The 71581-nt window shown below is 45.1% G+C and overlaps 1 protein-coding gene and 1 long non-coding RNA gene across 4 annotated transcripts; one reads left to right on the top strand and one right to left on the bottom strand.

Annotated features, from left to right (window-relative positions):
- Window positions 1-38579: 38579 nt before the first annotated feature.
- IRX5 (iroquois homeobox 5) lies at window positions 38580-41903 on the bottom strand. The gene is made up of 3 exons (XM_061134461.1): window positions 41655-41903; window positions 40175-40580; window positions 38580-40025 (listed from the first exon to the last, which is right to left on the bottom strand). The coding sequence occupies exons 1-3, from the start codon at window positions 41901-41903 to the stop codon at window positions 39226-39228; spliced, it is 1455 nt and encodes a 484-aa protein (XP_060990444.1). The 3' UTR covers window positions 38580-39225.
- Window positions 41904-44251: 2348 nt separating this feature from the next.
- LOC133053982 (uncharacterized) lies at window positions 44252-51192 on the top strand. Of its 3 annotated transcripts, none has more exons than XR_009692359.1 (4): window positions 44252-44316; window positions 47913-48031; window positions 49398-49463; window positions 50047-51192. It is a non-coding gene; the product is annotated as an uncharacterized LOC133053982 (long non-coding RNA). The 3 variants fall into 3 exon arrangements; XR_009692360.1 differs by lacking the exon at window positions 44252-44316 and adding an exon at window positions 44405-44448; XR_009692358.1 differs by lacking the exon at window positions 44252-44316 and adding an exon at window positions 45704-46664.
- Window positions 51193-71581: the final 20389 nt, after the last annotated feature.

Below are 71581 nucleotides of genomic sequence, written 5' to 3'. Positions count from 1 at the left end.
GGCTCCTCTGTCCATGAGATTCTCCAGGCAAGCATCCCAATGTGGGTTGTCATGCTCTCCTCCAGGATCTTTCTGACCCAGGGATTGAATCTGCATGTCTTATGTCTCCTGCATCGGCAGGCATTTCTTTACAAATAGCACCACCTGGGAAGCCTACCCGTTTCTAGATGCAGCCCCCTAATGTCATCCTGTGAAAGAGACAGTGAACTTCCAATACCCCCTGGTGTTTTCCTGAGTCACCTGTCTTACAGGCCTCCAGTTGGGATGCTTGCTTCTCAAGTGAAGGTGGGGCGGAGCCCTCTAGGCAGAAAGTAGAGTCTCTCTTCTGCAAACTGCATGCCCACCCACCGACACTGGGACACACATCACTGCTGTGAGCAGGTTTACAGTCAGAGACTGCTTCTTCGAATGGAAGCTCAACAGCTCCAAACACATCTGTCATCTTCTCGAACCTTCCTGGCTGTTGGAAAGAATTTGAGAACTATGATTTTTTTTTTTTTTTTAAATTTAAACCTTCAGAATGCTTCACAAGCTTGGAAAACTTTGAAGTGGAAATGTACTTGGCACTCAGCATGGTCTTTCACATAGGTGGCTATGAAAACTTGTACTCCAGCCATTAAGACATGCCATGTTTTCTATTAGCCTTCCTCGCTGGCCGTAATCAGTCTTTGTAGAGACTCTGTCATCTCCCCTGTGTGAGTTGCTGAGAGAGGCCTGAGATTTGGAGTGACTTAGACTGGGATTTGCATTCTACACCTAAAATTTTTTTACCTGTCTGACTTTGGGCAAGGTTGTCTAACTTTCTGTGCCAGAGTTATTTGTTGTATAAAAAGGAGATCATAAAAATTGTAACCCCTACCTTACTAAGTGTATCAGTCAGGACAGACTGGTCATGCTGTGTAACAAACAACTTTAAATTTTCAGTGCTTTGAAACAAGAAAGATGCATTTGTTCACACATACTCATGTTTATCCCATTGGCACAGAGCTTAGTCCATGTCATCTTCACTCAGCTAGGCTGGAGTGGTACCACTATCTGGAATATCCCTGGTCATTATAACAGGGTGAAGTGAAAGTGGAGAATTGTGAATTAATCTGAAATGCTTCTACTCAGAAGTGCCACATCTCTTGATCTGGGAAAAGTCACAGAGCTACACTCAACTTTAAGGAGAAGAAAATGTAATCCCTCTGTGCCTGGAAGGGGAGAGAAACTGGGAATTTTGTCCAGCAGGACTGATATATACCATACAAAGTTGGAGGGAACATGTGAGAGAAACCTTTAGATTGTGGAGGACTTGGGAATGTGAAGAGTTTTTTACGTTGATTACTATTCTCAGAATATACTGGCCACTGGGGTGACCACCTTCTAACTGAGAAGTGATACACTTTCCAAAGCCATGTCTGCTTTTGTGGTTACATTCACACTGGTATCAACAACTGTAATCACTGAGGGCTTAGGAGAAAAGGGACAGGGAGAAACTTAACATGAAAAGATGCAGAGACAATTCTGGCATCTATGCCAGTAGGGCTCCCACCCCAAGCTCTGTAGGACCAGTTCTGCCATTTGATTTGATGTTATGGGGTCTCCATTCTTGTACACTGGTCGTCAAGGAGTCTATTAGCCACTCTACAGTCTTTCATTCATATGTTTCTGCTTATATTACTGTCATAGTTTTCTGTGGGTTTGCAACATACCTATAAATATCAGAGGGATATTAAAACAAAAAGAATCTGTGCTGAACCTCAGCATCCACAAGAAGCAATCCCCCACTGTGAAAGGATTGGGTACATAACATATATAAGCACTAACCCAGTGAGACTCATTTTAAAATGAAAGATGGAGGGTGTGACAGGACATGGAACGTCCAGGGTCCCGCAGTGGGAGAGGAACAGAGTCCAGAGTGGGAGGCAGATTCTGCGCCTTTAGGCCCCCAGGGCCTTCCAGTGAAGGAGCCCCGCTGGAGCCGGGCTGGCCTTCTCTGGGCCTGTGTGTGGCAGGTAGGGCGGTGATGAGGCTTGAATGGGAGCTAATAACAGAAATTGAGTGAAAGGTCTGAAGGGCTTCTCCAACGGCTCAGTGGTAAAGAATCCGCCTGCAATTCAGGAAGCGCAGGAGAGGTGGGTTCAATCCCTGTGTTGGGAGGAGCCCCTGGAGGGGGAAATGGCAACCCACTCCAGTATTCTTGTCTGGAAAATCCCATGGGCAGAGGAGCCTCCAGGCTGCAGTCCATGGGGTCTCAAAGAGTCTAACACAACAGAACAAGTGGGCACACATGCATGCATGAAAACTGCACCCCAGGAACCCGCCCCCCAGCCGAGCATCCTGGCAAGGCACACTCCCAGAACTGGTCACCAGGATTCCTGGCATGGGCCCAAGAACAAGCAGGGGTTGGGGCAGCAGCCCTTGCCCCCGGAGCCACCAGACAATCGCCCCGCCGTCCACAGCCCTCCCTAAACAAGCTGTTGTGCCTGAGAGAACATGATAATAGCAGCCCCTGCCATCCTGCCCTCTCTCTGTGTCGGGGAAGGTCTGCAATTACTGTCTTAACCGACGCAGATATGGCTGGTGGAGGGCAGACATTTCCTGAAGCTGTATACAATTTTTGCAAACTTTTCCCTCATCTCCCTCTTCTAGAGCTGGGGGTTCAAGCTCCCTCCCTCCAGTCCTATCCCTTAAACTTCTCTTTCAAGGGCAGTGGCGAGGCATGATCCAGGGAATAGAAATGCAGGGCCTTCTTTGCCCACAACTCAGATCCATGGCTGCAGCTGAGGGTAAGGGTGTAAGGGTCGGGGAGGGACAGTGCAGAAAAGTCCCTGGTTAATGATCTCTACCCAGGCCTTCACTGTGCCTGGAATATCTCCATCAGAGACTCAGTCCTTTGGTAAAGCATGGCTCTCATAAAGTACCTGCTAGATAATGCTTATCACTAGAGGATACCAAAAGGACTTCTTCAGAGAAAGTCAATGGTTCAGATGCCTAAAACAGAACATATTCAAAAGTAGATAAATGCTGGCAAGGGTGTGGAGAAGAGGGACTCCTCCTACACGGTTGGTAGGAATGTAAGTTGGTACAACTACTATGGAAAACAGTTTAGAGGTTCCTTAAAAGACTAAACATAGAGTTATGATATGATCCAGCAACCTCACTCCTGGGCAAGTATCTGGAGGAAACTAAAATAATTTAAAAGACACATGAACCCTAAAGCTCTTAGTATCACTATTTACAATAGTCAAAATATGGAAGCAACTTAAATGTCCATTGAAGAGGAATAGATAAAGAAGATGTGGTATATGTATACAATGGAATATTTCTCAACCATAAAGAAGAAAGACATAATGCCATTTTGCAGCAACATGGATGGACCTAGAAATTATCATACTAAGTGAAGTAAGTCAAAAGACAAATATCATATATCACTTACATGTGGAAACTAAAACAGTTAGACACATGAACTTATTTACAAAACAGAAATAAACTCACAGGCATAGAAAATTTATGGTTACCAAGAGGGATGGGGGGGTGGAAATTAGGAGTTTGGGATTAACATATACACAGTACTATATATAAAGTATTTAACCAACAAGGACCTACTATATAGCAGAGGAAACTATATTCAATATCTTGTTATAACCTATAATGGAAAATAATCTGAAAAAAGAATATATAAATATATATGTGTGTGTGTTTATAACTAAATCACTTGGCTGTGCATATAAACCTAAACCTCACATATTATTGTAAATCAACTACAATTCAATTAAAAAAAAAAAAAGTAGATCTGTCCAGCCCTGATCTGAGCGACAGTGTTGAGTGGTCTGGATAAGTCAGACCTGAGTCTCTAAACTGAGATTTGGCACGCACTGCTTACTGTCAGCCCTGAAGGCCCAGAAGTAGTTATCAAGGACTTGCCACAGGACAAGGAGAGAAACTGGGAAATGGAAAAGGAGCCAAGGAGATGTCTGGGTTTTAGAAATGTACTGCTAGTGCCTGAACTGGACTTAGTATTAGCCATCAAATCTTTTTGTGCCTTAGCTTTCTCATCTGTAAAATGGGGATGATAACTCCACGAAGCAGGACAAGTTTGGTTATCTTGCAGTAACAAGCAACCCCAAAGCTCAGTGGCTGCCAACAACACAGGTGGTTTCTCACTTATACTACAAGTCCGCTGTGAGTCATGAAGGAGTTTCTGCTCATTTTGCTCAGAGTGGCTACCAACCCAAGTGTTGCTGGGTGATAATGGGAGGGAAAAAGAATGATAGAGATCCTGAACCAGCAATCGTGCTCTGGCCTGTAAATAACACACGTCTCCCCGTTCACACTCAATGACCAGATAGAGTCTCCTGATCCTTCCAATTAAAGGAAGGGCAATCCGTGTGTTCTAGAGAAAGAAAGCCAGAAATACTCGGTGAATAACATTAATGCCAAGTCAGTAATCACAGAGGGCTTCCCAGGTGGCTCGGTGGTTAAAGAATCCACCTGCCACTCAGGAGACCCGGGTTCGATCCCTGAGTTGGGAAGATCCCCTGGAGAAGGAAATGACGACCCACTCAAGTACTCTTGCCTGGGTAATCCCATGGACAGAGGAGCCTGGTGGGCTACAGTCCAGGGAGTTGAAAAGAGTCAGACAGGACTTAGTGATTAAATGATGACAAATAATCATATAACGTATTTCTAGAGGTGTTGAGAGAATGAAAGGAATTCAATTTATAATAAGTTCTATGTAAATATAGGCTGTTCACATTACAATAATAATGATGGTGGTACTGTTTATTAATAAATAGTCAGGATATTAAAGAAGGACCCAAGTAAACTGTCAATGAAGGAAAAATCACAGTTCTAAATGCCTATTAAAGTGATATTGGAAAATTTGATGTCATGTCAAGAAGAGCCAAATCCTGGCTGTGCCACTAATATGCTGTGTGACCTTAGGAAATATTCTGTTCATCTCTAAGTTTCCAATTCCTTTTTGTACAATTCCTTTTGTAGAAGTCTTGGATTCATTATTCAGGAATGAACTTGAGGGGCAGGTAGGGTATAAATAAAAGGAGACTGGGGCTGGCTTTAGCTCACCCTCACTGGCTGGGGTGGCATGTACCCGTTGGTGCTGAGCTCAGGAAAATCCTTGACATTGGAGCTGTCTGTGTCAGGCTTATGAATCTCAATCCCTAAATTATGGGTGACAGTAGCTTCTTAAAGAGGAAATGAATTGTTGCAACACAATCCAGCCATGTTGTATCGATATGATTAGCTAGTTATCCATGGAGTGCAGTAATTTGCTTTGATTTTTAAGTATCCGTTAGCAGCCAAGTCCTAATGAGGCGGCTCTAAATTGATTAGATACTCCAAGATACAGCACGGTTCACAGATTGTTTCAGAAAACTGTCAAGATCCTGAGACTGGCATTTCATTGGATTTAATAATTGCTGGAGAAGGTGTGTATCCCAGCCAGATACAATCACATTTGTCAGCATGATCCTTTTAAGCACAATTCAATTAAAGTGTTATTCTCTAATTTTATTAGAACTGGAGCCCAGAGCTAATGCAAACTCCCGATATTGCATCAGGAGGGGAGTGTGCACAATTTAATTTCCCTAATTGGAGTTTAGTGATCTAACATGCTTTTCATATCTTAATTCTTGGGATAATCTCCGGGTTTTGCACCTGCTACGATTCCTTTCATGGAGATGAGGAATCAGAGGCAACCGTTATGCCTGGCGTGGAATCACTGGGTCACATCTGCCTCATTGAAGAGAATTTGCACATCTGGATCCTTTGTTTTTATCTGATCCTTTCCCACTGATCTTGGCCTTGACTTTGATAAACAGTGTCTCTAACCTGGACATGAACAGTGTTTCCTACCAGGCTGACAGTCTTAGTATGAGGGTGGTGGAAAGAATGTGGGCTTGTTTTGGATCTCAGCTCTATCAGACACGCATAAATGCACTTGATCAATACTTGGGTGGGTGCCTGCTATGTGCCGGATACCACATCATGGGCCGAGGGTACAAACATGAACAAATCAGGCATGGCCTCTGACATCATGGAACTTAGAGCCTGCTGGGGAGAGGGTTATAAATAGTAATCACATGAATATCAAAACAACCACTACTGTAAAATAAGATGTGGAGGAAAGGAGCCATATAAGAAAGAGACCTCGTCCCACTGAAGGCTTAGTTTTAGGGAAAACCTCTAAAAAGATCCTGAGGCCTGGAGATCCTGGATGAGAACCAAGGGAAATGCCATGAAGCCCTCATGAAAGACCCTCCCTCAGGCTACAGGGACCCTTCCCTCTGCCCCAAACAAGTCCCAGCCTTCAGGTCTTGGGCGGAGCCTCAAAGTAGGAAGAAGCTTGGAACATTTGTGACGCAGAGTTGGCTGCTCAGTTTAAATGAGTTAGAAAATGTCAAGGAGTTAGTTTAGAGCAGTAGCTGGGGGTCAGATCCCATAGGATCTTAAAGGGTCTCAGTTGACATCTGTTGTCCCGATGCCTCAATGTGAGCAATAAATTATAAGGTCACCACTTACAAGTCAAAATGGAGAGGGGTGTTTTACTGCTAACGTCATCTAGAATTGCTGATTTGTTGTTGTCTGTCATTTAGCCGCTAAGCCATGTCCAACTCTTTTGTGACTCCATGGACTGTAGCCCACCAGGCTCCTCTGTCCGTGGGATTTCCCAGGCAAGAATACTGGAGTGGGTTGCCATTTCCTTCTCCAGCAGAGTCTTCCTAACCCAGGGATCAAACCCACATCTCCTGCATTGTAAGCAGATTCTTTACTGCTGAGCCACCAGGGAGGCCCCAGAATTGCTGGTGCATGGAGCTAAAAAAAAAAAAAAAAGACTATAAGAAAAATAGCTAAAATGTATTAAGCTCTATGTGCTCAGCCATTATCACTGGATGTTTCCAATGGCCATGGGAGGGCACTGTGATTGTGTCCCTTCTACAGGTGGGAAAACTGGGCCTCAGAGAGGCAGGTACCTGTGCAAGGTCATCAGCTAGTAAGGAACAGGGCGGGAGTTAAACCTTGCCTCGCTGATCGGTAAGCACCAGAGTGAATCGCCTGTTTTCATAAACCTCTCCTCATCCCCAGTCCTGAGTGCACAGCCTGCTAGAACAGCAGGTACCAGAGCCTCATCCAGGCCACACTGAATGTCCAGAGCCCTGTGGATCCCACACATCCCCTCCTCCCTCAGCTCTAGGCTGGCCTAAGCCAGTCCACCTCCAGCCTGGACTCAATGGCAGGACGCCCAGGGTCTGCCTCACTCCTGACACTGTCACTTCTAGGACCAGGCCTGGCTACGTTAGGTTTTGTTGGACTCTGTGGGGAAAGAACACCCCAGCAGTGGTCATGGTGGCTTCCCTGGGGGCTCAGCTGGTAAAGAATCTGCCTGCAATGCAGGAGACCTAGGTTTGATCCCTGGGTTGGCAAGATCCCCTGGAGAAGGAAAAGGAGAAAGGCTACTCACTCCAGTATTCTGGCCTAGAGAATTCCATGGACTATACAGTCCATGGGATCGCAAAGAGTTGGACATGACTGAGCGACTTACACTTTCACCTACTATGGTGCCTGGTGCAGAGCAGAAGATTGATAAATATTTTTTGGATGGATGGATGCACACATGGATGTATGGATGAATGCATGGATGGATAGACAGGTAGATCCATGCATGCATACATGGATGGATAACTGGATATGTGGATGGATGGAGGCATGCATGGATGGATGGAGGGATGGATAGGTAAATGGATAGGGGGATGGAGAAAGTCCTCAAGTCAAACAAGACCATGTGCAAGTTGATGTTTTAAGGCAGCAAAACCAAAAAGCAGGTGTGAGAATAAAGGAACAAAGTACTTCCTGGGAAGCTGACAAAGCAGACCCAACAAGCCTTTGAGGACGGTAAAGCTCACAGAGCTAGGTAATCCATGCATTTTTGACTTAGGACTGGAGCTGCCCTTCATCCCCACCTTTCCAGAGGTTGGCAGGCCTTATTTCTCTGGCTCCTGCCCAAGTACCCTCCATGACACAGTGCCCCTTGAGTGGGGCTGTTTCTTGCCACCCAGAGAACCCAAATAGAGCAGACGACCCTGGACTCTGGCATTTTTTCCAATCTGACGTTATCTTCTTCTTGGTTATCTTATTAAAGTGTCATGATAACGTGGGAAGTAGGCAATCAGCTCCAATGGACAGATGAGAAAACTGAAGCCAAAAAAAGCATTAAGGGGCCCGTCAAGGTCACACTGGGAGGTGCTGGCTTTTCCAGCACCAGCTCCCAAGGCCCAGGTCTAGGAGTTTCAGCTCCTCATCACCTTCTCCAGTTTGTCACTGACATGGGTCCACCTGTGACATCTCAACTCCTCCCTCTGCCTCCAGAGGTAAGACTTGCTAGGCTGAGTCTGTCAGAACAATTTGGAATTAGATGAAAAACTAGGAACTTCTGCCCTGAGCCACCTGATGGGGAAGAGAGTGAGGAGAGGAGAAAAAAATCCTTCAGAGACAGAAGGGAGGCGAGCAATGTTTTTCTGGGAGTTATCAGTAAAAATTAACACTTGCCTAGGTGTTACTCTGTGCCAGACCATGTGCTAAGTTCTTTACATGAATTAATTCATTTCATTCTCCCCAAAACTCTAGGGATTGGGAGTAGGGGAGTATTACTGATAGATGAAGTATCTGGGGCACAGAGAGGTTAAGCAACCTATCCAAGGTCATACAGCTAGTAAGCGGTAGAGATGGGATTTGTACTCACAAGGCCTGGCTGGCATTAGCACCTTTGCTCTTAACATGCACCAACTCATTTCTGCTTCCAAACACTTCTATAATGGGGTGCCAGCAGCACTTGCATTGTGGGGATAGTAAAATTAAGACTCAGGGAAGAAATGTGATTTGCTCAAGGTTTAAGCTTCATGAGCAGCAAGGTGACTGGCTTGGGGACTTCCCTGGTGGTTCAGTGGTTAAGAATCTGACTGCCAATGCAGGGAACACAGGTTCGATCCCTGGTCTGGGAACTGAGATCCCATGTCCCTCGGGGAAATCAAGCCTGAATGCTGTAACTACTAAGCCCACGTGCCCTAGAACCTGGGCCACAAGAGAAGCCACTGCAATGAGAAGCCCACGCGCAGAGACAGAGAGTAGCCCCTGCTCACCACAACTAGAGAAACACGTGTGCAGCAAGGAAGCCCCAGCGCAGCCCAAAAGAAATGAATAAATGAACAAATAATATTTTTAAAAAAAAGATGACTGGCTTGTTCTATTTGGGTCCAGGCCAGACAGTGCCTCCCCAGGATGGCAACCTGGGATGATAGATACTGATGATAACAAACACTGAATGTGTACGTATGTGTCAGCCACTGTTCTAAGTGCTTTATAAGTATTAACACAGGTAATCCTTATATAAACGCTATGAAGGAGGTATAACTTATCCCCATTGTACAGATCAGGAAACTGAGGCCCAGAGAGTTTAGGTAGTTGCTCTAGGATCACACAGCTAGTAAGTACTGCAATCTGGCTCCAGAGTCCTCCAGCTTTTCTGCCTTATCTCCTAGACAAAGGCCGTCTTCAGGCTTGAGGGCCACTAACCTGCATGCGAAATTCGCATCTAGGTATGGGGGAAGGTACCTGGAGAAATACGGGCCTCCCTAACTCTGAACAGCACCAGATGATGTAGCCTGGATCAGGGGTCGGGAGATACCCTCAGCTGGGACCAAACGGAGTCCCAGGAATAAGATGTTCATGTCTGAGGTTTCCCCAGGGGCTGGGTTCACTAATGGAAACCCACAGGATGTGCCAATAAAAGATGAGATGGGGAAGGTGGGCACCTTGCTCTGCTCTGCACAGGGGTGATCTTACTGTCAGAAATGATTAGGGGTCAAGTTTGTCTGCGAGCCAGCCTGGGGGCCAAGGAAGGGAGGGGGCACAGTAGGAAGATGAGAATGGGCGGGGGAGGGGGCGCTATTAAACCAGAAAGAGAAGCAGACTTAGAGAGGCCAGCAGAGGGAATGGGGAGGGAGTGAGATGGAGAGAGAAGGGGAAGAGAGACATATTGAAGCAATTGGAAAAAAAGTAAAAGGAGAGAGAATCATTTTGAACAAGCTCTTTTTAATCTCCCCTTCCCCCACATCCCTCGTTCCCATCCCTGTTTCCCTGCCCGGTCAAAGTCGTGATTAAGTTACCCTATACATAACAAATAGAGTGAGAGTGGCCTCTTGGAAAATTATTTAGGGAAATAATTGAATTATTTTCTTTGTGAGTACTGGCCAAATAAAACGATTCTGCCCCCTTTTTATCCCAAGGAGGGTCTGAAGCAGTGGAGGAAGGGTTGGGGAACCAGGTTACCAGCCTGCTGGTGGAATTAACTCCTCAGTCTTTCTCTTTCTTTGCCTGACAGGTGGTAAAGATTCATTTCATCTTCATGTCTGATGGTCCTGGCTGAGGAAGTACTCATGACAGTGAAAAATGGAATGTGGTTCCAGGAAGGATACCAGAGAAATAAAAGGCAGGTCTCCAGCCTCCATCTGCAAGTGGGAGCCCAGATGCTGGTGCCTGGGATGGCAGGAAGCCCGGGTCTCCCTGGGACAGCAGGAAAACCCACAGCCCTTGGTTCCACGGATTTATGGCAGGAGCCTCTTCTCCCCTACTGGACCCCAGAGAAAGAGAGGTCAAGCCCTAGGGATGCCCTGCCCCAAAGAGGCTGGGTAGGGGAGCCAAAGCTTATTTATGACACTGCTTGAGTTTCATTTGAATCAGAGAGAAAGGTGAGCTTGACCCTCAAAAAGAGCAGTTTTTGATAATACACTTTCCTCAATGATATTAACTCCTCAATTCAGAGCTTCTAGTTAGAACTCCTAACTATGGAGGACCAGCCCCTGTGAAAGTCTATGCTGTTCATAACTGGTGATGGGATTTCTTTTTGTTTTCATGTTTTATAGCAACAGTGCTGACGGTAGCTTCATAATGCTTTGCTGTCTCCTCCTTGAGTGTAGCCTCTTCCTTCTTTCCCTCCTTCCCGCTCCTCTTCCTTCCTTCATCTTTCTTCCATCCCCCTCTCTTCCTTCCCTCCTTCCCTTCCTTCCCTCCTCTCTCATTTCCCCTCACCTTTACTTCAATAAACATCTACTGAGCAACCACTCTGTGCCAAACCCTGTTCTAAGCTCTGAGAATCCAGCAGTGAACAAGACAAGATTCCTGTCCTCATAACTCACATTCTATAAAGAAATGATAGACAGTAAACAGAAAAAGAAACAAACCCACAAACAATGCTGCGGAAGACTCTTGAGAGCCCCTTGGATGCAAGATCAAACCAGTCCATCCTAAAGGAAATCAACCCTAAATATTCATTGGAAGGACTGATGCTGAAGCTGAAGCTCCAATACTTTGGTCACCTGATGCAAAGAGCCAACTCACTGGAAAAGGCCCTGATGCTGGGAAAGTTTAAAGGCAGAAGGAGAAGGGGACAACAGAGGATGAGATGGTTGGATGGCGTCACTGAATCAATGGACATGAGTCTGAGCAAACTCCGGGAGAAGTTGAAGGACAGGGAAACCAGGCGTGCTGCAGTCCATGGGGTCACAGAGAGTCAGACACGACTTAGCGACTGAACAACGACTATACAAACAATAATACTATAAATCATATGAAGCACTTTGAGAAAAAAAAATGGACAAGGGTCCTGGGGTGGGGCAGGGTGGGATGGAATGGGCAGGGGGCACAGTGTGTTTGGACAGTTGGGAAGGCGTCTCTGAGTGGGGCCTGGACTAGTCGGAGGAGATGTGTGGTCAGATCTCGCGAGAACTGATGCTACTCTGGGCCAAATGGGAGCTGTCTGGTTGCTGTGTGGGAAATGGATGTAGAGACAGTAGTCCAGGTAAGAGATGGGCAGGTAGAAGCAATGGAGGTGAGGATCCTGGAGACAGAGCTGGCTGGGTTGCTTAGGCAATGGAGAAAGAGTGGGATCACCCTGGGATGGTGACAGGGGGGAGCACCGGGTGAGCAAGATGCCGCTCCCTACCTGGCCAGGCAGCCAAGCAAGCCTTCAGCCCCTCGCTGCGGTGGGCGCCTCCATGCCGGGAGGGCAAGCTGAGACAAACAAGCACCTTGACCTTCCTCCTGAGCTCTCTGGTGGCCAGCAGAGGAATAGAAGGCACTCCTGGTAGAACATTTACTCTTGCCACCCCTGCCGGGGGCCTCTCTGCAAAGTGTTATTACCCTCTTTTTGCACAGGGGAGGAAGAAGAAAAAAAAAAAAAAAAAAAGATACGCCTCGATTTCCATTGATCCATCCTGAATCAATGCTTTTAAAAAATCTCACGCACATTTGGCTTAAGAGCCAAAGCATGCATTTTATGTTTTGACATGGTGTCATCGATCGGAGGCCCGCGTGCGTGTGCCCCACCTGCCAGAGCCCCCCGCCCACCCCCCGGCGGCCGGCCTGGTCGCGGTGCGTCCTTAATGGCCTTGCCCCCGCCTGCACCTTCCATGCCTCCCCCGGCCCTCAGCACGGGGCCCTTTCTCAGGTTTTTTGAAAGGATCGATAAGGTGCTGAGGCCTCCTGCTGCTGCCTGTCACTCACCCTCCGCCATACCATAAATTATGTATCTGCCTCGCGCTCTCTCTGGCTCTCATTTCTCTTGCAGTCTTCGATGGCTCCGCGATGGTTGACTCTTTTCAGCCCTTTGAGGCAGGGGTGCAGTTAAACTTTAGTGAGGACACGGGTCGGGGCAGCAGGCTTAGGAAGAGAGTCTGGAAGTGGGGGAGAGGGAGGCGGCAGCTGCTGGCCAAGGGTGGAGGGTGGGCGTGTGGATGCTGGGGCTGGGGAGAGGGAGGGTGGAGCTACCTCCGGGGGTCCCGGGACCTTCTCAGTGGCGTGGCAGTGGATCATAACCAGCCTCCCAACCTAGGAAGAAGGGACATCTTTCTGGAGGAGAAGGGAGAGATCGCAGGTGGCGTAAAATGTCACCTCCTGCTGGGTCTCATCACCTGACTTTTAAACCAACAGGAAATTTTGCTAAGACTGGGACAAGCCCAAGACAGTGAAGATAGGGTACAGTATCTGTTAACCGGAGAGTGGGCTTGCGTCCCCCAGGATCCTCCATACCCCCCACTTAGAATGCTGAGCTATGTGTTGGAAGAGCAGTGGGCTGGAAGGTCCCTCACTTACCTCGTGACTAGAGATGAGCCTGTTCCCTTCTCTTAGAGGTATAGCCAGGAGATCAAAGGAGTTAATACATACAACAGCTACCACTTATTGAGTATTTACTACATAGGGTCTCAGCTCTTCTTCCCAACAGCCTTGGCACAATCACAGTCCTTATTTACAGATGAGCTAACTTTGGCCACCTGATGCGAAGAACCGACTCATTTGAAAAGACCCTGATGCTGGAAAGATTGAAGGCAGGAGGAGAAGGGGATGACAGAGGATGGCATGGTTGGATGGCATCACTGACTCAATGGACATGAGTTTGAGTAAACTCCGGGAGTTGGTGATGGACAGGGAGGCCTGGCGTGCTGCAGTCCACGGGGTCACAAAGCCTGAGCACAACCGAACTGAACTGAACTGAACTGAGGCCACAGAGCTTAGGTCAGTTAGTTACTCACGATCACACAGCTAGAAGGAAGGGAGATTTAAACCCAGGCATCGCCACATCAGAGGCTATGCTCCCACTCACTCTGCCCTGCCCCTCTCGTGGCTCCTGAGGTCCCTTCCTGCTTTCCTCCTCTTTGGTTCTCTTAGAATCTGTGCCCATGGTCTTTGCTCCCCTGCCTCAGGTTAGGACAGGCTTGGGAAAGGGGGTTCTAACGGGGAAAGGGGTGGGGAGAAGGAGTTGAGCCTGTAGCCCAGCCACTCTCGCCAGGTCTGTCCTCCCTGAAGGTTCTCCTGGTGGCTCAGAGGGTAAAGAATCTGTCTGCAATGCAGGAGACCTGGGTTTGATCCCTGGGTCAGGAAGATCCTCCGGAGAAGGGAATGGCTACCCACTCTAGTATTCTTGCCTGGAGAATCTCATGGACAGAGGAGCCTGGCAGGTTACAGTCCACGGGGTCACAAAGAGTTGGGCATGACCGAGCAACTAACACACACACTCCTCTGAACCTTTTTCTTCCCCCCTCAGTCCCCATGGCCACCATGTCTTCCTCTCTGCTGATATGACATCAGTGGCGAGTGGATTGATAGGTTTTCTCCACCTATGTAGTGGTTTGCAATGAAACCTAGAAAAAGATTTGAGTCAGAAGACCAAGTAATAACCTTTGCCTTCCAGTGTGACCTAGAACAGATCATTTCCTTCATTTTTACCTCAGTTTCCTCATCTATAAAATGGGTATAAGGTAACACATGTTTTATGTGCCTCCTAAAGGAGGTGGGAAGGAGGGAGAGAAATGTAGTTTTTCAAGATCCAAGTAGATCATGAATGGGGACATATTTTGAAGCTCCGAAACATCATACACATGAAACAGATTTGGTCCAAAGAGTGTTTTATTCTGTCTCCAGGGAATAAAACCCTAACAGATGTTCTGGGTGACACTGGAAGAGAAACTAAGAAGATAGTCTAGCTCTGCAGCTATCGTGACCTCTGTCTACTGGTTTTGGGGTCTCACTGAGGCTTCCTCTTTGGACAACAAGCAATGTTTTCAAGTTGAAAACAATCACAATATCTGTATCCCCATTCCACTGATGAGAGTGGATCTTGTTAAGACCTAGACCTGGCACTTGGACTGAGCCCCCAAATTTCCCAGGCCCAGAGTTGGAATATCTGTTTGTAACTTTCACAGAGCAGGGATATCCAACTGTGAGCTGGGAACCAAACAGAGAGACCCATTCATTTGGTATTCAGAATATACCCTGTGTTTATTCATCTATCTGTAAAGTACTTAGTCCAGTGCCTGGCACACAGTAGGTGCTTTATAAGTGCACGCCTTCATCATTTATTCACCCTTTCCCTCACTCACTAGGTCACTTAGTCAATCACTTTGCACAGCTCCAGGGGGTGACATTACATATGTAGGCACCTTGCTCATTCTCTTTCTGAAACCAGACACCAGGACAGGTACTTTGGGCTTCACAGGCTAATAAAAGAGAGTCCCTTCCACCACCAGCCCAAGGGTCACACAGTCTGTAGCAGAGGAGATGAAGATGCCTATGGATGCATGCATGCTTAGTCTCTCAATCATGTCCAACTCTCTGCAACACTCTGGACTGTAGTCCACCAGGCTCCTCTGTCCACGGGGATTCTCCAGGCAAGAATACTGGAGCGGGTTGCCATGACTTCCTCCAGAGGATCTTCCCAACCCAGGGATCGAACCCAGGTCTCCTGCATTGCAGGCAGATTCTTTACCAGCTGAGACATTGGGGAAGCCCTGAAGATGCCTATAAACATTAGTAATTCTTACAGAAGATAGAAAGCAAGAAATAGCACCTACAAGAAAAACAGAGAGTGGAAGAGAAGGGGGAGTAGGAGGAGAGGGCATGAGGGAGGATCTTAGTTGCCTTCAGGGCTCAGTCAGACAAGTTTACCTGGGAATCCACAGAAGTGGAGAAATCTTGAAATGCCTGCCCCGCCTGCAGGGGGCAGCAGTGACCCATCTACAAACAATTGTTTTTGTCCAGGAATGTGGGACCAGGATTGACAGGTCTTTAGACTCTTTTGAAAGAAGATGGAAAAGCACCATTTGGGGTACCATTTTCTGATTTTTAAAAACATAGTGCAGGTCAAACAAAAGGGCCACTAGTTTTCAACTCAGGTTTGAGCTTTGCAAGAAGGAATCAATTCTTTCCCAGGGAAGGGTTCATGGTGGCGTTTGAACCTGTCCTTGTAAAACTGACTTGCAAGATGGGAAGAAAAGATCGGCAGGATCCTTAGAGAGAATCTAGTTTGTCTATCTCACTTCATAGATTAGGAAATTAAGGCCTGGGAGACTGGCTCCTTTTAGTTGCCAGTTGAAAGGAGAGGGGGCAATGGAGAAGAGTTTGGAAGAGTAAGTTGGAGAAAAACTGCAAAGCCCAGCTTTGCAAAATTGAATGCCCAGATGGGGAATTTGGTTTTGTATAAGCATGTATGCCTAGGGGCTAACACTTCTGAACACTTACTATGTGCCAGGCCCCATGCACTATCTCATTTAACCTTCACAGTACAATTACTATCATTCCCATTTTACAGATGAGAACACTGAGACTTATTAGTTTAAGAAACTTGCCAAGTTCACGTAGCTGGTAAATGGCAGCACAGGTCCTCAGACCTAGGCCTTTCAGACCCCAAATTTTGTGTTCCTGACCACCAAGTCCTACTACGAGAGAAAAATGGAGCGATGGATTTTTTTCCAAAAGATGTTCCATTACCTAGACATATTTTTTAATTCTATAACTCCTTTACTCCCAGGGCCCTGTTTTGTTTTATTGACTTGAAGATTAGGTTTCCACATTTCTTGAGAAGTCTCTCCCCGCCCCTTTTTAAACACAGCTGTCTTTGAGGGTGGGGAGGAGGAGTATTTTAAACAGGAGTTGTTTAACTAATTGCCAATTATCTCTGACTAGGGTATGGTTTCCAACAGCTGTAAGGGATTTTGGTCTCCATCCATTGCCTACTGTTGCTGGTACTTGGAGTGTGTTGAGATATTCTTGGCCTCTTGCTTCAAAGGGACAAAACCAGTGCCTCACCCCTCCTCCATTCATGCAAACAGTCTCAGCCCTGCTTTTTACTGACTGGCTGGCTTAGGAGATTGCTGACTGTTTCTGAACTATGAGAAGATCTGTAAAGACTGTTTGTCAGTCTGTCTCTGAGTGCAAGTGGTCTGGTACCTGTGAGGGCAAAATACTTCCCCAAGACTTGGTTCCTAGGCTGTCATTTCACAGTCCTTTTTAACATCTCCCTTGTGTGTGGAGGATTCATGTTGAAATAGGAGACCAGACTTTGTCTCCTCCATCCTAAATCTAGCAGAAAGCTCAAAAGAAATTAATATGAGACGTCAGAAGACCCCAGTGCAGATGGGTGATGTTAATTGTCCCTTCTGGCTCTGTCTGCTGGATTCTTGGGAACCGGCCGAGGGGCAAACCTTTGTAAATGTTAATCTCCTTATGCTTAAGATATCATACTGCCTTTGATGTTCCCAAACATGTTCACTCCTATCTTGGTTGAGGGTGTGTGGCCCAGACAAGCCAAATGCTTGTTTTGTCTTTCGTCTTCCTCCAGGAGGGCTCAATTGATACATGCGCACCTTCAGCTGAAATATGAACAAGCCCCTCTTCAAAGCCAACGTGGTTTTGGGGGCAGGGGGAGGGAGGCAGGATGCAGTGACACTCAGAGCCCCTCTACCTCTATACCCAGAAACCCAACTTAATTGGCACCTTTTTCTCACTCAAGGCCCATTGAATTCAAGTGGGTTGAATTCATGTGGATGGCCCTGTTACAAACCCCACCAACACTTTAGAAAGGGGAATAAAAGAAATATTTTTAAGAATCTATGTGTGTAGTTAAGGTAATGCTGATTGCTATAACTTTTAAAGGCCAAAATTATATGATGGCTCAAATACAATGGAAGTTTATTTATCCCTAATGTCAAGTCCAAAATGGATACTGCTACTTGGAGGGGTCTTTCCTCCGAATTGTGATTCAGGAAGCCAGATTCAATGCCTTGTGGTCCTTTCATCTTCAACAATGGTTTCCAAGTTTGCTGTGTTCATCTGCAGTGAGCTGTGGAAGGAGGGAGAAAAGGTGGGGAAGGCACATACATTTCTTAACTGCTGGTGCCTGAAAATGAATCATATCACATCCTGTCATTGGTAAGAATGAGTCACATGACCTCACCTAGAAGGAATGCTGGGAAATGTAGTGCTGGCTGGTGGCTGCCTCCCACTAGCAACCTATATTACAGAAGTGAGTGTATGACCCTTTGGTGGACATTTAGTCCTCTGCTCCATACTTGAGCCATGAGAAGATGGCTGGGACACAAGAGGAAGAAAAGCAGTTAGAAGGTATGGTTTGAGTTTCAAAGGCTGGCTATGTCCTTTTGGGTAGGTCACGTTCCCTTTCTGAACCTTGGTTTCCTAAACTGGAAAATGGAGATGGTGTACAATAGGAAGAGATGATAAGGGTGACCAATTTATATTCTATGAAACATTCTACCTGTGCCTACCCACTAAGCTTGGATGTTGGAGTATTTTAGGGAAAATGTGATGCAGTTGATGATTTATATGGACTTCAAATTTCACTGAAAAAAGAAAAGGAAAGAACTAGCAATATGGGGTTGGCATTCCTGGATGGTGACAATCAGACAGTACTGAATGTAGAAAAGTCAGCACTAGGACGCCTGGTTGCCACCACTCTCATATGGCTTGCTTGCCCATCTGTATGGCCTTTCTGGCCATGTCAGCAGGGAAGTTTGAGACTCCTGAGCTGTGCAAGTATCATACCTATTCATAAAGATGATCACACTCAAGCTTCAGGAATGTTTTATTTCTTTTCTGCTTTCCAAAGAACTTAGTCATCGCCAAACCTTCACCACAGCTGCAGAATCTCATACATCATCTTCATTGACTGATAAGCTCTAGAAATTGCATATTAACAATGAAGGCCAACATATATAATTCTTTTATTTGTCAATTTTTTGTTAATGTTGGCAGAGTATTGTTACGAACTTCAGGATCTTGTTCATTTTCCTAAGATAATGGATGGGCATTCCTGGAGAAGGTTTTGTTTCAGAATACAGAGCCCTGTGGATCCAATAATTTGCTTAGGAAGTTACCTCCTGCTGAGGACAGTGCTGGGGAGGCCTGCTAACTGACAGTTGTAATTGATGGGCACTGCTGATGGTTCCAGGGACATGGCCTTGTGGGGCAGGCTGGTGATCTCCTGCCAAGGTCCACTTGAATATCACTGGGAAGGCAGGAGATGACCAATCATGGATGCCTTTTAATAGTCTGTTGACAGAAGATAAGTTAAAAAATAGAGTTATATAAGACTGCTGGGCAGAGCAGGGCAGCTGTGGGAAAGGAAGGGACAAGGAGGGGAAGAGGGAGAAAGAGGAGGAGGAGAATGTTTCTGAATATATTATTCAGGATAGGCTAAGTTATGCTGTTATAACAAATGACCCCAAATCTCAATGGCTTAAAACAACAAAGGTTTATTTCTTGCTCACGGTGCGTATCCATCGAGGGTCAGCAGGGGTCTCCGCTCCATGTTGTCCTCAGTCTGGGACCCAGGATGATAGAGGCTCCACCATCTGGAACATCATTATGGGAAGGAAAAAGAGAGCGTGGTGAATTTTGCAGGATGTTTAAAGACCCTCCTGGAAACAATGTATTCGCTTGGCAAAGGAAGGCATATGCCCTGTCTCTCTCAGAACCAGTGGAGAAGGACAATTCTCTTACATGCCCAGGAGGAGAAAAACTGAAAAGTTTGTGAAACAGCCTTTCTGTGAAACAAAAGTCTGTGAAACAGAGGATCCAAGACTCTAGATATGGAAAGGATCTGTACTTATTGGGACAATTTGGGTTGCAAATATAGAAGGTGAAATTCAGACTCCTTAAATGAAAGGAAATTTATTGACTCACAAAACTAAAATTCCATGGCAGGTCTGTCTGTCTTCAGGCAAAACTTAATTCAAGTCTCTAACATCTGGTCTTTTACCATCTCTTAGCTCTGTTCCTTTCCTTGTAGACTTTGTTTTCAGGTCTTTACAGACCCAAGTTAAAGTTCCATGAGAAAAAAAAGAGCCTGTACCTCTCTTCAAATTTAGTAAAAATCTGAGGCTTCAGTCTCAATCTTGACCACTTTGGGTCATGTGTACATTCCTAAACCAGTCACTGAAACCAGGGGGATGGAATGTTGGGCGGTCTTAAATCATATGTCTAGCACTAGAATCAAAATTGAATTAAGTTCATCAAAAGCATTTAGACCCAGAGGTGAAGACAGATGGTTCCCAAGGGAAATTCAGAATGCTGGACTAGAATAAGTATCCAAAAATATATACAAATAAAATTATGCATACCCACTACAGGATGTAGAGATGCTCCGACCCAGTGGCTTTCCAAGTGTTGTTTCATGGGTTTAAGACTACACTGGAGTTTCCACACTCTCCAAGCTCCCTTTCAATTAGAGTAATTGTGCTCTGTTTATTAAATATTAGCATTCCATGTAAGATTTCTTTGGAACTAAAAAAGTGGGATTCTCTACTTAAAAAAGCAAACAAACAAAACAAGAGGGCTAAACAACACTGGTCTTTGATCCCACCTCCTCATCTAAAAAAAATTGAGACTGAGATTCAGAAAGATCAGTAGATTTCTCTTCATGTCTCATTGGCTAGAATGGGTCACCTGACCTCCTCATTGCAAGGAAGTCTGGGAAAGTGAGCATCTGGCAAGGGGAATAGAATGATCACAACTGGCCCAGATATAAATGGTCCATCCCTTAGGGCTGGGCACGTTGCCACTCCACACAGAGGTGGGGTTCCTTTAGGAAAAGAGAAGGAAGGAAATGGTTCTCCAGGAGCTGTCAGCCGTGTTGGTGTGAATCTGATTTCATGGAAAGTTCCTTAAGGCTAGGACTGGGTCTTGTGTCTCTGTTTAATCCCCACTGGTTTGTGAAATTTGCCTGCAATGATCTCTTTTAATCTTCAAAACAATCCTATGACTTTTAAACTGTCTATCTAGAATGGACCCTTATAACTATGACAGTGCCCCATTTTAGAGAAAGAGAAACCAAACTTCAGAGATGAATTAAGTACCCAAGTTCACACAGTAGGTAGTTTTGCTTGCCCCTTGCTTTGCTCCTTTATCACTGAGGGAGAAGGGAGCTTTAGGCACAAATCTTTCACCATCTAGGGGTTAACTGTAGAAAGGTCGGGGGCAGACAGTGAGAACTGGGGCATGACAGAGGGAACAGCATGTGCAAAATCCCAGAGGCAAAATAGTACATAGAAATGACAAATGGTTTTGTAGGTTTAGAGCCTAATAATTAAAGGAATATCATACTTAGGAGTTTAAGCCTTTATGAGGGCAGCAGAGAACTGATAGATATTTTAGGCAGAAGAATTTTATCATCACATATCCAATCTATCTCCATGGGGAAAATCAGTTTCAGGGAATAGGACTAGATCTGAGAGGCCACTAAGGAGATGAGAGATGACAGTGGCCTGGATTCCAGCGTTGGTGATGGGAAGGAAGTGGAGACTCAAGAAAAAAATCAAGGACGTTGAATCCACCAAATCTGAATCCAGATTTGGTAACTGGAGATGACAATCTGGAGAAGACAGGAACAGCTGAGACTGAGTCTCAGGTTTCTAGATGGTGGTGCCGTTGGCTAAGGTGGGGCAGGCGGGAGGTGAGGGTGGAGGGCAGGAAGTGAGGCATCCTGGCTGCTGAGGCTGCATTGCTCATTATGATGTACTCTGGATGCCCTGTCCATATCCCCCTATAGGGCTCAAGACTGGGCCACGGGTATTAAGGGCCCTGATCCAAGTGAGGAAACCTCCTTCATTGGGTGTGGGTATAAGTCCTCACCCAACCAGTTCCTCACCCTGCAAAGAACACCAGGAATAGATGAGGGCCACTCACCAGGCAGTGAGCCCCTTCCTTATCCTGCCTGGAGCCCCCACCTTTGCCTGTCAAGGTAAGACACCTGGGCTCTCAGATTTCCTGGTAGAATCTGGCATGCACCTAGCTCCTTTCTCCATCTGTATCCTCAGAGAATTACCTGGCTGCTCTCATCCCTATTACCCTGAAGCTCAGACGCTGTACCTGGCACAGTACTGAGGGAAAAAGAACAAAAACCAATGATTTCAACATGATAAATTCATCCTAAAACTTGCATGGAAGCATAAATGCTCCCAAATAGCCAAGTCGAATAGTTTTGAACAAGAAAAGCAAGAAGGAAGGACTTCCCTGATGCCTCTTCCCCAGCAGCACCTCCCCTGGAGAGGGAGCAGTGTGGGGTTGGAGCCACTGAGAAAATGCTGGAAGCCTCTAGAAGAACTGAACACAATCTCTGAAGGGCGAGTGCATTTGGACAGGTGACTGGGAGGTTGCTCAGATGCCAAGGAACCAGGCTGGGGAAAAGTGGCTTGGAAAGTGACTGTGTAGCCAGTGTGACCAGAGCATAAGACACCTAGGAAAGGGTCTTGTCACATGGGTGCATGGGTCAGACGGATGAAGAGTTTCAAAGACAGAGAGAGGAATTGTGACTCCTATCAGTTGAAATGTAGCTTAGATTTTGTCACTCTCCCATTCTACAACTTTTTGTAGCTCCCTTGGCTACTGTCTCCTGGCTAATAAGGCAAGAGCATGTGAATGGAAAGATGGGAGAGTGCCTGGAGACAGAGAGACCTATTAGGAGGCTGATGTCACAGTCCCAGATGGAGAGGATAAGGGCCTGAAGGGGACAGGAGGAAGGAAGAGCATACTCTTCAGGGAGGGGTTTCATGAGATGCACACCAACCCCCTCCCCACCATCACCCTGGTTCTCATCACACAGGATCATCACTTCTCTGCAGCATCAGGTAGCATTTCAAGCTCAGCAGATATCAGGTAATTTATTCTACTCACAGTAGAATTGAGCCACAAAGTAGCCAGAAAAACAACTACTGCCTAAAACTGTAAAGAACACATAGCAACTCCCTCCTGGATCCATCTAGGCACAAAAGACGAAAGTCAGATATTCCTAGGTACATATCTCACTTTGACGCTGACTCAGGGAAGTAAACCTCAGTGCCCCAGTTTCTTCACCTATAAAATGGGCCTAATAATAATACATACTCCCTAGGTTTGATGAGGCTTTACTGAGTTCATGTATGTAAAACCTTCAGTAGAATAACTAGTATACACTAAGAGCTCAATGAGGTAGCTATTATTATCAATAGCAAAATAATTGTTTAGGTATTATGTTAACTGCTGTTCTATGCAATTGAGTAGCAGCTTTTAGCAGAGGAGTAGGTGTTGGAATTCTCAAACATCATTTATCTTATCATCAAGGTGGAGATATGATTAAGAAATGTCAGAAGATGAAACAAATTCCATTCCATTCAATTCAGGAAGCTGTGACTTGTCATTCCTAATTATAAAGTAATAGAGAGATAGATGGACAGATAGTAAATCATGAAAGCTAAATATATTTCCCTATTTGAAGTACTGACTATTTTTTAAAATAAAGAAAAGCCTATTCTATCTCCCTCCAAAACTCCCTGCTTTTGTGACAGAAGTCCATGGTGTCACCTCTAGGAGTTTTCATTATTCAGCAATTTTGGAAATGAGTGATTGATGTAATTAAAGTTATTGGTAAAGAGAGACTCAGTTACCATGGAACAGATGAGTCAGCAGAAAGTTTAAGTAATGAAATAATGTTCCGAGGAGTGATTCTTAAAATAAGCTTTTTTTTTTTTTTTTAAACTCTAGCCATTTTAACCATTGCCAGTCAGCAAAAAGATGTGAAGTAGTTAAGAACTGGAGAAAACATGCTACACAATTTTAGAAGTTCTCAGATGAAGTCATTTTCAATCATAGGAAACCATATGTAGTAAGTAATAATGGTAAGTGCTCACATTTCTTGAGAGTGCACCATGGGCTTCAGTGGGCTTTGCATCCATTATCTCATTTAATCCTCATTCTTGAACATTTAGGCTTCCCTGGTAGCTCAGCTGGTAAAGAATCCGCTTGCAATGCAGGAGACCCCAGTTCAATTCCTGGGTTGGGAAGATCCACTGGAGAAGGGATAAGCTACCCATTCTAGAAAAGGCAGAGGAGCCAGAGATCAAATTGCCAACATCCACTGGATCATCAAAAAAGCAAGAGAGTTCCAGAAAAACATCTATTTCTGCTTTATTGACTACACCAAAGCCTTCGACTGTGTGAATCACAAAAAACTGTGGAAAATTCTGAAAGAGATGGGAATACCAGACCACCTGGCCTGCCTCTTGAGAAACCTGTATGCAGGTCAGGAAGCAACAGCTAGAACTGGACATGGAACAACAGACTGGTTCCCAATAGGAAAAGGAGTACGTCAAGGCTGTATATTGTCACCCTGCTTATTTAACTTATATGCAGAGTACATCATGAGAAACGCTGGGCTAGATGAAGCATAAGCTGGAATCAAGATTGCCAGAAGAAATATCAATAACCTCAGATATGCAGATGATACCACCCTTATGGCAGAAAGTGAAGATGAACTAAAAAGCCTCTTGATGAAGGTGAAAGAGGAGAGTGGAAAAGTTGGCTTAAAGCTCAACTTTCAGAAAACTAAGATCATGGCATCTGGTCCCATCACTTCATGGGAAATAGATGGGGAGACAGTGGAAACAGTGTCAGACTTTAATTTTTTGGGCTCCAAAATCACTGCAGATGGTGATTGCAGCCATGATATTAAAAGACGCTTGCTTCTTGGAAGGAAAGTGATGACCAGCCTAGATAGCATATTAAAAAGCAGAGACATTACTTTGCCAACAAAGGTCTGTCTGGTCAAGGCTATGGTTTTTCCAGTGGTCATGTATGGATGTGAGAGTTGGACTGTGAAGAAAGCTGAGTGCCAAAAAATTGATGCTTTTGAACTGTGGTGTTGGAGAAGACTCTTGAGAGTCCCTTGGACTGCAAGGAGATCCAACCAATCCATTTTAAAGGAGATCAGTCCTGGGTGTTCATTGGAAGGACTGATGCTGAAGCTGAAACTCCAGTACTTTGGCCACCTCATGGGAAGAGTTGACTCATTGGAAAAGACCCTGATGCTGGGAGGGATTAGGGGCAGGAGGAGAAGGGGACGACAGAGGATGAGATGGTTGGATGGCATCACCAACTCAATGGACATGAGTCTGAGTAAACTCCGGGGGTTGGTGATGGACAGGGAGCCTGGCATGCTGCAGTTCATGGGGTCGCAGAGAGTCGGACACGACTGAGCGACTGAACTGGAACTGGACCCATTCTAGTATTCTCGGGCTTCCCTGGTGGCTCAGCTGGTAAAGAATCCACCTGCAATGTGGGAGACCTGGGTTTGATCCCTGGGTTAGGAAGATCCCCTGGAGAAGGGAACAGCTACCTACTCCAGTATTCTGGCCTGGAGAATTCCATGGACTGTGTAGTCCATGGGGTCGTAGAGTTGAACACAACTGAGCGACTTTCACTTTCACTCTAACATTTAAACAAGCAATGAGGTAGGTACTGTATTATTCTTGTTGAAAAGATGCAGATGCTGAATTTGAGAGAGGCTAAGAAACTTTCCCAGGGTTGCACAGCTGACGGAGGGCACAGATAGGAATGAAATCTAAGAAGTCTGGCACCCAACAGAGTCTACCTTCTCAATCACCACAGATCCTGGGCCTCTCTGTTTAGATTTCTTGATTGTCTAATCTGGTTCTTCAATACACCCCAGATAAGAGACAGTCAAGATTTGAATTTCCATCTGTCTGACCCCACAGCAGTTTTAAAATTCATATTTCTATGGGAAAATCCAAGAACCCTGGCTTGGGGTGCATTTCTTCATTTTCACTTCCATCGACATGTATTGAATACCCAGGATGCTCCAGGCTTTGGTCTCTATGTTGGTTCTACAAAGATGGCTGGGGCAGAGGGCCTTCAGGAGGGTATGTGATGGTCAATATGATAGATGATGAGGCTCAGACTAGTGCTGTGGAGGGGGGGGGGAGAGACAGTTGAATAAGACTCCTCAGAAGGATCTACAGGACTTGAGGAGTGCATACATGTGAAGCATGGGGGAAAGCAAACTGCTGGCACATTTCTGAAGTCTTTCCACCGGATCACTGGATGAAGGAAGACAGGAGAAACCAAGATCTGGGGTGAGGCTAGGAATGGGAAGGAGGTGACTTTAGTTTGGGACACTTTTTTTCATCTGTCATTTTATATGGCTTTATTCTTATATATAAAAAATATATATATAATTATTTTTATTAAAGTGTAGTTGATGTACAATATTATGTATTATAGGTATATAATATAGTATTCACAAATGTTAAAGTTTATTCTCCATTTACAGTTATTATAAAAATATTGGGTATATTCCTCGTGTTATACAATATATCTGTGTAGCTTATTTTATACCTACTAGTTTGTATCTGTTACTCCCCTACCCCTATATTGCTCTTCTCCTCTTGTCTCTCCCTACTGGTAACCACTAGCTTGTTCTCTGTGTCTGTGAGTTTGCTTCTTTTTTGTTATATTCCCTAGTTTGTTGTATTTTTTAGATTCCACATGCAGGAGACCAGGGTTCAATCTCTGGATCACAAAGATCCCTGGAGAAACGAATGGCAACCCAGTCTGGTATTCTTGCCTGGAGAATCCCATGGACAAAGGATCCTGGTGGGCTACATTCCATAGGGTGGCAAAGAGTCAGACATGACTAAGCAACTAACACACACACACACACACACACACACACACACACACAGACAAGTGATATCAGACCATATTTGTCTTTTTTTGTGTCACTGATTTCACTTTCTGGCATAATACCCTCAAAGTCCATCCATGTTGTTGCACATGGCAAATTTTCATTCTTCTTTTTAATGGCTGAATAGTACTCTACTATATATATAGAAATTAAGGAACCATAGACATTGAGGAAACAATCCCATTTACCATGGCATTGAAAAGAATAAAATAACCTGGTTTGGGACATTTTGAATTTGAGTTACTTGAAGTCCTTCCAGCTGGAAATATAATTCAGGTAGTGAGACGAGTGCCCTGGAGCAGGGGCCGGGGTGGCACTGGAGGGAGGCCAGGTGTGCTGCGGCCCCATTGAGAGGTGTGGCAAAGCTTCTGGGCAGGTTGGGGAGGGCCTACCCAATAAACAAGCTAGGCTGAAGGTCCTCACCCAGAGAGAAAAGAAAAGAGAGGGGAAAGGGACAAGGTGTATGTTTGGGGAGGGGGCTTAACTTCGAGTGACATTACAGCTGCAAACCCAACTGCCCTCTACTTGATAGCACTAACCAAAGTTTCCATGTGCCTCTTTGGTCGGCTTTAGGAAGACGAGGAGAGAGATGGGGACCTCCCTTTTGTAAGCATCTGGCAAAGGGGGCACTGATGGGGCAGGGACCTCTCAAAGGGCAATGTATCCATGTCCTCAAGCTCACCCACCCCTTCCCCAAACTTTGCTCAGAGCTGGACTCTAGCCCTCTCTTCTTGCCCTGCAGAAGGAACAGAGAAGGACTAGAGTCTTTCATGGTGTCAAAGAGCATATTGGTTTGTAGATCTTAGACTCTTATCCCTAAAGTGTGCATGCTCAGTCACTAAGTTGCCCGACACTTTGTGACCCCAAGGACTGCAGCCCTCTGGGCTCCCCTGTCCATGGGATTTTCCAGGCAAGAATGCTGGAGTCGGTTGCCATGTCCTTCTCCAGGGAATCTTCCCGACTCTTCTCTAACCCTTGTCTCCTGTGTCTCCTGCATTGGCAGGCAGAGTACTTACCACTTTACCACCTGGGAAGTTCTTAACCCCCCAAAAATGAAGTACAATAAAAGAGACTCAGGCCCTGCAGAACCAGTGGAATGGAAGGAACAAAAGCTTAGCAGGTTTCTAACGATACTCCCATCTTGGTCCTGCTCCTGCAGAAGCACGCCTGGAGATAAGGGTTACAGTACATGCACAGTCACTTCAGTCATGTCCAACTCTTTGTGATCTCTTATGGGCCGTGACCCGCCAGGCTCCTCTGTCCATGGGGATTCTCCAGGCAAGAATACTGGAGTGGGTTGCTGTGCCCTCCTCCATGGATATTCCTGACCCAGGGATCGAACCTGCATCTCGTACAGTGCAAGTGAATTCTTTACCCCTCGAGCCACCTGGAAAGCCGTAAGGGTTATAGTGCAGGGGATTAATTAGGAAAGAGCATGGGGGAATACGGTGGGGACAGGAAGCAGGCATCTCTGACTGCTCTGTCACCAACCAGCTGCATGATCTTGAGCAAATGGTTTTACCTCTCAGGGCCTGAGTTTCCATTTCTATAAAATGAGCAGTTACTATTTTTCAAAGTGTAGTAAGCACATCTCCGGCGGGGGGAGAAGGGGAGGAGGAGACACATAATCATGGGCAAAGCGGAAGGACTGGGGTCGGGGGAAACCTCTAGAACAACCAGAGACCCTGAGAGATGCCAGTTGCCTTCGAAGCCCAGGCAGCCAAGAACTTCACTAAGTTAATTGGTTTTGCAATCATTGTCTTCCATTGATGACAAGTGATACTAGCTTTTCAGTGACTGTGATGGTATAAACATTCCTTTCAATGTAAGGAAATGGTGACAAAATTTGAAGGAAATTATTCTGTAAATAGTAATTTCAAGAGTCAGAGGTGATGACAAGTATTGGGAGGGTGGGGCTCAAATGAGTAAGTTTCAGGGAACACTGAGGAAGGTAAGGGTTCGTTCCTTGCAATTTCGAGTCCTATGGAGTCTTCTCAGACATTTTCTACAACTTGTCAGGCATTTACCAGGTTCAAAGAAAAAATTTAAAAGAAGGTAGGAAAGAAAAAACAAATCTGGAGAGAAAAAATAATCTCCACCAACCAAAATAAACCAGGCCAATGATTTCTACTACATTCTTCATGAGAGTAAAGAGGTGGTGTTTATTCCAAATGAGCCCTTTTCTCCAAGTCACCACTCATCCACTCTTTTATGTGATCCAAGAGAGTCAGTCCTCAACTAGCCATGAAGATCTTTGCACATATGAGTGTTTAGAAGAAGAGCCACCTATTACCACAGGGTTTAGATTTAGATGCTGGATACAAATAGAAGGCAAACAAAACCAACCAATCAACCAACCAACAACAAAAAAAACTTGTGGTTTAGATCTAAAAAAAAAAGTCTCAGAAATGACAACTGTGTGGTAAGTCTGATGTCAAACTGTGTTAGCTGGGAAGGTGTCTGGTATGTGCTGGAACTGTGAGGGTATTTGGAATCTAGGGCTAACAGATGTCTCACTCTGCTCGAAAGATGTTGAGATGATGTTTCTAAGGGCCTGTGGGTTCCCTTGGGGACAAAGCCACTGATAGTTTTTACAGGAAAAAAAAAAAATCCCCAAGGTGACGACCATATATACAACACAAGGACTCAAGAAAAGGATTGAGGGGTTGGAGGAAGGAAAAAACAGTCAAACTGAGACATCAAAAAAAAAAAAAAAGAAGAAGAAGAAGAAGATGGAGAAGGAAATGGCAACCCACTCCAGTATTCTTGCCTGGAAAATCCCATGGACAGAGGAGCTTGACGGACTATAGTCCATGGGGTCCCAAAAAAGTTGGACACGACTTAACAACTAAACAACAGCAAGAACAAAATTTTTTTAAAGTTTTAAAAAAATAAGAAGAAATACAAAATAAATGCATGAAAGACTCATGATTGAAGTCCTTGTCCCCAACTCAAATCTGTTTGCTAGAAGTTGCTCTATAAAATGATGGGCGAAGGCACATTCATTTTTTGCTTGCATTATGTGAGATCATTGTGGGCGGGCAGGCAGTCACTTCTAACAGGAAAAATGAGCAAATCTTTTCAGATGGCAATTATTTAGGGAAGTAAACACTCCTTGGCAGGAGCAGCAGTCCTAGTCCTTCCTTGCTGGTGAGTGTCTGGGGGAGATGACATACTCCTAGCTTTTCCCTCATCTGTACTTCACACACGGAGTCCTGAGGAGGCAGCCCGTCCTCCAGCAGCGTTGGAGGAGAGCTAAGATGTTTCCCGGCCCAGCCTAAAAATATCTCCCTTGACAGCCTGTCACAGTGTCTGAGATTCCACCATTATAAATTCATTCCTCTCTGTTAAGGCATTTTGTTTCCAGGAGTTCTCAGTTAAAATACAGATATCGGCGAGATCTTAGCTTGGCTGAGACAGAGGGAGAGCAGAACACAGCCTAGGTGTTAGGAGACTCAGGTTTCCATTTGGTTCTGCCTATAGACTCAGTGCAGATAAGGCAATGGCACCCCACTCCAGTACTCTTGCCTGGAAAATCCCATGGATGGAGGAGCCTGGTAGGCTGCAGTCCTTGGAGTTGCTAAGAGTCAGACACGACTGAGCAACTTCACTTTCACTTTTCACTTTCATGCATCAGAGAAGGAAATGGCAACCCACTCCAGTGTTCTTGCCTGGAGAACCCCAGGGACGGGGGGCCTGGTGGGCTGCCGTCTATGGGGTCGCACAGAGTCGGACACGACTGAAGTGACTTAGCAGCAGCGGCAGTAGCAACATAGACTCAGCGGGGTTTCCCAGGTGGCGCTAGTGGTAAAGAACCTGCTGCCAATCCAAGAGATGTAAGAAACAAGGGTTTGATCCCTGGGGTTGGGAAAATCCCCTGGAGGAGGGCAAGGCAACCCACTCCCGTATTCTTGCCTGGAGAATCCCATGGACAGAAGGGCCTGGAGGGCTCACCATAGGATCACAAAGAGTTGGACACGACTGAAGCGATTTAGCACACATGCACACATAAACTCACTATGTGAGCTTGGGCAAGTCATTTTCACTTCCTAAACCTCAGTTTTTCCACTGATTTTTGAAAAAAAAAGAAAAGGAAAAAGGGGGAAAAGACAGGAATAAAAAGGGAACTGAACTACAGAGTTCTGAGCTCTCTGGTTTCAGGAGGTATGATTTGTTCACTTCAGGGTTTGGCCCGGACACCAACTCCTTTGCCACTGGATTGCTAGCATGTTGAGAGCAACTCCTTTGGGCCAAAGGACTTGGGTATCAGGTCAAGGGAGTGTCTTATTTCCCCCTTCTCTGAAAAAAAAAAAAAAAAAATCCCTGCTCCTCCCTTACTGTTGGCCAACTCAGCAAATGGCAACTCCATGCCTCTGGTTTTCAGGTTCAAATTCTTGAAGGCATCCAGAATTCCATTTCTCTTGTTCCCAAGAGTGTTTATAGATCCAACCCACCAGCAAAACTTGTTGACTCTGCCTTCAAAATATCCCCCAGACCTGACTGCTTCTCCCTACTTCCCCGGCTACCATGCTGGCCCAAGACTGAATTCCATCACCTCCCCCCAATCTCCATCAACCTCTTAACTGGTCCCTGTGTCTACTCTTCCCCTTCCAGAGTCTCAGCGCCTCATACCTGGGGATGCCTTTAAAACATAACTTAGATCCTGTCTCTCCCCTGAAAACCTTCCCTCCCTCACTTCCTCCCTCTCTCTCTCTCATCACAAAATCCAAAGATCTCACATGAACCTATAAGGCCCCATATAATGTGAACCTGGTTTTGCCTTGGTCTAATTCCCTCCCTCAAAAGTCTTCTTGCTGTTGCTCAAACTTGCTCCTACCTCAGGATCTTTGCACCTGCTATGCCTTCTGCCTGGAATTCTCTCCCTCCAATTATCTGCCTGTCCTTTTCAGGTGGTTCAGTGGTAAAGAATCCACCTGCCAACGCAAGAGATTTAGGAGACTCGAGTTCAATCCCTGGATCGGGAAGATCCCCTGAAGGAGGAAATGGCAACCCATTCCAGTATTCTTGCTTGGGAAATCCAATAGATAGAGGAGCCTGGCAGGCTACAGTCCATGGAGTCACAAAGAATCAGACACAACTGAATGAAAATACCTGCACACGCACCTATTCCCCCAACTTATCCGCTCAAATGCCCCCTCCCAGGCAATGCCTTGCCTTAATTCTTTTTCCTAATGTTCATCACTTGGAGATGGTGATGAACCATTATCACACTTATTTGTTTACTTTCTGTCCTTCCCTCTAAAATGTAAGCTTCAGGAGGGCAGGGTCTTTGCTTTGCTGCTTGCTGCATCGTCAGCACCTAGAACAATGTATCTGGCACATTATAGATGCTCAGTTAATATATGTGGGAGAGAGAGAAGGGAATGGTTTAAGTGGAGCTGCACTAACATAGAGGCTAGCCCAAGCTTTCCACTGGATTGGTCAATGCCAAGGGCTTCCCCATGCTCTGCTTCAGCAGGGCGGCAAGTCCTGGGGAGACAAAGGTAGAGCTTGTTGTTGGGAGATGTGGGTGGGGTGCTGTGGAGGGGTACAGGTAGGCAGGGGAGGCAAAGACTCCAAGCTGAGTTTATAAGTTTACGGGCTTCAGGTTTTTGATTCAGACTAGGGGAAGTAGCTAAAAGGCCCTGGGACACACTCCAAAAGACAGGAGCCTGTAGAGAAAGGGTGGGTTATGTGTGAATGAGAATAGCTGTGAGCTGTCATGTGGGCTAACCGGGAATTCAATTCTGCCCCTGTAGGGGATCCCAAGCCAGGTCTAGTCAGCTCCCAAAGGTCAGAGCTGCCTTCCCAGGCTCCCCACTGCTCCCTCTCAATCAAGTTCCAGAGAGTAATGTACAGATGCTGGGGAGGTGGGGAAGGGAAGAGTGCTACAGGACATCAGCCATGCTGGCAGGATTTTGCCCAAGTCAGAACCCAAAGCCTCAAGTCTCCCTCCCTTCCTCCCCCATCCTCAGGCCTTGGCTAGCATCTTCAGTGAAGTGAGGTCTTAAAAGAGTATGACCATAATAAGTATATTAAAGGATGACCATGTGCCACCCATTAGAATCCTCACAAAAAGGTGGCAGGTGGTACAGGCCATTGTGCAGAAGGGGCCATTGAGGATCAGAGAGGTTATGTGATCTGCCCCGGGGACACACAGCTTATTAAATTGCAGAGGTAGGTTTGAGTCACCAAGGCCAAAGGGCCCAAGCAGTAAGCTCTAATGTCTCTGGACAACAGCCTACATCTCCATCTCCATGCTGCCTGGGGTGCCCTGGTCACACTCAATTCCTGGCTTCTAGAACACTGGAGGGGTGCTGTCCACCTCTGAGCCTGCTGCCACAGGAGTCCCTCCTGCTTCCCCCAACCCCACGCTAGAGCTGGCAGCCTGCTGGGATGGTGGAATGGCTGGAGCCCACACCCCAAATATAAGGCTGGTCAGCAAAAGGTGGCTTTGGAAAGGAAAGCACCCAGGGCCAGGGCTGGGTGCAAATGGCAATCCTTGAAGATGCTGAATCCTCCGAGGTAGAACCCCAGCTGTGTGGAGCACCCCAGCTGTGTTGAGCGCCTCCGACAGGCCGCTGGTGCGCACCGGAGCCCTCCAGCCCTTGTTTGATGAGCAGCGGCCAATAAATTCATTAATCATCATTTTATGCCTCATCAAACCCCCTCCAAGACCCTCCATGGGAGTTACACAAATTAGCCCCTGAAAAGACAGTAATTTCAGTTTAGCGAGGTAAGTGCTTTCTGATGGGCTCCGTGCATAGAGCTCTCCTGACAAGCCAATCCATCAGCGCACTGGGAATGGGGCGCAGCCGGGCTGCTAGGACCAGCCGACCCTCACCAGGCCCAGCCCTGCCCAGCCTAGCTTGCGGCGGCTACTTGGCGAGTGTCTCGTCCTAGGGCGCCCCCTTTCCCCAGCTCTTTTGCACCCATCCTCCGCAGTCTGTCTCAGCCGCCCTCTTGCCCTCACCCACCCCTACCTGCTCCTCAACCCTTCTAAACAGAAAAGAAACTGTTGGAAACACCGAGGATCAAAATCGGGTAACGAACTTCTCCCGAGGGTTAAAGAGACAGACGCCCTGATGCCGAAGTTCTGAACTCCTGCCCAGGGGAGGAGAAACCAGGTTGCCGTTGGATGTCGGAGTTCTTCGACCCTCTGAAGCCATGGAAGGGTTGTGTGTATTGCGGGCATATTTTATTGGGGAGAGGGAGTGTCCATGCCAGTCCTGAAAGAAATCCCCGGATCCAAAAGAGAGCCGTCTGGGAACAGAGAGCCGCCTGAAGGGCGGCTCCACGGGACCCTGGTGTCTGGAGGCGGGGGACACGCCTGGCCTTTTTCGTGGCCCTAGCCACATGGGGTGAAAGACGACGCCTGGGGAGGGGAGCAGGAAAGGATTTTCCATAGAATGGGCCTGGCCAGTAGGACTCCAGTATAGGGCGTTGGGTATGAAAGAAGAGGGGAACAAACCACAGAACATTGTGGCGAATGGTTGGGTTTTGCAAGCACGAAGCCAAAGCCGCGCCTTCTCACTTTCCGGTCCTGGAGCACCGAAGGGACCAAGGGGATCCTACCCGGCGGACAGGGGAGATGGACGAGAAGCCGCGGTCCAAGCCGAGCCGACTGACCAGCGCGCACGGCCGCGGAGAGCTCGAGCGCCCGGCGACGCGCCCCTCCTTCATTAGCTTCCCCTCCACGCGGCGCTGCCTCGGAAAATAAGTTAGCAAACGGGGAGCCGTTTATCTCTTTTATCTTGGGGCCTGATCCAATTAAATAAGTGCACATTTACATTTGCATCCATCAGGCGGGAGCGCTGAGAGCCCGGGGTTTGCTCGGAGCAAATAAAAGCAGATTTCACTGGGAAAAGTGGCGTCTGGGAGCGCCGGGCTCCTCCGGGCGCCGGAAACGAGCGCGGCCTGGAGGGCGGCCTTGGGGACCTAGGGTTGGGGCTTGAGGCCGACTGGAGGCCAGAGATCCCCAACGGCCCGGAGGGGCCCCGGACAGGGCGGGGTGTGCAGCCGAAGCTGCCGCCTGGCCCCCGAGGCGATCGTGTTAGGCCACAACCTGGGCCCCACCTGGTGCCTGGGACCCAAGTCGCATTTAGAGCGAAAACGAAAAGGAGATCCGCTCCGGCCTGGTTCAAAAGGGAGACCCGCCGGGTGGGTCTATGGACAGTCCGGCAGCTTTGGCCAGTTTAGGGGGAAGAGCAGGGGGCAAGATCCGGGTCCGGCCGATTTCCCTCCTATTCGGCGACCGAGAGGCAACGGAATGCGAAGAGCCAAACAGAGGGCGCGCCTCCCGCTGCCCTCCAACGTCCTGGCCCGAGGGGAGACGAGGGGACACCTTCAGAAGGGGTGGAGGGCATGTCCAGGTGAGCACCTCCAGCTTTGCCACGCCAACCTTATTAAAGATGCGCTAGAGATCGGGTTTGAAGAATTCGAGGGTAGTTTTATTTTTCCCTTTCCTAAAGATGTCTAACCCACAGGCCAAATGCTAGAAATGATCTTTGGCGGGGGGGGGGGGGGGGGGGGGGGGTTGCGGCTGCTTGGTAGACCCCGCGACGTGCCAAACCGCAAATAAAAAACTGTCCGGGGGCCCAGAAGCCGGGCGTGGGAAGGCCCGCAGAAACGGAATGCGTGCCCCTAAAGCCGAGCGGGAGCACCCGAAATGCCCGGACTGCGCGGGGGCGGCGGCCCCCACCGGCAGGCTGCTCCGGCCGCCCGCAGATTGCTCAACTGCCTGCCGCTGGTTAGTAAAAGACTGTGCCCCAGCCGTGGCAGGCATCTGCAGGGTTAATCCTCTTTTGGTCGCAGGATCTGCTTCCCGAATCCCCAGTGTTAACTGGGTTCTGGGTCCCAGGCCGGAGCCAGTGGGATGGCGGGGCAGTTTACATTTGACCCTCTTGGGGTCCAGAGCCAAGGACCCCGCGGCGGGGGAGGGTGGGGGTGGGGGTGGGGAGGGGGCATGGCCGGGTGTCGCCTAACTCCTCCTCTCTGCGAGCCGCAGGGCGCCCGGGGACCAGTAGGCGGCGCCCTTCCTGAACTGCATCCGCCTGCGTCTCCCTCTTGGGAGCGCAAGCACATTCCTTTCACTTTGGGCGCTTTGCAAGGGCGTTATTTTGTGTCTCTGCCGGGGGTTGGCAGCTTGTGAGGCGGGACAGGTGGTCTGGTAGGCACCACCCGTTCTGAAGCCGCACGCACGACCACCTTACCCCAGCCCCTCAATCTTCCAGGCTCCAAGAGCTGCGTACATCTCGGGGGAAATGAGAGGGCCCCGAGGGGTTTGCAACCAGGAGGCCTCGATGAAGGCTCCTCACCCAGGCCTAAGAACAACAGTTCGGGCCCTGGCCCCCGGATCCGAGGAGTGGGGAGAAAAAAGGGCCCTTTCTGCAGCCTCAACCTCTCTGAGCCCTCGGGGACTGACTGGGCTGTTGGCTTCTCACCCCAAATCCCAGAAACTGATTCCACCGCGCACAGAAGGGAAAAGGGAAGAAACCCAGCGGGTCTCCGGTTTGGAGCTGCCTCGGTGGGGGTGGCGGGGGCTGACTGCAGGGACCCCACTCAATGATACCGCGGCCTCCGTTGCTGGACTCAGCAACTCTTCTGCGAGATTCAGCGACTCCTAGTCACCTTTAGTGCCAGGCTAGCCTCTGTTTGGGTACTGGAACCAGCGCAGCCAAGCGCAGGTGACAAATGCCACGCAACCCCAGCACCGAGGTGTTTTAGGCGCTGCTTCGCATCGCGTAATTTACGCGCCCCAGTTCAAGTGTGCGAACAAACCCCTGGCACAGGCCGGAAGGTTTCTCCCCCTTGCGCCCTCCCCGCCCCACCGCCCCTTGCAGAGAGCATCGCCTTCGACACGGTCCAAGATGCGGCCAAGCAGAGGCTCAGAGGCTCTAGGAGGGACTTGGAACTTTACGACAAGCCACTACTTCTGGGATTAAACGCGGGAGACATGTCTTAACCGCACATACCTCGATCCGCCCGGCAGGCCGCCCCCAAACTGAAAAGCCTCTACACACCAGAAAAAACCACTGGTCAGCGAACCCCAGCTCTGCAAAGGAGAAAACCCTAAACTTAATTTGGGGCTTGTACTTAGGGCGAAGTACGCAAAGAAAACTCTAGAGGCCAAGGGTAGGAGGGATGCGGGCAGGGGACAGCGAATTTGGGCATCAGCCTTCCAACCTCTGGAGGTTTCTTTGCCCAGCTGGAGGCGCTTCCCGCAGCCCCTCATTGGGAAGAAATGCCGCGGGCTCCCCGGTGCGCGGCTCCCGTTCCCAGGCAGCCCCCGCGGGCATTCGGCTCCCAGCCCCGAGCCTCGGCAATCAGACCCGGGAGGCCCGCGCCTCGCCATTTGCATATTCCCGGGAACACGAGGAGGCCTGTAATTTTCTTTTTAAAATCACTGGGCAGGGTTTAGGGCCAGTGCTTCCAAATCCCGCAGAGTTGATGTCGTCCTTAAACTTTCTCTTAAGAGAAGGGGACTGGCCTATTCTTCTGACTTTTTTAAAAGAGAAGGTGATTCCTGGGGTTGCATATTCAACGGGGGGGGGGGGGGGGCGGGAGGGGGGAGCTGTGAACCGGGCTGTGTGTGCGGGGGGCAGTTGTGGATGGAGGGGATTGGAGCGCGGGGGGTAGGGCAAGCCATCTCTGGAATTCAATTGTTTTTTAAAAAAAAATCATTTATAATTAAAGGGACAAAGTAAAATACGGTCGTCTCATGCATATTTAATCATTCACACTTCCAACTTTGAAACCATTTTCCCTGCGTGAATTTTCTCACTAATTTAAACTCTGAAGTCGACTGCTGTTCGCCAAAACATCTGCACAATGCGGCTTTCAAACTTGTTTAAATTCGAATAAGCTAAAGGAGCCCCGTTGCAGGTTTAAAGGAAAAAGGAAAAGTAGCAAAAGTAAAAACTCCCGTGAAAGTTTGGGCGGTGTTTAAAAAACCAAGTAGGGTTAAAGTAGTCTTGAGTAGAAATGCAAATATGTGCATTTTGATTTAGCCTAATTAAACCGGTGTTATGTGCAAACACATTCTCTCTACACTCAGGCTTGGGTTTAATAGAGCAAATTAATTCCCCTCGCTGGCGTATGTTTTTGCTCTAAAGCCTCCCCTTCCCCGACTAGTGAAAATTTCCCACGAAATTCCACACGTCCTCGACTCTCCATCTCCAGCGCCAAATGCAGACTGGAGCACCGACAGTGCTAGCGGGCCTCGGGCGCAGGGCGGTTTCTCTTCCTCTTTTGGGATTGAGACCCGACCTGCCTTCGTTTCGAGATGAAATGTGCCGGATTAAACGGAGAAAATAAAACCTCAAATACTTTTGCAGCTACTCGGGACTCTTGAATCCGCGATGGGAGAAGTGCTAAGGTGACGACAAGCCTGATCAAGTCCACAACGGCCTCATTATCTGGGCAAATGTCCTTTAACTGCTGAATGCCTCTTGTCCAAAAAGGGGGTCCGTGGGGTGGGGCGGGGGACTCTTCTGGTCCATCCGGGGCTCCCCTTGTTTCCCCCAAGCGCCTGTGGTGCTCCCTCCCCCACTTCCGCCCCCTCTCTCTCCAATCTCCGACTCTGCAAAGTGCAGGCTTGTAATTCAGGACAAGTGTGACACCTACCTGTGAAAGGGGGTAACCGTCCCCTCGCTGGTCCCGCGGCCCCAGCCCCGCGGCTCCGCGGGGAATCTACCCGGCCGCCTACCACCCGCACGGTCGCGGATGGAACATTTACTAATTTAATCAAATCCAGCGAAGAGATCAATGCCCAATTTTGAAGGGGTAGAGACGACAGTGACTTGGGAAAGCCTTCTCCTTGGCATCCCCCAACTGCTTCCCGCCCACATTAGCCCAGAGCACCTTTGAAATAGTAATAAGGGCTAAATCCGGCATAAAATCGAACTCATTAGCAAAGTTCACCAGCTGATTGCTTTGCATAAAACACGACACTGATTGGAAGTAATTAGGTTAAGCGTTGGAGCTCGGGTGGTGCGTGTCTCTAACTGGCTTTGCCATCTCTTCTCCCTTCTGGGCACACACTTGGGTCTCTCTCGTCCCTCCTCCAGGGTCCAATCACCACCACCCCCCCCCCCCCCAAAAGCAGCCCGCATCAGTGGTCCAAATTTGCATTCCGGGCAGGGCCACGTTCCCTGGAGCTCGAAGCCTAATTACGGTTTCCCGCTGGCAAACTGGGTTCGGTGGAACCTTTCATTCCCCACTTCGGAAAAAAAAGTTGCAGTTTGCACCTTTTGTCCAGGGCGATGGACAGTTTATTGAGGCTTCTAACAAGTAATGAGTGGCTCTGATTATGTTAAAATCTCTTTTAATTAAATATTTTGCATTTTACAAAGGCGGCTGCAGTTTCTTTTACTTTTCAAATCTAAGAGTATAACCTGTTTCCTTTCTGTAATAATACTTTAGCTCATACCCAGAAAAAAATCAATATGTGTAAAAAAATTAAATTAAACTTGTATTTTTAAACTATGAAACAGTTTTGGGGGAAACACAAATGTATATATTTATATTACAAAAAAACATTAAATGCCTGTACAGGTGTCTTAATTTCATAATTTACTTCAAAGATATTGAATTATCAATTTAAATACAAAAATGCTACATTAAATATACAGAATAAGATTTAATACAAATCCTTTTTTAAATTTTTCTTTTCAGTTGGTTAAGACATTTCTGTGGGTGTGTGGAGATGTTTACATTTTTATATCATCCATCTCCATGTACTATAAACTTTTTAGTAGGAGGGGTAGTTTTGCTTTTCTCTCATGTTGATGGAAAAATAACTGCCAAGGCCATGTTTTCTTTTTTTAATAAATTAGGAAAGTCCGGGACCGACGCAGCCCGCGTTAAATGTCGGACATACCTTTCTTCAATTCATAGGGAGAGTCTTTGCACAGGTCTAGCTGGGACTGGCTCCGCAACATTTTCGGGTCTTTAGCCAAAGCGTCCGCTCGGTTCAACACGGTCTGGTTTAATCCATTGAAATGCGAGCCCGGACCCGTGGTGGGGCCTGGCCCGGGCCCCGGGTGGCCGTGAAGGTGTCCGAAGGAGCCATAGTTCGTGTAGCCAGGATAGAAGGGCGCCGTGTAGTAGAGAGGCCGGGACAGCACCGTCCCGCCTGGGAAGGGACACTGCGCCGAGGGCGAGCGCGATGGCGCCGGAGCTGGCGACGCGCGGCTGCCTCCTAGGGCTTGCCCGGTTACGGGCCCGGGACACGGTGGGCACGGAGAGCCCTCGCTCCCGCCGCCCCCGTCCTTGACCTTGTCCGAGGATGTGGCGATCTCCGCCAGAGACCACAGTTTGGGCTTGGCGAGCACCGCCTGCGGCGGCGGCGGCGGCGGCGGCGAGTGTATGACCGAGGGCCCTCCGGGACCGGGGGGCAGCTCTCCCGCGGCTGGGTGCGGGCCCGGAGCCGGCGCGCCGGAGGGGTAATGAGGGGCTGGGTCCTCGGCCAGCCGCGCTGCCGCGGGCCCGGCCGGGGAGGGCCCGCCGGCGCGGGGGGGCCCGGGCAGCGCGTCGAGGCGGCCCTCGGATGGCGGCTCCTTAAAATCCGAGTCGCTGAGGCTGCCCTCGGTCTCCTTGCTGGCAGGGGTGGGCGGCCCCTGCAGCCGTTCGCAGCCAGAAACCGCCTTTTGCTCTGCTCCTCCTGCGGGTGAAACCCAGGCGGTCAGAGGCGCGGAGGCCACAGGTCCCCACCCGCAAAGGCAAAAAGCCCTGTCCCCAACCTCCAGGCCTTGGGCGCCCCCTCTCCAGGCCCCTCTTGGGCTCCACACACCCTTTCCCGCGTCCACCAACCTGCTTCGGGGCCCTCGGGGTCGCCCTTGTCCTCGGGCTTCTGGGGCTCATCCTCGTCGTTCTTCTCCAGATCAATGTTCTCCTCCTCCTCCTCGTCCTCGCTGCGGTTCCGCGGCGTCCACGTCATCTTGTTCTCTTTCTTGAGGCGCCGGCGCGCGTTGGCGAACCAGGTGGACACCTGGGTGAGGGTCATCTTGGTGATGATGGCCAGCATGATCTTCTCGCCCTTGGTGGGGTAGGGGTTCTTGCGGTGCTCGTTGAGCCAGGCCTTGAGCGTAGCGGTGGCGTCTCGCGTGGCGTTCTTCCGGTACGCGGGGTCCCCGTACGGGTACGAGCCCAGGGGCGCCGCATACGGGTGGTACCCCAAGGAACCTGCCATGCCCGGTGTATGGTCGTAGGGAGAGCCCTGCAGGGAACCGGCAGAGAGAACATGAGAGTGGGCCGAGGTCCCCAGTAGCCACCTGGGCGACCGAAGTACGCTTCCCCTGCGCCCAGGGGTCTTCGGGCAGCGAGGCCCGCACTCAGGCTTCCCCTGGGGTAGGGCTGGAGGGCTCAGACCCTGGGGCAACCCCTCTTCCTCCTTAGAAGGAAGCGGAGGCCGCCAATCCCTGAGTCCTTGGAGGCGCTTGGAGCAGTCCTGGCTTCCCCTGCACCTGGTAGGCCCCCCTCTGGCTGGGCACGTCCTCCCCCGCGTGAGCAGATCCGGCCACTGAGGCCAGGCCCCTCTACCTAGAGAAAGGCCCGGGCAGCGGCGGCGACTCTGCTCTCTGCGCCCGAGTGGCTGCGCAGTAGAAACAAGGGTAGTGAGCAAAGGAAGTCAAGGAATTTTTTTTTCCCCCACAGAGAAAGGCAAACGAAGAGCCAAGCCTTGTCCCTGCACTCCCACCCCTCCAAAAGTGTTACCCCAAACCGAAGCCACGGCGCTTTTCCAGAAAGTGCACCCGGCCGAAAAATCCCGGATGCACCGCAGCTCGCCCGACTTTTCAGAAATTTAATACCTCCAAATCGGATTGCGAAGATAGGATTACGGATTTGCAACATTTTGGAGGACTAATTAAAGGCGAGGCCAAACACATTTACACAGACCGAGCACGCTTCTGTTCAGATTTCGGATCTATTTCTTTTGAACTACTTTTCGCCAAATGGCCGAACCCCCCAAAATGAAATAGAGTAAAATGTGCAGGACGGCCTAGAGCTCACGTTTGAACCAAATGTTGCTCTTTGAAGCGACCTCTCCCCCCCCCTCAAAAAAACCGCTTCCGCCAAGTTAGCGATCCGAGCAGGACGCGGCTCTCCGCTCCGTGCAACTCCTGAGCCCGAGACCCGGGCGAAGCCGACAGAGACAACCACCTAAGTTCGCAGGGGCCGCGAGGCTCGGCGGGACGGTCCGCGGTGAAGCCGAGGCCCGTGTCCCCCGCAGCCCCCGCCCGCCCCGCGCGGCCCCAGCTGCCCTCGCCCGCCCAGGCTCCCGCTCGCTTACCACGTACGAGGAGAAGGCGGCGGCGGCTGCCGCCGCGGGGTCGGCGCCGTACTGGAGGTGCGAGTTGTAACCCGGCGAGGGCGCCGTGAAGGCGGTGGAGCCGGCGTAGGGCGAGAACGCGGAGCCCGACGACGAGCGGCCGAGCTCATCCGTGCGGGGCCCCGAGATGACGCTGGTGCTGTACGCCGGGCAAGAGTAGAGCGCCAGCGAGGCGGACGGCTGGTACAAGTAGCCCTGCGGGTAGGACATGGCCACACACGGGCATGGGGCGCTCCGCGCCGCGGCCGCCAACGAGCCGGGCGGCGCCCTGCGAGGGCGAGCGGGCGGGCACCTGGTCTCCGGCTGCCCCGGGCCGCCGCTCCTCGGGCCCCGGCTCCCAGGCTCCGGCCCGCGGCGCCTCCTCGCTGGCTTCCCGCGCGCCTCCGGCCGCGACCGAAGAGCCCGCTCCTCTGCGCGCCTCGCTCGCCCGGCAGGGTTTCCCCCCCTCCCTTGTTGCTTTCTCTTTTTCCCCCTTGCTCTTTGCACTGGGGGGCTCCGCTTTTGGCTTCGCAAAGGTCCTGCCAAGATGCTAAGTTGGAAATTGAGGATTCTGACGCCTTGTGCGCGCCTGAAGCTCCTCCTTCCCGGGGTGTAGTCGGTGGGAGGACTGGCAGGAGCCTCTGGGCGGCCGCAGCCAACCCGGCCGCCAGGCGCTCCTCGTCCTCTCCCTCTTCCTCCCCGGCTCCCTCTCCCGCTCGCTGGCGCTCCCCTCGCCCCTCCCTAGCGCCCGCCTCTCCTCCGCGGCCCTCCTCTCCCCCTTCCTCTTATTCCCCCCCCCCCCCCCTCCCCTCATCGGTCTCTCCCTCTCTCTCACTCAGACTCTCGAGCGCCGGCCCCAGGATGACAATCATATCCCAGGCGCGACGATCTCTTCCAACTTTCCTCCCCTGCTAAGTCGGGGAGGCGGAGCGGCGGTTCCGACACAAGCGGGTCCTGATGGCCGGTCCGCCGTTCCGAAGCACAAAGGGAACGAGGCAGCGGACCGCGCGCCAGCGAACGCTTTTTCTACGCCACAGTAAATCGCGGAGTTAGCGGGTTTCTTGTTCGCGAGGAGGCTGGGCTCCAAAGCGGATCGCCGTCCACCCTCCCCTGGCTTCTCCCCCTAGTTAAAGGACCAACGAGAGAGCTGGAGACCAAGAATGAAGGGCCCTGAATGAAGGGAGAGACGGATGGATGCCAGCGTTCAGGGCGCTGGGAGGCCGGGGTGACTGTCCTTCTCCGCCAGCAGCAGCAGCAGGTGGGCGAGAGACAGGCCTTGGACATCTGCACGTCTCCGGTTCAGCCTCCCTTCCACCAACTCCCCGCCAGACGACGAGGGAGGAGACACTGGGGACCCAGTACTACGGGGGGAGCCTTTTCTCTAGAGAGGTTGTGGGCAAGAGCTGCCAGACGGCGGAGAAGCAGCTACACCGGAGGACTCCATTACGCCCTCGGTCCCGCAATGGCTCGCTGCCCCTTTCTTGGGGCTTTGCATCACCGGCAGCTCTCCCCGCCAGGCCGGCGGTGACTGCGGTGGAGAGTGCGGGTCCTCTTCCCGTTCGCACGCACTCTCGCTCGCACCCGCCCACGCTCCACCGCTAGCTGTTGGCGGAGGAGTAACCAACCCAACCACTGTTTGTTCAGCGAGGCGCTGGCAAGGCAAACACAACTGAGTCACAGGCCGAGCCCTTGCCCACGAAGGCCACACAGAATACAAAACAGACTTTTTGCCTGTCTCTACACCCAGCGCCGCCGCAAGCCACAGAAGCACTCGAACTCTGGGACAGACAGGGGCGCTGGTGAACCAGGACAGGGGCTGGCACAGTGTTGGGCACTCCAGTAGATCAGGGACTTTGTGGCTTTTTAATGCAGTCACACGGAAGCCGAAGTATGCCTAGACACAAAGTTTCCCTCAATGACTCTGACAGTCGAGATACACTTTTATTTCCTAAGTTCTAGCAGGGTCTGGCACACAAGCCCGCTCTCCACACCCGCACTCTCTGCAGCGCGACTTCACGCAGGCGCGCAGACTCCTCCCCCATCAGTTCTCCCAGGCTCCGCCCCTCAGGCGGATATTCTCCTACAACTTCTGAAATCGCCCGGCCCCATCCCTCCCTGCCTTCACCTCTAATTGGACGCTGGCCTCTATAGGCTCCGCCCCTCGGCGACGTGAGCCCGCTTCCCTCAGAGTCTAGGCGCCGAGGGGGCGGGGCGGGGCGGGGCGTCGTCTCCCTATTGTCATGGAGACGGGAAGCCGGCGGTGGCTGTGGCGGGCACAGCCCAGCTGAGGTGGCAGCGAACCGGCCGCGACTGAGGCGAGGCCGAGCAGCCCCGAGCGCGCGGAGCCGACCGCTGGCGGCCTCTCAGGCAGCCAAGGGGGCAATGTCCTCCGGGGCTCGGGCTAGGCCGGGGTGATCGCGGGGAGTGCCCAGGAGCGTCCCCGCCCTGCTCGCGTCGCTCCCGCTCTGGCGGCCCTTCAGCTCCACAGCGCCCGCCCCCGGCTCCGCCCGCCGCCGCCGCCGCCGCCGCCGCCTCAGCCCCTCGCGCTAACGGTCGGTAGCGGCCCGCGCGCGCCGCCCGCCGGGGGCTCGCGCCAGCCACGAGGGAGCGTCCGCGGCTCACGCTCCCGCGCCGCGGAGGAGAGGTGAGCCCCGCGTCCACCCTGCCACCGCGTACCCTCCGGGTCTCGGCCGGGCTTCCTGCCTCTCGAGCCGCGTCCACGTCCGCCCGTGGACGGGATGGACGCGGTGGTGCCCTGCGCCCCTCCGGGCTCTCGGTAGGCATGGGCCGCGTGAACGTTGGGCGGGATTCTCGTGGTGTGACGGTCCCCCCAAGCGGGCGGGCGTGGGCGTGGTCCCCTCCATCCACGCGCGGCAGCTTCACCCTCTCGGCTCTGGTCCAGGATGCTGATCTCGGAAATGGAGCCCTGGAGGTTTGTGCCACCGAGAATCTGAGTCTGTCAACACAGACATCCTCATTACATCATCCTGCCACTCTGGGCAACCCCCCCTACCCCCCCAAAACACACACACACACACCATATTTACAACTCCTTCCCGCGCCTCCACCCCCCGGTTTTCTAATACTGTCTTCTTTTTGGTGTCAAGGACTTGGAGAGAATCCTGAAAGATATTGAAGCATTTAGAATTTATGGTTCTGTTGCTGTGGTTGTCACCTGCGCTCTGCGTCAAATTTGAGACTCATTTCTTAAGGATGTCTCTATTTTCTGCTTTATTTGCACATTGATAGCTCTAATGCTCGGCTGGCCACCGCCGCCCGGCGTCTGAGATAGGCTCGTGTTAATATGTGAGAGGGAAGAGCTGATTATTAGCAGGCAGGAGGGTAGCATCTGGCGTGTTTTCTCCGTTTTCATGTGAAAGCTTTCCGTTTTTGCTGGTAAACCCGAGGTTTTAACTTTTAGCCTTGGATGCGTTCCTTTCTCTCCCCTCCCTCTTTTTCCCCTTTTATTCATCAGCTTTCCAGTTTGGGAGCCTGCTTACTTTTAGCAGTAGTTTAACTCATCTCCTGTCACTGAAGCTTTCTCCCCCCCCCCCCCCCCCCCCTGCCGGCAGGCAGGAACTAACTCCCTCTGGTTCCAGGTTACTAAGACGACTCTTTCTTTTCCGCTTACAAGTGCATTTGTATCTTTCTGAACATTTGCACTTAGGTTAGGGCTAGGCATGCCTTGATCTTAATGAAAGACTTTAGAACATTCTAATTTTAAAACTTCCTAAGGGTTTATTGGTTTGTTATGTCTGCACGGATCCTGTTACGCATTGCTCTTAAAATTTAGAGCTTTAAAATAACAACACAATTGTATTGCTAAGACATGGTGTGGAGCTTGCTGTTAGAGTTTTGGCTGTACAGTTGTCATTGTTTAAATCAAGTGCAAAAGAGGTTATTCCTGTTTATTTAGCGTAATAACTTTTTACAGTAAAAACTTTAAAGACTTATAAAAGTAGATCTGCTGTGTTTTAAAGATCTCATCATTCTTGTGGGAGAGACACAACACTGAGGCTAGGAAAGGCAACAGATTGCTTCTGTCATATCGCTTTGCTGTTTTGGAGTGTACTTAAAGGATTATGATTGATAAGGCTGTCTTGCCAGAGAATGTTGACACAGGTGTGCATCGTTATCTTAATTAAGATCCTGAGAAAATGTTGTCTATAAAATGGTGACATAAGAAAGGCGGCATATTTTTGTACAGTTTTGCTTCTGGAGAATTTAATTGCACTAGAAATCTGTCTTTGAGTTCCAGATTTTGTGAGCACTTTGGCAGTAGAAGTTTGAGAGAAATGATAGTTCATTGTTAAGTGTTCTGGCATGTATTGATACTACTTGTGGCTTTTTTGGCAATGCCTCTGTCTGCTTTCTTTGTGCTCCATCTTTGTGGAATAATGGTTTCTGATTTAGAAAGGAAAGCATGAATAACCTAGTATGTTATTAAGCAAACGTTTATTAGTATTCAGAAAAAAATATGTAGAGGAAGACATGTTTAATGTGCAGAAACAGGAATGTAATGAAAAAGTAAATATATAAGAAATTTATGTCCCTTCATTTTTTTAAAAAAGTCTCTTAGGATGTTTTCATGATCTAAAACATTTTCTTTTTTCTTCTCAAGTACTTAGCTACATTGTTTATGGAATGCCTTGTTTTATTTCCAGACACAGAAGAAAACTGTTTTATTTCTTCCAAAATGTGTTTCTGTAAATTCGAATTGATGAGCAAGTGAAGACAGTGCATTTAGGCTCTTATTAGTTTAAGGATCTGAATCATAACCTAGATGACCACTAAAATAATATTACTGTCCTTTACTTCAAATCTCTGAATGCCAAAACAATAGCAAGACGTATGCTGTTGATTATATTACCCCTTGGCTTACCCAGCACCTAATACCCTTCAACATAAGTATTGCATTAAGATTTCCCCCCCTCTCTTTGTAGCTCATGATTTCCTGGAAGCTGGCTGTCCATCAGTGTGTATGTAAGATGTGTGAGTGTTTTTCTTTAATATTAAAACTCACTGTAGAAAAAGGAAATGAAAGTGGAGGAGGCCATAGGCGTTATGATCGGAGAGGCCAGGTATGGAGTCACAGCTTACTCATGACTCCAGGAATAATTAGCTGCCTGGCATTATATGGGAAACTAAAATCAAAGAATGATTTATTTAGACTTGTTTGCTGAAACGAAAACAGGAGCATTACTTTTGAGATAATTGCTTTAGTTATCCCCCAACTCCCCCATCAAAATTTTTTTTTCTGGCAGCCAGTATCAGCATCCCAGTGTTATTATCCATCTATTATTTTCAAGTATGATATGCCATGTTAAAAGAGATGAAACTGGAATATGAGCTAATTACCTGTCATCTGGTCTAATAAATAATACCAAGTAATAATTAATGTATTAATATGTAACTATATATTTTTACAGTATAGAAATCTTGGGGAAATTTTCAGTGTTTTTCAGTTGATAATGTGCAAGTAAATGAGATCATGTGATCCTGAGTGAATTAAACATGTTTTTTAAAACAGATTATGAAAACAGTATCGTATTTTGGAATAACGTTTTTCACTCTGAGATAGCAGAGCTTGTTTTGTGTGGTAGTACCTCAATATCTTTACATATTTCCCTTCAGTGTCTACATTGTGTTGACTCCTGTAGTTTTAACATCTTTTTGGTATAAATGTTAGCTGTTTTTATAGAGAATAATTGTCCTTAATAGAATAGCAGCTGATACAACTCTGAAAAGATGTAAAACCTTGGAATTATTGTTATTTTTGTTATATTGTTATAATGACTCTGGTTTGCTTTCATAGCACTACTCTGGAGTGTGGTACTCATGACTTAACTTCTGCATAAATGCGTAGTATTTTTATAGCTGAAGTATACCTAAGTACCAATTTAGCATGGTAAATTAACTTAGATGCTTCAAAATTGAAAACCAGTATATACAAATGTAGTTAAAATTTAAATCTTTATTAGTGAGGATGCACTTAACATTTGTTCAGGAAAAGAGAATGTAATTTTCTCCTGCAGTTATCTTTTATGAAATCCATTTTTCTAGCCTTTTCTCAGGTTAATGATATTCCGCACCTTGATACAGTCTTTACTTGTTTATTTGCAGTAATATAAAGTGATACCTTGGAGAAAATTAGATTAGATATTCCTATCTAATATCTCAGAAGTATTTAACCAGACTTCTATATTTCCTTAAACAGAATCATTTTTATTTTCTGTGCAGGTTATGAGTATGATGCTTCCATAATACATTTGGATGTTTTCAGCTAAGTTCACATCTGAACTATGGGGTTCCTCCAAGTGTTGACTGAAATTTGTCCTTGAGCATCCCCTCGCTCATCTGTAAGTGAGTGTCTGCACAGTTGTGCTTGTATATTTGGGAGTAAACCCAAAATAGCATCAGTGTTTGTTTTACCAAAGTATATTGGTAATAGGGACGGTCTCAGTACAGAATGGAAAGAAGGTCACTTGAGGTCTTTGTTACAATTTTACCAATGTATTAATAAGTAGGAGCATTTTGCTTCATGGAAATGTACTGAATGATTTATTTTTTAATGGTATCTTTGGATAGTGAAATTTATGAACTCAGTGCTTTTCATAAAAATCAAGATAGAATTATTATTTGAAGGAAATATTTATATCAAATCCAGCTTTTTATTATTTTCATTACCCCAATTCGTTTTAGAATAAATATAATGGGGTATCAGCTCTAGTCATAGGTACTAAACTCTCTAAATGACAAAGGACATACAGGTGTGCACAAAACTTGTCCCTTCTCATCAGAATAGGGGCTGCTGAACACAAGCAGATGAGAAAAGCTATAAGAAAAAAAATTGTGCAGAATATTTGTGTTGTCTAGTGGGGAGAGCAAAATACTGGATTCAGCGATAGAGAATATTTTCTTAAGTAAAAAAGATGGTTAGAGGACCAAAAAAAAAAAAAGCTAATTCTACAGAAGGCAACTCGAGTACAGTCTGCTATAGAATCAGTGCTTCTCTGTGAATACTTTCAAAGGCATTAAAGTGATTCTCAATATTAAATGAAGTAATATCTAATTGTTTTTAAATAGCACCTTTGTGTTCTTCTATAACTGATTGAGCCTTATAGGTTTTCATTTATGACCAAGAACTGAAGTATTATAGTGACTTAGAAAACACAGATACAAAGCAATGTTATACAGTGAACAATCTGATTCCTCTTTGTTTGTCTTTAAGCTTAGTTTTTGGTTTTGGTTTTGTTTTTTTAACCACTTATAAACTTGTTGAATTTAAAAGACAGAGGATTAGATTTTTTTTTTCCTTCCTAAGAATGAATATAGGAAAATCTAAACATATAGGCAAATTGGTTGGATTTTATATCTGTTATTCAACAAAATTTATTAAGATTCATATTTATTACTTATATATTAATGGCATTTAAATATATTAAAACTAATTCTCATTTTATATAAAATAGGTGTGTGAAAGGGAGTTCCCTACTTTTGAAAAGATGAAGAAAGCATGTCTTTTCCAACAATAATAGATTATGGTTGATTTATTGAGAAGGTTATACTAAATGTTCTCTGGTGGAAATGGTTCAGGTATGCTTTTTGAGAAATATATCATTCAGGAATAAAATCAATTGAAGTATAGGCAATTAAATTGTAATTCAATGAAGGAAGGAAGTGGTAGGAAAGATGAAGCTAACTCTTGCTGTTTTTCTCTTTAAGAATCTACTGTCCATAATGGAGCCACTGTACTGGCTTTTGGAAGGAGGAGATTCTGAAGATAGGGAGGTAATATTATCTCTTTTAAGAAAATACTTTTCTCTGTAATCCTGCGCCTTTATTACATATAAGAACTTTATCTAGGAGGCAGCAGTTTCTTTAAATTTGGGGTATGGAAACAATCTGATTTTTCTCTGCTGAGTTTTTGAGCTGCTGTGTTGGGAGGGCTGAGAAATCTCAGCTAGGCCTACTCAGCACCCTTAAAATAGCTTCTTGCTGAGAATTAGCGCTGTGATGGTGGCCTACCCATCCCAGGAGGTGTCATTGTAGTGTGTGGTTGATGTGCACGCATTGAGCAGTTGCTTAGCTGTCCTCATTGACCTCCCTGGCTTTGTTGCCCTCTCTGGGGGCACACGCTGTCTGCAGGGCAGTTTACTGTCAGCCACCACCCAGCTCAGAGTGGGAGACTCGCTGGTTGACAACTGGTTCCAGAGCTCTGCCAAGGCACTCTCCAGGCCCAGCCGGCCGTGCAGCGCGTGGGAGGCTGGGCGCTCCGCTGCTCGGGTCCCTTCCCTAGCTGTCAGCTTTAGGTCCTTCCCATTTTCTGTGTAATCCTGGGCTGTGGGTAATACTTTCCCTTTCCTCTCACTAGGTTGGCTTGCTGCTTTCTGCAGCTGTTGCAGGGATTCCCATGGAATGGAGGACTCTGTTTTATTCTGGATGAGATCTCTGAGCATTTCTCCGCATGCTTGTTCAGTGTCAAAAACCTAATGTTGGTGTCCAAGAGTGAATCTACAATTCTTGAACAACAAAAATCAAAAATTAGAAAATTTGTATCAAAAAGAAAAGCTTCCATCTTTTCAGGCTCTGCTGCTGCCTTGACTGTGCAAGTTAAATTAAAAACAGAGTCAAATCCTTTTATAAAATATCAGTCTATCATTCAATCATTCTATTTCGAAGAATGTTTATAAAGGCTTAAATTGTGTTATGGTATTTATGTAATTTTTTTCCTTTTTAAGAAAAATGATATACTTTTCTAGTCAAAAACATCTACTCCCCAAACTATATAGAAGGATGTTAATGGAATAATGAAGGACTTTATGATGTCTAATTATATAATTGGGAAATGGGTAAGCAACAGTAGTAGTAGCTAAAATCAGTTTCTTCTATTAAACAGCTAGTATAGAGTTAAAAACAAAAAACTTCAAGAAGAAGACTCTGTAATCTTTAAATCAAATGACACTTTTGGTTAACATAATAGGAAGAAGAAGCATACCAATCTCAGATTCTTTTATTCTGGCCTAGGTAGAGGTTGGAAGCAGCTGAAGAGCTGTTAACATGTGGCCTGGAAAAAAATTATCTAAAAGTGATTACTTGGAAGGCAGGTTACATTTGCAGAACAATTCAATATTATGACCTTGACCAACTTTTACACTTCATATTACTTGGGTTATTACTCCAGCTTTTAAAATATCAATCTATGGTATAGCTTGTGTATGGAATACAAGGGTATTTTTGAATTGACTAAGTCTTGCTCGTCATTCTAAATTGTGCTTCAGTATTACAAAGTTGAAATGTAATATTTATTAATAGAAGGAAAATATAAAATTTAATATCTGGGCAACTGAGACCTTTAAACCTATTTTAAAAGTATAATCTTGACATCTATGACACTATTTTTTTGTCTTTGAAATATAGATAGAATAATGGATTATTCTAAAATTCAGATGTTTTATTTATTAATTCCAAGTTTTATTCTCTATAATGGACTTTTAAAATAAAAGGAATATGTGCTTTAGTCATGGACTAATTTATTAAGCATTAGTACACAGAAAATCAGCCTTGATTAATTTAAAACTGTGAAAGGGGGCAGGTAAAACTGTTTTCAGCTGAAATTTCCCAATGCAGCAACCATTTAAATTAAATGTTTGTTAACATAATAGTGATGGCATTTTCTCCTCCTCCTCCTTGTGGTTTTGTCCAACTAGATGTTACAGTGGCAGTTGCGCTGACTGTTAAGTGTTTAAATGATGACACCATTATGTGAAGTGATTTTGAAATGAGAGATTCCAGCCAAGAATTACATCTGCTCCCATCTCCTTCAAATCATACTCTCTGGCAGTACAGATTATGATTGATTTGTTTGTGACAGATTGCAGGAAACAGTCATTGATTTTTCAATATTTTACCTTAAAATTATTTACAGTTGTAACCATGGGGAGGTATTTCCATGGGCTGTCAGCCCCTGAAAGACTAGGATAATATTCCCTGCTCTCTGACAAGACAAATTACCTGTAATGAGTGCAGTAGCTGAAGGGTATACTTTTATTTTAAAATATGTCAATAACCCCAGTGACTAAACGAATATTGATTTAGCATAATGAAGCCTGAGTAATGTGAAAATGAGCTTTTTCAAGGAGCATGGTAAAGACTTTCTTTTTAGCTGGTTGTGAGAAGCTTTTCATTCTTTTCAACTAGTGGAGATAAGGAGTTTTATATGCAAACCATCAGAATGATAGTGTTATTTGTGATAACCAGGGTCCAAATATTCTGCCCTTGCTTTTATCGATTCTTTTTCAAATCTTATTTGGAGTCTTACTTTTAGTCATAGAATAGACACTGGTTTACTTGCTGTTACCTTTAGCCAACTTAATATATTTACCATTTCAGCATCTTTTGCATTAGAACCTCTGGTATTGAATATTAACATATAAGTCTATATCCAGTCATTTGTAGATGACATAATAATTATGTTAAGACATTTCAAATGGGTCTATTGTAGTATTTAATGTGCTGTATTTTATGGTAGAATAATTCCCAGTCCCTGGACATCAGATTGCTTTCACTGGGAATGAAGATTAATTTACTTAAGTCCTGATATTTTAGGCAGCAGTGCATGCTTCCATTTTGGTTAGACTTTCCCCTCCTTTCCAAATGTAATTCTCAACTTTTTAATGGATTAAGGCCCTAAAATATAAGGCCCTTCAAACAAGAATGACAGTAAAGTAGTATATAGCTTTGTTTTATAGTTCATTGAGGAGCCTGAAGATCTTATGCCTAAACTGGTATAACCTAACATATTTTATGATAACTAATAGTAATGAAATTTTATTGAAAGCAATAGGTAAAGTCCCTTTAGAAATTAATGAGTTTTGATTTAAAGAAAATTCAGATGACTCTTTGTGAGTGCTAGTTCTTTTGCAGCACTGCTTCGGAAATGTTGCAATAAAATGAAAAATACAAACAGGTCTTTAATGGAAAATAGGATAGACTCTAGAACAAAAATTATCATTTTGTTTTTTTTTTTCCCCAGGAATTTGCCTGAGGGTGTGAGACAGATGATTTCTGTTACTCGTCCTAGTTGTGTCCTGCAATAAACTGGATACTTTATAAAAAACTACTGGTCCCTTGGTTTCAAATGCTATAAGATTTTAGTTCTCCATTATCCTCTCCTCCAAATTCTTCCCCTTTTTCTATAAAGGACCTTTGAAAATAGAAATATAAAGCTTGCACCATCATCATATGTGAAACTGACAGCCCAAATTCTTCAATCATTAATTTGGTTTATAGTTTTCTAAGTTGATCTCCTATCCTAAGAACTTACCTATGGATAAGACTTATCTACAGAGTATACCCTCCAGAAAAAAATAAATATAGATCGTTCTCCTCAGTAATTTAAAAAAATAAAGCATATTTTCTTGAGACAAATCTGTGTTAAGGAAAACATCTATGTTATTGTTTAGTTTATTTTGGAGTAAAATAATAAATATATATGGTAAGCACCTCCTGACCCCATCATGTAGTTTAAACCTGGCTATTCATTTTATAATACATGTGCAGAACTATTTATGTGAGTAAAATTTAATAGGTACATAGATAAAACAAAGCTTTTTCTGGGGAAATTATTCTCTTTTGGATACTCTGCCCTTTTCCATTTCTTTTCTCCCCTTGAAAAAAACTATCCTGCCCTTGTTCTCCTTTAGGGAAAAACTATTTAGATAAAGTGTTTTTAAATCATGCAAGTCATTGCCTGGGGTTGGTTAAAACATTTATTTTTTTTGAAAAGGAGAAAATGCCCCGTTTGAAAAACCTTTCTTGCATTTATATCTATTAAGATAAACAGTTTACTTTGATACGGTACATACCAATCTACTTAGTTAATTTTTTTCCAGAATTCATTTTACTCTGTTTGGTCTGACCCTCTATGATAACTTAATATAGGAACAAATTAGCATATAATTCTATTTTCCATGTGACCTCAACCAGTTGCAGAATTGTACCACCACTTTTGAGGGGGGCAATTTGATATTTTATGTAGACTCTAGCATTAAGCATTTGCAAATGTTCACTGCATCCTGGTTCATGTGTTATCAAAAATGTTTAAAAGTAAGCAGTTAGAGGAAATCCTCACCCCTATTACTAAGGTATTACAATGCCTCCAAAAGGTAGCATTTTTAATTAGTGTACATGATTGATTAGTGATTTGTCTTCTCCCAAGCATAAAGCAGCTGGGCAAAATTAAGTGAGGTTGGTGAACTATAGGAATATATTAGGGGTTGATGGTAACAGTGATCATGACAACTAAATAGATCTTTTTTTTTTTCCCCCCTTTTAGATTCACCAATCAGTCTTTGAAATTTCCTGTGGTCTATTCAATCTAGATGCAAAGGACATGGAAAAATCAAGTGCTCAAGTGGTTTAAATATGTTTTGGATATTCTTACTTATAGATTACAGGATTTTTCCAATTAAAATCCACAGTTGTCATGCAGAAGGAGGTTATGCCCTTCTTGATCACCAATTTTATTTGAAATGCTTAGTGTTATAGTATGTTACTGAATGCTGTTTTAATCAAAGTATAGAAAAAATAAAATCAATTTTATATGTTGACTTTTTTTCTAAAATGACTTTATTGGACTGAATGAATGTTTATACGTGAAAAAGAGGGTTCCCCCCTGAGAAAAATCACTTTCTCCATTATAGCAATTCTTCTGGCAATCTGATATCATTAGAATAGATTTAAAATTTAATGCGACCCTATTATATTTATGGAAGAAGAAAGACTTAAAAGGTATCCGTATATATAATTTTAATTCTCTATAATAGTCCCTCTGGAATGGAACATTTTCTTTTCAAAAAACCTATTAGCTCAACTCAGGTATGAGGGAAAAATCATCTCAACTGGCAGAGCATTTGTTACGTGTTTGAATATTTGGTTTATGTAAAGAAGGTTGACATCCAGTCTTTCACGGAGTTCTTGTATTTGGGCAGACTGAATAATGAGGGGTTGCCTTGTCATTGGGAAATTCCTTGTTGTGGCCTTTGTGGCGGCTGAAGGAAAACGGAAGTATTCCTCTGTGGCAGGCAGGCCTCTGGCTTGTGTGGTGTGAACACTGTCAAGGACTATGTCTGACCAGAGGTAGCCCTTAGTGAGGGGACTGGAGAGATTCACAGATGCTGATGACACCTGAAGAAGTAGTGGTGAGTGACTGTTTTTGTACATGACCTAGTTTGTACTTCATCCACTTCTATAGTTTTCACAGAGTGCTATGAAAAATTCTTAAGCTCAGAACTCCGTACAGCAAAGTGAGTGTTTTAGGCTAGAATATTTTTTATTTTTAATTAAACTTTCTATGTTGAGATAATTACAGATTTCACATGCAGTTTTACTAAATAATGGAGAGGTCCTCTGTACCTTTAGTTAGTAAGTTTCCCCTCTGTAGGGAAAGTATCACAACCTGGACATTGGTGTCATTACAGCCCAGATACAGAACTTCCATCACCAGAAGGATTCCTCACTCTGCCCTTCTATAGTCATACATGCTTCTCTCCTGGTCCTCTTCCTCAATCTTAGCAATCACTAGGCTGTTCTCCTTTCCTATAATCTTTTATTTCTTTTCAAGGATGTTCTATAAATGGAATCATATAGTATATAACCTCTTGGGATTGACTTTTCTTACTCAGCACAATTTTCTGGAGATTCAACTTGCATTTATCAATATTCTGTTCTTTTTATGGTTGGGTAATATCCCATGGTATGGTTGCCCCAGAGTTTGTTTAACCATTTTACCAATTGAGACTTTAATGTTGTTTCTGGTTTTTCACTATTATGAATAAAACTGCTGTAAACATGCATGTACAGATTTTTATGTGAACATAAGTTTTCATTTTCCTGGGATAAATGCCCAGGAGTGTGATTGTGGGTCATATGATAATTACATAGAGTCTTTTTAAGACTAGAATTGATTTTGTGTGTATGGAAGGGGAGACAAAGAGAACATCTACATTTTTGTGGTATTTTTGCTTTAACTGGATTTGTCTATGATTTCAAAACATACAGACTATTTTAAATAACTTGTAGCTAGATATAAAAAAAAAAAAACAAAAACCATTTTTCCACAAACTAGATTTTCTTCTTATTTCTAGAGAAATACTTTGGAGAAAAGACTGACTTTTGGGGGCGGGGGAAGCAATTTCTGTGTAAAGGAATAAAGGCAGACAGACACTATAGAACAGGTCTGCAAAGCTGACAGGTTACTTGGGGAAGATTTCCAAGTGTTAATAGGAGACTTAACATTCAAGGGTATATTGTAATAGTTTTTCAATTTGTAGACTTTAACTTTTGTCACTACCGTGTTGCCTGAAGATTTTATTTGTAGAATAAATTCATTATCTTTACAATTTGTGTTCAGCTGTGTTGCATTTCATGCCCATCTAATTCAACTATATGCATGTAGGAAGAAAAAGAAGGAAATGAAAAACAAAAAGTATCTTTTCTAGTGCAGGCATGCTCAGCTGTGTCCGACTCTTTTGCAACCCTGTGGACTATAGCCTGCCAGGCTCCTTGATCTGTGGGATTTTCCAGGCAAGAATACTGGAGGGAGTTGCCATTTCCTTTTCCAGGGGATCTTCCTGACCCAGGGATCAAACCTGTGTCTTCTGAGTCTCCTGCATTGGCAGGTGGATATTTTACCACTAAGCCACCTGGGAAACCCATCTTTTCTAGTACCTGGCCCCTAAAATGCAGCTACTTTATATGATGCTTAGTGGAAGAATGGCTTTGTTTCCAACTCTGGTAGAAATTATGCTGGTATACTTACTGAGATGTAATGAAGTATATACAAAGCCATCTATGTTATATTTTGGGAGAAACCCTCTGAAAGAATTTTCAAGGATAATTTTATTTTGATTTTCTACCATATATTGCCTTTAGCACTCTTACTGAAGATGTAGCTCCATTTCTTTTTAGAAAACTTTGGGTGTCATTAAGGGGTTACAATAATCCTTCTAACAAAAGTCAATATTATAAATCTTTAATTTTTTCGAGCGAGGCCTTAGGGACCTCACCTTAGGCCAAGCAGACCCCAATCCTGCAGTGATTCTAAGTATAACTTCATTTTTAACCCATTATGGCTATGACCACAGTGATATAAATTACATAAGACAATAAAATAGCCCTTGCCCTTGAAAATGACCTGGACAAAAGATATTGTGGACACATGGAATCTATAAATACCAGTGGTCACTCGTCATAAAGTAGCAAGGGAAGCATGTCTGTCTAGCACTTCTAGGCACTGGGACCCCTAATGATAAAGAACAGCAACACAGACCCTGAGCCCTTGGAGTGGCTCTCTTAGATTAGCGGATGGGGACAGGGGAGAAGTAGAAAGAAACGGAGATAGAGACCAGCATGATTATGTGTTATTAGAAATCCAGAACCTTCAGAATTTAGGAAAGAGACTAGGAAAGCTGAAGCTGCTGGAACAGGCCTCACAGAAAATGGTGGGCTTCAGCTGGGATGGAGCATATACATGATATGGGGGAAAAAAAGACATTAGGAAGAGAAAGAAACGAGCTGCAGTGCATTTCATTGAAAGTGGGGTGCAGTCTGGTCTGGCTAGAATTTCCCGCGACATTAAAATGGTTTGTGACTGCCCCAAAGTATACTTAATAGCTGCCTATGTTTTAGGAACTCACCAGAAATGTGGCAGGCTTTCTTTAAGAGTAATATTTGAATTATGTGCATTTGAGAGAAAAAACAAGTGAATACTCTTCCTCCTAAAACCAGGGCTTGGGAGTATGTTTTTGTTATGAAGCTCAGTTCGTGAAAACCAAAATATTTTCTTCCCTTTATATTTGATAAGGGATAAAATATTTTGTACCTTTCTAATGTCTTAAATGCATAACCTTTAAGACTATATAATACTTTGAAATGTTTTATTTATTTTAGGTTTAAAATAAAAGAACTTTAAATTCTTTTAGAAGAGCTCCAAAATTAAAACTGCAAGATCACATGTAGATAAAAGTTACATAAAGAACATGTTTGTAAGATGGTAATAGAGCTGATGGCTTTACTAAGAAACTGTTTTGGGCACCCTAAGAAAATACAAGTATTTCTCTGCATTTTTTTCAAGCATTCAAGGTAGGAAGAGAGCTGAGAGTCTTTTCTAAATATGCATCCAATTTTAGGAGGCTAAACCAGGACTCTCTAATATGACTGAGGCCCTTTATGTCAGGAACTTGGAAAAAGGAAGCCACCTAAGGGACCATTAGAGTTCTTTAAGTTTATATAAATCATAGATTTGATCAAAGTGGTTATAAAAGACATCCAAATTAAGACACTCAGGGCTTTACATATAATAATATAAATTCCAGTACCCTCAACTGTATACTATTGCCAACGAGGACACCAAGATGAATTGGGTCTTATGAAAGTGCTACATGAGGTGGGCGACTTAAAAGTTCCAAATATACATAATGACCCAGCATTGTGGAATCATCTTGTAATACTGTTTATCTAGCAGTTTAAGAAAAAAAAAAAGAAGAGAAACAGAAAATGGTGCTATTTTAGATAGTTTAAAATTTTTTTTTACAAATACTGCAAATCATAGGTTGGTTACCACTAGACTTCCTGACTCTGCTGTGATTGCTATATTCTCTGTATATTCTTTTAAAATACCGAGCACTTTATAATTTTGTCTATAATTGTTTATGTATATTTTATCCACAAAGTGTTTCTAGAACAACTTACATTGCTAAATTACCTTAGCCTACCTGCCATCTTTAAGCTTTATGTATGAATATACTGAAGTGTCAATTGCAAGACACATTAGCAGACTATTTAATTTTTCTTTCCAGAAGTCTTTTTATTCAAAACACCTTTCAAATTCAATGCATAAAAATAGCAGGCAGCTCCCACTTGCAGGCTTTTGAAGCTGGAGAAGACGTGTTTTTCACATGAAGAAGCTGAGTCCCGGGAAGATGAAATGCCTCAGTGGTAATAAGGATCTTTTGACTCCAAAGCAGATGCTGCCAACTTGAAGATGCTTGTCCCCAGTTCTGGAAATTCAGTCTTCAGATGCTTATATCACAACCCTATTCTTCATAATATTTTGTTTTACAGACGTCAAAAATAAATGTCTAACTCACCATCTGTACGTGCCATCCAAAGGTTTTGGCACCCAGTATGGGTACAAGTAACAAGGTAGAGCATGTTAATCTCAGAACTGGATTTTAACCAAAAGAATGTTCCATGTATTCATTACTATTTATGCATACCTGCTGGGTTTTAACATTGTGATAAATTCAGGGAATCAAATCTGAATACATGTTCCCTGCATTCAACAAAGTGGGCATTGGACTCAGGCCTAGAGTTGAAACGGTGAGCAGCATGCAGTGTTTGTCTTTGTGGAGCTTGGAGCTTAGCATCTGCCATGGCTACAGAGGCATAAACAGACCATTTCAGCTCAGCACGGTGAGTCCTGAAGGAAGGGGAAGCCTGGTGCCTTTGGGAGTCAGTGAGGAGCTCGAAGGAAGCAGGAGATATGTGTGCAGAGATGGAAAAGAAATGAGAGTAAGCAGGGGCCAGGCTGGAACAGCAGTTTATATGCCAGACAGAGCAGCTTGGACTTCATCTTCCTTTCACCAGATCAGCTCTGCATTATGGAGGTAAAACTTTCAGTGGTGATATGGGGAGTCCATTGGAGACCAGCAAGACTGGATGATAAGAGACTCTTTCAGTGGTTTTTGCAAGTAGTTGTCCAGGAGTGAGATCAGTTGCAGGAGCTGAGAAAGTGGCCAGGGGAAGGAGGGATGTCAGTGGATTGATGTGAGATGTTAAGATGCTAGAAATAAAAGGACATGTGACTGAAGGGTTACAAACGCAGGCAAAGGAAGAACATGTCAGTAAGGATGTCCTGAAGGCTGCAGCAGTTAGGTTGTGGTGGTGGTGGTTCAAGACAGGGAACCTAAGAGAAGAAGGTCTAATGGAGAAAAGACAGTGTGGGCAGATCAGTTGGTTTTGAGGTACTAGTAGAATATCGAGGGGGGTTGGAACTCAATCTTGAAGCAGCCAGAGAACACGATCAGTCCATTTTCTTTTCTCTGAAAGGCAGGTTTCTGAAAAAAAAAAAAAAAAAAAAGTGTTCTCTTTCATTATTAAATGTTTTTTCCTCGTGTGATACAGCTGTAATGATCCCATGGAAAGCAAGTCTGAGATGAACTGTTCAATATTACTGGGCAACATTTGTTTAAAAAAAAAAAGATGTGGTTCGATAGTATATAAAGGAAGGAAAGTGAAAGAATGTTCCTGGCGATAGCTGTCCCCTAAACAGCTCAATGGATTAAGTACACTAAATTTCAATTGTGCAGAGGGATTTAAAGATAGAGAGGGAGGGGCAAAACACTTCCAGGAAAAAAGGACTGGAGAATAGTTTTGTTTTTAGAAGCTTGGCGAGTTTGGATTACAATATATGCTTAAGTGACTAGTAAGTAACATTATCTGGATCATATTACTTTCAACATTCACCCACAAGCCCTTACTTAGCATGTACTGGGTATTGGGTACAGTGGACAGTGCTGGCCATTGAGTAGGGACCACACTGGGCAAGATCCTTCCCTCACAGTTTGTAGTCTAGCTGGAGGACTATAAATTCTGAAGGTAGCTCTCTATGATATTTCTGTCTGTATCTGTTTACTATCATTGACATATATTGGGAGGACAACTTAACAACTCTCAGATCCCATAGAAATGAACATCTACTCCTCCAGAGGAACAACTGCGATGTTCACAGCAGAAAGAAAAAGAAAGGATTCAGGCTGCCTTGACTTTCTTCTACCTGTTGAGGTGGAGCTGATGGGACTGTTATTCGAAGCAGGGGACTGGAACATATGTGGATAGTAGCTCCTAGATATTCTTGAGTGGCTGAGAAAGAGTTGTGACTTGTTTGCTCACAAGGGTCCACATTCCCCTCCAGAGTAGTACACTTGTTACAGTTGATGAACCTGTATTGACACCATCACCCATTGTCCATAGTTTACATTAAGGTTCACTGTTCATGTTTTATATTCTGTGGATCTGGACAAATGTGTAATGATGTTGATCCACCATTAAAGTATCATACAGAATAGTTTCACTGCCCTAGGGATCCTCTGTGCTTTGCCTGTTACTCATTTCCTCTTCACCAACCCCTGACAGCCACTGATCTTTTTAGTGTCTTCATAGTTGTGCCTTTTCTATAATGTTATACTGTTAGAATCATCAAGTATTTAGACTTTTCAGATTGGCTTCTTTCAGTTAATAATATGCACTTAAGGTTTCTCTTTGTCTTACTATGGCTTTACAACTCATTTCTATTTAGTGCTGAATAATATTTCATTTTCTGTATGTACCAGAGTTTATCCATTTACCTAATGAAGTACATTTTGGTTGCTTCCAAGTTTTGGCAATTATGAATAAAGGAGCTGTAAACATCTGTGTGTAGGTTTTTATATAGATATAAATGTTTAACTCCTTTGGGTAAATACCATAGAGTGCTATTGTTGGACCATATGTAAGAGTATTTAGATGTATAAGAAGCTGCCAAACTGGCTTATAAAAGTGGCTGTATTGTTTTGCATTCTCACCAGCAGTGAATGAGATTAGGTCTCTGATTTAATGAGCCTATGCCTCTTGCCTGAACTTCACAATCCTTCTTAGTCTTCCTCCTCATTAGCTAGGACAGGGTGACTAGAGTAGGCTGGAGTTACATATTTCCCTTCTTCCCTGTGGAAGGCTCGAGCTCATTGGAAATGGGTATTTGTTTTCCCTCAGGTCAGTTAGGCTCTGGTAATACCCTAGCAGGTTAGGTTCTATTAAAATAGTTTCCCCTGAGGACAGATCTTGTTAAGATGAGAGTTCTGGAACATTTTAAAATAATTCCTTTTCCCCTCCCCCTTACAGAAACTCAACATTTTTTGTGTTTTTTTGTGTGTTTTTTTTCTTTCTGGATATTCACTGTGAGAATCTGGTTGAGCTCCTGGAAGTAAAACTCATAAAAGTGTGGGGAAACTCCCTCTGACTGGGTCCCCCTGGGTCTCCCCATTGCTTCTCAGAGTTGTCTACACTGAGCCTCTGGCATCTGGTCAATTACAATTCAGCTTCTCGTATCCCACTATTGCTCTCTTGGAGGTTTCTGCTTGTGGGCTTCTGCTCTACTAAGTTATGGTTTTCTGTATTCACCTGTCTCTCTGTCTCCAATTTTGGGGACAAATGTTTGCCCTGTAACCTCACTTCTCTTATGACTCTTGCAGGATTGATGATTTTTCAGTTTGTTCAGTATTTTACTTATTTTATATTAGAGTTATTGACATCTAAGCTCTTTACATGTTGGACCAGAAACTGGAAGCCCACAAACACTTATCAGCCTGTGACGAGATAAATACCAAAAAGAAAAGAAAGTGTTTTAGAAACCTAAATAGTTTTTTGAAATTGCTGTGATATCCAAGTACATAATTTTATATTTTACAAAAATATTGGTCTGCAGAAGATTAGAAAATAGGAATGAAACAAAACGACAGTAAGCAATTGGCCCTTTACTCCAGATAAGTGGAGAAGCATGGGAGTAGGAGGCAGTCAAGAAAATAATGATTGGGATGGGAATTATACCACTTTTGCAGTTGTCTAGAAGGTGCTCTGAGATCCCTGGGGAAGAAGATCAAACTGGAGTACAACGAAAAGGGTGATTAGGGCTTTTCAGAGTGGATGTGATGGGGAGGGAACAGCAGCCTATGGGAGGGCAAAGATAGCTCCTCTCCCCCTCCTACCTTAACCGAGCTGTCAGAGTGATCTTCCTAACATAGAGATTGGACCATGTCACCCGCTTGCTTAAATCCTTTAGAGACACCCTCTGCCTAATGCTCCCCAGCTTCTCAGCCCCATTCACAAGGCTGCTCACCACCTGAGCAGAGGACCCGTCTGGCATCATTTCTGCCACTCCAGCCCATGCACCCTTCTCTCCAGAGGCTGGTTTTCCTAAAGTAGATCCCAGCACGGACTACCATTTCCATCATACACCTCCATCATCACAGGTAACAACTGTGCATCTGTGGCCTCTTCTGTTTGGAAGGCCTTCCCTCCACTCACTCTTTTCTGGTGAAATCCCACATATCCTTTAACATCATCCTCTGGGGGATTTTCCTGCATTTGATGTCAAATGTACAGATGAAGGAGACCCAGGAGCTCTGTCAGTTTTAAATGTGGAGCTGGAAGGGAAACTTACAGATTCAGCCACACTTCTGATAACCTCATATCCTTGTGTCTTCATTGGGTATCTCACAACTGGAAAGAGGGATGTGTTTCAGGCCATTAGGTAGGAGCAATTACTACATAACCCTGAAACCAGCATCTGGATGCCTCAGGGCTGGGGAGACCAGAGAAGAGGCACTCAAGGTCAGGGGTGGCGAACTAACTTTCCAGGATGGAGCAGCTCCCCTGGGGTTCCCATCCTCCTCACAGAGAGAGCCTCTAAAGCAGGACTTGGCAAACTTTTTCTCGAAGGAGCCAGATAATGGATATTTTTGGCTTTGTGGGCTAGACAATGTCTGTTGCAACTGTTTTGTCACTGCAACGCAAAGGCAGCCATAGACAAGTGGGTGTGGCTGAGTTCCAATGACACTTTTACAAAAGTGTTCCAATAACATTTATGAAAACAGGCTGCAGGCTGGATTTAGCCCATGGGCTACAGTTTGCCAAACCCTGCTCAAAGGAAGGAAAATGTCCCCTTTCTTCTGCCCTGTCTCTAAATAGCCTTTTGAGGCTTCACTAAGTTTACCTTTATAGTTTCTAAATTCCTGAATTTTTTCCCTTCAGAATAGCATAAACAACGAGTAATCTGCCCCTACTTGCCAATCAATTGCAGCGGCCTGAAATGTCCTTTATTGGTGGAGTGAAAGATGCAATGGCATACACTGGACATGTATAAGAGTTTGTAAAATTAATCCTTAACCCAGGTGTCTTAATGAGATAGACATATGAGATGCTTACTGTGAATGATATGAGAGCTAAAACCTTATCATAAAGTGATTTGGTAATATCTTTGGTGCTCTGCCTGTGTTTTGCTGGGCTATGTGGAATTTGGACCTGGAAGGTAGAGTTGAGCTTTTCATAAACTGGGTAAGGCTAGAGGGGGAATACCCATGTCCATGACCTAGTATACTGTCTAGAATTCTCAGTCTATGAGAAAAACTGCACAGCTTTACTGATATCCTGTCTTTGAAATAATAAAGTAGACAGTATAGCAAAGCATCAGTTAGGCCAGTAGACATTAAAGGCAAGTACACCTGCCTCAAATGGCTCAAATGGTCATGCTGCCGCTGCTGCTAAGTCGCGTCAGTCGTGTCCGACTCTGTGCGACCCCATAGACGGCAGCCCACCAGGCTCCTGTCCCTGGGATTCTCCAGGCAAGAACACTGGAGTGGGTTGCCATTTCCTTCTCCAATGCATGAAAGTGAAAAGTGAAAGTGAAGTCGCTCAGTCGTGTCTGACTCTTCTCGACCCCATGGTCTACAGCCTACCAGGCTCCTCTGTCCATGGGATTTTCCAGGCAAGAGTACTGGAGTGGGTTGCCATTGCCTTCCCCGTCAAATGGTCATAAACTCTATAAAATACTCAAACCAAATAACCATGTAAATTAAAACCTAAAACAGTGGGGTTATTAAAACCCTGACATTATTAGCATCAGGGAAGCAAGTAGAGGAGGCTTGCTAATGCTATGATGGTCTTTGTCACCACGCTCTGTTCTCAAGAGGCTCCATAGAGTTCACCCTGCTACCCTATTTCCCCAAAGCCACAAATCAGGACATCTTTTATCTCCTGACTGAACAGATGACCCAGTAGCAAGGCTTGTGCCAGGGGAGCCATGAAGGGGGACTCTGGCCTTGTCTGCATCATCTCCTGGTCCTATTTGGAGAAGGGTGTGCTGCAGTCCATGGGGTTGCAAAGAGTCGGAAATGACTTAGCAAATGAACAACAACAACAGATAATCCACAGTCTCCTACTCTGAAAAATAACCAGAATGGGACATTCTTCCCCCAATAGGTTTTGCCCCCAGATGCAGTCAGAATCAAGGTGTGCTTTGTAGCCAGCAGTAGAGTGGTTTCCTTTACAATCTCAAACTCTTTCCCTTTCCATAGGTCTTAGAGGTCTAAACACCTCCAAGAAAAGTTGATGATACTCGCGATATCTAGCTTCTTTTATTTATGTGACAGCCAGAGCACTTGTAAATTATATTTCAGATAAACAATGATCTTTTGAGCACCTAATAGGTCATTATGTTGTGAAATAAATGAGTGTAGAATATTACTAGATCCTTACCCAGATGCATAGCCTAGATTCATTCTCCTACAGCCTCTTCTCATGAATATAATGTGTGATTATTTAGATTTTATCAAAAGGGTACAAATGAGCAATTTCTTCTCTCTTTTCTCCCCACTTAGGACATTTTTGTTTTTCATTTTGAAAAGTCATGGTGAATATATTTATGGTCAGTGTTGAAGAAGGCTCGTTTTAGTTTATTCTAATGTTATGTACTTTAGTGCTTGAATTATTTACTGTGGGTTTGGTTATTGACCTATTTTATTTGTCATTTTATGACATACATATTTTCAGTGGAGACACTTAGGCTAAGCTATATTTATTTATACCACAGTACATTAACCATAAAACTATCTAACTACAGTAAAAACCACGATAATCTGGAACCCTCGAGGAGTGGGTTACTCAAGATAGCCAAGTTTGAAAAATGAACATTAACTATTTGTGATGGAAACCTTTTAAAAATGGATCATACCTTTCCCTCTTATCTTGAAAATGAGATATCAAGTCAGTGAACTTTGATAATTACTCATGGTCTTCAGTTAGAATCACACTCAGCTTTCATTAAAGGACTTGGGTGTTCTGTTTTGTTTTTAGTTTTTGTTGCTGTTTGTTTTTAATTCTCACGGGCATTTCTTAAACCAGTCTTCTTTCTTCAGTGGCTGTCAGCTGTGTTTCTCACTGTTGCCACCTGCCCCCCACACCCACTCCTAGCCTTCCCTCTGCCTTTCAATTTACTGCTTTTATACTTTTGTGGACTTGAAAACTAGGTGATGAAACTCATGAGAATATGGGGGGGTTGCCTGAGAAAGGACTTCCCGAAACCCATTAACAGGTCAGATACTGCACTTGGGTATTGACTTGCCACCAACCCTTCTCTCCCTGAAAACTCTTCTTTATTAATGTGTTGGTTGTCTTTGTTCTAGTCAGTGGTGGGGCGGAGCTGCTGTAATTCCTCCCCTCAACACGCTTCTCTACCCACAAAGCTCTGCAACGAGAAGCTGATTCTAGCCAGGCTAGGGGAGCTCTGGGCCTTGTGTCTGGGAGCTAAGGCAGCTAGTTGAATACTCCTTAGAAAAGAAAATCAGATTTAAAACAGGCCTCATCTTATGTTCATAGTTTATTCAATGATGCGTATATCATGCTGCTGCTGCTGCTGCTAAGTCGCTTCAGTCGTGTCCGACTCTGTGCGACCCCATAGACGGCAGCCCACCGGGCTCCTCTGTCCCTGGGATTCTCCAGGCAGGAATACTGGAGTGGGTTGCCATTTCCTTCTCCTACTATCCTGCAAATTCTCCTTCTCTTCTCTGCTTCTTTTTCCTTTTTTTTTTTTTTTAAATAAAATGCTGAACATATGCTCTTTTAGCTTGTAACATTGGAACTAAAGCTAACACATCTAAAACATGCTTTTCTAAAAAAGCATCTCTTGTCAAAACTGCAGACTGGGGCTTCCCTGGTGGTCGGTCTAGTGGTTAAGTTTCTGCCTTGCAATGCAAGGGACACGGGTTGGATTCCTGGTCTGGGAAGATCCCACCTGCCATGGAGCAACTAAGCATGTGCAACCCAGCTACTGAACCCACGAGCTGCAACTACTGCAGGCCCCACACCTCGAGTCTGTGCTCCCCAACGAGAGAAGCAATCACAACCAGAAGCCCGCACAATCGCAATGAAGAGCAACACTCACTCTCTGCAACTAGAGAAATCCCATGTGCAGCAACAAAGACCCATCACAGCCCAAAGAAATAAATAAATCTTAAAAAAAAAGCTGCAGAGCCCTTAATGATTCTAATTTTTAACGCACATTATTATGGAGCTACTCCATATATTTTTACATTAGTTTCTTTGCACAGAAACAAATGAAAAATGCCTTATTAAAGATGCTGACAGGTGAATATTAGACTAGAAACTTGGTTGTCTGGCATTTCCGTGGTGCTTAGCAGCATCTCCAGGGTTTCACCGTGCTTTCTCATTGGACCCTGAGAACAGCCCAGGGGTTACACTGTCCCCCACGTCACAGCCACTAGACCAGAAGGGCAGAGGTGTCCAGCAACGTGTCCAAGGTCTGTTAGTGTTCTTGAGACTGAGTCCGGGAGCTCTGCTTCCCAGACCTGTGGGTTTCCCCCGGGAGATCCTAAGTTACCATACTGATGAGTAAGAGCTGAAACCTCTTCGTCTACAGTGTGCAGACACGTTGGTTCTCACTGTGCAGCGAGGGCTGCCCACCGCTCTGAGAATGTGAAATGTCAGAGCTTCCAACACAAGAGGAGGAGAACCTGAGCGGCGTGTGATCCTGAGGGAGTCTGTCTTCTTCAACGAGTTGTCACCCTGCTGCGGCTGGAGGAGTGGGGACTGCCCCTTTGGGATCCGAGGACTGACTGGTTAGTCATGTACCGTAATCTGGGCACCCCAGAACTACACAGAGTGGCCTTAGTTGTTAGTCCATTTAGGCTTCAAGGAGTGACTAGTTAGTTGCATAATTTGGGGACCCTACAACTAAATATAGTGATATTAGTTGTTACTGAAGATAACTGTCCAGTGTTTTTAAAGAACTAATACTGTCTTGTTTAGTGGTGTTTTGGCCTCAAAACACCACCAAAGTAGTGGTCAGTTAATGAAATTATTATTTTTCAATACTAGGTGCCTAAGGTGTTTTGGAATATCTCTGATCCATTTCTTAATACTAACAATCATATCTGTGCCACTTGCATCCAAATCAAAAGTTTCCCTTATTTTTTACTTTCAAATTTCAAAATATAACTGCTTCTGAGCTGGAAAAAAATGAGTCTTTGACAAGAATAATTTGTATAACTGGATTTAATTTGTCATTTGCAAATTATTGCTTTTTGTTTTAAGAATTGTTAATGATAGGTTGTATTAAACCAATGTTTTTGAAGGTCTATTAAGATATTACATTCCAAATAGAACAATATTTAAATAAACCTTTCACAAATTTGTATTTTTGCTTTCATTTGTGTTTGTGTATGTGTGTGTATTTGCTGATGGAGTATAGAATGCTTCCTGAGAAGTCAACCCAACCCCCTAATTCTAAAATGTTCTCATTATCCAGGTTAGTTTTTTAAAAATCAGAAATTTAGGCTGATCTATTTATATTCACAGACTGGTGCTATCAAGTTAATCCTATAATTAAAATTCATTTCCCAAAGATGTTACCAACATCCTAGAAATATTAAAGATTTAAATCCTAAAAATTGGTATGGAAATGATTCAATTTTCTCTAATTTTTTTCCTTCTCTCCCAGAGTGATTCATTTCACTTTCTGTGTCTTCCTCCATGAACCATAATGCTTTTGCGGAGATCCCTAATTCAGTGAAACCTGTTTAGAGGATCATCTCTGTTAGAAAGACAGCTGCCGAAAAGGCATTCACTTTCTGAGCATGGATTTTAGATTATGGCCAATCAAGACTCGGAGCTGGAGGAACACCTGTCAGAGACGTTTTTCTACAAGAAGATGGTCTCTTTAATCAGGTTTCATTGCACTTCACAAAAAGATTCATTTTAAAATGTGGGTAAAACGGCATCTGCTTTTATGATTCATCCTCACCATCCTTTTAAAGCTGAAAAACCAATTTAGAGTTTATTTACGACACCATTCTATGGCAGAAGGAGAAACTTCAACAAAGTGTTTAATGAGGAAGGACTTTCCCAGATGTCAGACTTGTAACTCTTGTGAAGAAATCTAAAAATCTAGTTTTGAACTTTTCTCGTGTGAGTGTAATTAACGATAGGAATTCTTCAGGGTCAACTTTTATAAGTGTTTAAGGTGAATTGGGAAAATATGCTTCCTGAAAGCTGGGAAACTCTCGTGTTGGAATTTGTTGCATTTATCTGTGAACAATGCAAAATATTATTGATACTGACTGGTGTTTAGAGGAATGACACTCAGCTTTCAACTCTGCTCTAATTAGAGGCACAGTTAAGTATATAAACCACAGGTACCTTCTAACATCTGCAGACTATATTGAGCGTAACTATTAAAAGACAAACTTCATTTTGCGAACTGTAATTTAATGGTATAACTGTGCAGACCAGAATATCGGTTAATTTTCAAAACATTTTATTCTACACCAATTAGCTTGGGTCCTAGAGGGCAAAATGACAAGAGGTTACTCGTTCACTATGTATTTAATTAATTGAAAAATGCTCAAATTGCTTTTACAGTTGTTATTAAAAAGTAGAATCAGTGTTGCCAGTGCTCAACCATAATTGGAACCCCAGGGAATTAAATATTTAGCATTAGTAATGTAACAGCACTTAGGACACAAATTTCTATTTTCGTAATGAAAGCTATACACTGTGAGTGCAAGCGGCTGAAACGACAGCTGTGACAAGTGAAACGGCCTGGGATATTTCAATAAGACACCTCATTGGACAGCAAGTCTTACCACATTACTCGTTTGTAAGAGATCTGCAAGTTTAATTCCCAATAGAAACCCGTTACCCAACTATTTAGATTTCTAATTGCATGCAGGATGAACAGTTGGGCAAATGTCTTGGCCATGAGTGGCTGAAATGTATAGTGCTCTCTAAATAATCCTATATAAGTTCATGCCGTTGTCAGTTTAAAAATAGCAGGACTGTCAGGGAATAAAGATCTTGTTTGTTTTAAGTTTAATTACATTTTAAGCATAAATGCTTTCAGTGTTACAATGAGAAAAGTTGGATATTAGACTCTAATGAGCTACAGTGGTAGACGGCTAGAGACCCTAAGGGATTCCCTCCGTAAATTAACTGGATAAAAGTACTTGGTTAGGATATAGTTGATGGCTGAGCTGTTCTTGAAACCCAGTTATAGAGCTGTCTCTCACTCCTGTTTTCATTCTAAACAGGCCCTGTAGAGACTTCAACGGCCGCCTGTTACAACAGTTCAACTTGTCAAAATGTATTATATTACTCCACTAATAAATAGTATTAAAGGGTATTTGACTTCATTTCTCCTTTTCAGAGGGGATCAGGTTGATAAACACAACTGGCTTAGGTCAGTCTCATTTTAATTTGTTTATGTCATCTAAGTAATATTGAAGGTCCCTGGTTTGAATCTGGCAAACATTATTTTCCTGGGGATGTAAAACTTACAAAATATTATGGACAATGGAAACAATTAATGGAGACTATTTATTATAGAATCCCTGTCTGTGAAAGATGTATGACTTTGACATGTTTAGCCCATGTTCAAAGTATTTGAAAAACCGTAGCTAAACTGATATTCTTTGAAGCATAACTCGCCTAATTCCTTTGCCAATCACATTCTGTCTTTTCTTGAAAAAAAGAAAAAGTTGCAGGACATTTTGGTTTCACCATCTTCTTTTGCTTACCATTGTCTGAGACAGTTGTTTTCAAGAATTTATTCTAACTGATCATGATTTCTATTTTATTTTTTGTAATGTTTAGATGTAAAGCTTATTTTTTTTTAAAGAAAGAGAAAAGAAAAACATATAAATTTATTTGATAAACTCTCCCTTTCACCCTCTCCCCTAGTCTTCCCTCTCTCACTGGTGATCACCTTTGCTAACAGTTTGATAATATATCAAGCATCCATAATATTTTCCATGTATATTATACATGTGCACAAACAGATGTTATTTATACAAATTACACATAGTGTATTTATATAAAGAACATGCTTTTTCCCCCACTTAATCATCATGGATACTTTCCTATAATGGTGCCCAAATCTTCCTTATTCTTTTTCATAGCTAATTGTCATTCCATAGTTTAGAGGCATAATATTTGTTTAGCTATTGCCTGGTGATGTCATTTGAAGTTAAGTCTAGTTTTTTCACTATGGCAGATAGCGTTGCAGTGAACTTCTGAGTGTGCCTTGAGTGTATGTGTGTATATGTGTGTTTGCAGCAGATGTGTGTGCATCTTTGAGCACATGTCATAAAAAGATATTGAACTAGCATTTATTGCGTGATTACTCTGCACCAGGCACTATTCAAAGCACTTTACATATATTATGCCATTGCATCATTACAATAAAGAGATGTATTATAATCTCCATTTTACATATAAGAAAGCTGAGGCACAAGAGAGGTTAAGTTGCTTGCCAAAGGCCACAGGCAAGTAATAGCAGAGCCTGGGGTCAAACCCAGGAGGTCTGGCACACCAGTCTGAGTTCTTAACCAAACCAGTGTGCCTGCAGAAATGCTTTGTCTTTCCTTCTGATATACCTCTGCTTAGTAGTGAGTTTGATTGTGGTTTCAAATGTTTATTGCCATTACATTTCTTCTTCTGAGAATTGGGCTGTTTCCGTCTTTGCTCATTTTTCTCTAGTGGTGTCTTCTTAGCAAATTACAACAGCTCTTAATTGTTAATGGCTGTTGGCTCTTAGTTATACTTGGTCAAATATTTTTTCTAAGCTGATTGCTTATATTTTTACCTTGGTTTATTTTAATATTACAAGTTTTGCTTTATGGATTGAGGTATAAGGAAGTTTTTCACCACCTATAAGATTACAAGTATGTTTTCCTACATTTTCTTCTACTGCTTTTAATTTTTTAACAGTTGTGACCTTCCATTCAAGTGGGATTTATTTG

This window comes from Dama dama, chromosome 4 (assembly GCF_033118175.1).
Source record: "Dama dama isolate Ldn47 chromosome 4, ASM3311817v1, whole genome shotgun sequence".
In the NCBI taxonomy this organism is placed as follows: domain Eukaryota; kingdom Metazoa; phylum Chordata; class Mammalia; order Artiodactyla; family Cervidae; genus Dama; species Dama dama.
The sequence above is the reverse complement of the archived record's forward strand: the minus strand, read 5'-3'. Positions and strand labels throughout refer to the sequence as shown.

What these genes read in the sequence shown, in the direction of transcription:
- IRX5 (XM_061134461.1), bottom strand. Translation starts at nt 41,903, where the DNA reads ATGTCCTACCCGCAGGGCTACTTGTACCAGCCGTCCGCCTCGCTGGCG. An exon ending in CCGCCTTCTCCTCGTACGTG is followed by an intron (nt 40,581 to 41,654) that starts GTAAGCGAGCGG and finishes GGTTCCCTGCAG; the next exon opens with GGCTCTCCCTACGACCATAC. An exon ending in CCCCGAGGGCCCCGAAGCAG is followed by an intron (nt 40,026 to 40,174) that starts GTTGGTGGACGC and finishes TTTCACCCGCAG; the next exon opens with GAGGAGCAGAGCAAAAGGCG.